Here is a 72,089-nt window from a genome sequence, read left to right as displayed (position 1 = left end):
GAGTTTTTTTCTTGGAGATCCTTGATAGAGGGGGCAGAACAGATTAGGGAAGCATCGTTAGCATATTGTATGATTGAGGCTGGATTTGCTGAGGAGTTTAGGTCACTGGTAAAAATTGTGAATAAAAGTGGGCAAGGATAGATCCTTGTGGGACTCCTACACATATACGGAGCTGGAGGCAGAGTTTATTGTCCCATAAAGTGGCTTGTTTCCTATCTGACAGGCAGCTATGAAATCAGCTTAGGGGGCTCAGGCACATAGGCGGTGCAACACCACCCTGTGAGACAGCTGGATGTGGACACATGGCAGATTGCAGTTTAGCTGCAGTGACAAATTCCTGCGGACAATTCCCTGTGGAAATTCAGGAACCCCCTGCACCTTAACCACAGGTTGCAGACACAAACCCCCACAGTGATACACTCTGCACCCCCCTAGAAGCCACTCTGTGCAACTGTCAGTGGAACATATGGCTGGCATAGGATGCCACGTGGGCATGAAAGTGGTAACGTGAAACCTGTGTGCTGTGGGCAAAGCCTTTGTTAGCACAAAATGTAAAGTGATGTGTGTAGTGATTGGTGCGTACTAAACTAAAATATAATCACAACTTGTATAAATGTGCCACAGCATGGAGAAAATCCTGCACATCACTGTATTCACACTTATGTTGCAAGATGTGCTTTAGGCGACGCTCCCTTACAACAATAGCCTTCCTTCGTGGTGTCACAGGCATCCCCCTCAAAAGAGACTCCTGTCGGGTATCTGTCAGGTTCAGTTCCTGCTGCAGAACAGACAGAAGGTCAAATAGCTGCACAGTAGGGCGTCCCAGTAACACCTTCAGCCGACGGTGCCATGCCTCCACCTGTTTATTTGTCCGCGGGATGTCTATGTCATAGACATCACATACATTCCAAAACCTCAAAGGGTAGGACAATGGCAGTCGTTGCTGTGCTGAGCAGTGGGATGCATACTTGCATGGTCTGCCCCGCACATAATGATGGTCCAGAAATATGCCAATAGGCTGAGCACAGTCTGGTAAAGTAGCCACAATGTCCAGAAATGCAGGGACAACGTCTTCTAGCTGTAGGAATGCCAACGCAATCAGCTTGCGGATGGCAATTGAGAAAGCAGTGTCCATACCATAGAGGGCTACAAGGTGCTGATGCTGGATCTGGCGCCAAATGATCTGTGCAAAATGGAATAGGCACCCCTTCAGAATACTCTTAGGGAATGCCTTATGGCTGGCATGGATTGCTGCCTTCTCCTAATTAGTCATAATATACTGTGGAGCCAAGGTGCATTCCTGTTCTGCGGCCATACCCTTCAGTATCTCCCACATATTGCTGTGTGCAGACTCTGACTTCCGCGTCATGAGACAGTACACCAGGGGGACGATCCTTGCTGAAGTGGGGGTGCCAATACATCCATGTAATGTATACAGCTGGCGACATATATCAGCCCATGTGGGGAAGGTGCCATCCCTAAGAATGATGTCAGACCTGCACAGATCAGTTAGATTCTGTGATGTAGTAAGTAGAACCAAGGAATCAGTCCCATCCATATCAGACTTTCTACAGAGGATAAAGCTGCCACTACGGAGTCGATACTGGCTGACATCAATATCTGCAAGTTTCGCTGGAGGTGTGGTCATGGATGCCCATGCCCCCTGCAATACCCTGGTTATGCCATGACGCAGGGTGGCATGGCAAGGCATCTCTTGTAGTACTTTGTCATCCACTGTGCCTAGGACACTCTGCATTACCAGGCTTGGCAGGTCATTGCCGGTTACCACCCTATGCCACAGTTCTGCATGCAGTGTAGCCACTTGGGCTGTTGTTGCATCTGGGCCATGCTGGTGTGGCAGTGATTTCAGCAATTATTCCCCCTCATCCTGGCGAACAGTGATGGCATGACCTCTGCAGGCCTTTACACTCTGCTCGACACATGCCCAGTACAGTTTAGGTGGTGCTTCATGCTCCAAATGGTAGAGGTATCCCTCCACTACCAGCATTGGTTTGACCTGTTGGCTGGGCATTGTACTGTATCTGTTGCCAAGATGTACGGGGCTATACAGGTACATAGATTCCACCATGGTAGTGCCACTTGTTGATGGCCTCTCGGTATCCATCACAGCCAGTGTAGCAGGGAACAGGATGTAGATACAACTTTGGTACAGGCCAGTATCACAGTTTGGATATACTGCTGTACAACACCTTGTGTTGTACCCTTCTGAATACACCCTGTTTGCCATGACAGCCCTTTGCAGCAGTATACACACCACCTTGCTTGTACTACCTGTCCAGCTAGGGATTCTCTATGTGAAGTTCACACAGCCATGCAAGTGGAAAGTGAATGTAGTCCAGTAGGAGTCTCCAACCTTGCATACACCACTGGTTCTGCATGTACTGCACAAGTCCCCTTTAACACCCAGCTATTGCTGTTGGCCAATCAGGGTGCAGGGCCCAGCCTCAGTTTCAGTGACAGAGATCACATAGGGATGTCTCCCTGTATAGCACCCCTTTCTGCCTACATGTCCCTGCATATGTGTGTACCCCAGCTGCAACAACCATTGGATGGGTTTGACAACCCCCACATTACGAGCATGCTGCCTTGTTGTGGACTTGGAGGTGGGTTGATACGCTTTTGTGTCTGATTCATACTTTCCCTCCCTTTGTGTCTGTGTTCACTTCTACTCTGGTTGCTTTTGTAATGATGGGTAGGTGGTCTGTGATTGCTAGGGTTGACATGTGTCCACCTGCCACTGCCCTAGGGTGGATCTGGAAGGATAGTGCTCTTCTGTTGCAGGCATACCTCTCAGCCCCTTGGAGTAGGTAGTCTGGACAAAGCCATAGCACTAGTGGTACACATAGGGTCACATTCTGCCTTTTGCAAATTTTTACTTGTGAAGTCTGAAACTCTAAATGTCTGCAATTACTTTCTAACTCCTGCACACATTGCTTTGCCACTACTCTGCCAGACAGCCACAATAGTTCTCACTATGGGCCACACATAATCTGCAGTAGTCTGGGTAGTCTGCGGAAACTGTATGGTTGGGGTGTATGGGAAGAGATTCTTGTGCTGTTGTGTGCTGTGTATGGTGCGCATGTATGGGGGTCATCATTCGGCTGCAGCTTCTTTGCATATTGTGTCAGTCAGCTTCCCACAGAGATGTACTGTACAGGTTGTGTTCGTGGCTTTGGAATGCTTGTGCATGGGCTACAGGTAAGCTTTTTTGTCTTTATTTGAGTGTTTGGTCCCTCTCCACCACTTGTCTTGCCGATCATTTGTCTCGCATGGCTATTTCCACTATTAGGAAACAGCCCGCTTATTTACCTTAGGGGACATGTCCATTTTACTAGTTTCCCTGTTGCGTGGATTCCCACAGTGTATCTGTCTTTCAGCAGCACTGCTCTACGATCTAGCAGTGCTGCGGCCTTCTACTTTTGGCATTATAGCTTGTGGGCATTTGTCTCGCAACCTACATGCTGGAACCCCAGCTTAGGGCTTCAGAGCTGCAGTGGTAGAAAGCCAGTTTATTGAGAAGTATTTGATGAGATACATTGTCAAATCCTTTTGATATATCTAGGAAGGTAGCAGAGACTAGCTGTTTTTTTTTTGTTTTTGAGCTGATTTAGGGTATTAGTAAAGCTAATTAGAGCTGTAGTGATGATATGCCTAGGTCAAAGCCATGTTGTGTATAACATAATAGATTATCGGACAAAAAGTGGTCCAAGATCTGTTTGTATATACATTTTTCTAAGATTCTGGCAAGTGGTGACAAAACAGCTATGGGTCTGTAGTTGGATACATCAGCATAAGGGTATGACGTGATATATTTTCCAGATGACGGTATAGGCAGAGGTATATTAGGGATTTGGTTTAGCAGAGAGATTATTGAGTTAATAAAATGGGAGTTAAATTGAATGGCTATGCAATAATTTGGGTTGGTCATAGTTGGGGCTGGGATAGTGGGTTTTCTGGGTTGAGTAGGTGTTTGATTGTTTGCCAGAATCTTTTGGAATTTTTCTAGTATTTTAGTTGACTTATTTGGAAGTAGTAGTATCTTTTTGTCTTGTTTAGTTAGTTTTTTGGTTTGATTTCAAAATTGTTGGTATGTAATGAGATTTTGTTTACTTCTATTATTTTGAAAGAGATACCAGGCTCTGTCCTTTTGTTTTAATAGAAGACGTGTGTCTTTTGACAACCAGGGAAGCTGTTTGGATTTGGTACGAATTTTTCTAATTGGAGCTAGATCATTAAGTATTTGTAGGAAAGCACTATTGAAGTACTGTACTGCATGGTCCAGTTGAAGAGTTTTCAGAGGTGCCCCATCATATTGTTGACGAAGAGTAATAAATAAGGTAGGAAAAAAGTGTTTTGTATTGCGAATGTAGCAAAATGAAATGTTACAGGAATTGTGTATATGTTTTCTAATCAAGTAGGTAGGGAAGTGATCACTTAGTATGTCAGGGAGACACCCAGCATCATAGATAATATAGGATTTGTTTGTTAAAATTCAGTCAAGAATGGATTGCCTGTTGTTGTGTTTGTCGATGTGTGTGGTGTGGGTAATTTTTTGACAGAAATTGTACAGGTTTATAAAGTTAGTAGGGGTTTAGAAGAGCAGGTAGTCCAGTCAAGGTTAAAATCTCCAAATATAATAATGGGGTAAGTGTGTCCATGTATATTGTTGTCCTTTATACATGTATACAAATAAATATTGAATATCAGAGTGTATTAGAATGAAGAAAAAGGCTAATGAAATATCAATCACTGAGAAGATAGTAGCAGTAGGGGGAATAGAACTTAATATAGTAGCTGGGTTAGGTACCATAGGTAAAATAGGTGTAACCACAACATTTACAGCTCTAAGGTCTTTGACAAATCTGTAAGTATCTTTTCCTGGCTACTTGACCAGCAAAATGGGTGTGCTACATGTAGTTTTAGTAGGTACAATGATACTTTGCAGTTACAATGCTGAGATAAATGATTCAATTCCCAACTCAGCCTCTGTAGAGAGGGAATATTGTGCTCATATAGGTAGGGGTTTATAATATTTTACAGTTATTTGCATCTTTAATAAGACCTACCTATTTTTTATGAGTTGTCCATAATTGTAGTGGTACCACTTCAAGTAGAGACTCTTTTCCCAATTTTACAATCATTTTTATCAGTAAAAACAGAGAAGAGCATGTCTTTGTTTAATATGCCATTTATTGAGCACATTTGGATGGCTTGGTGACTCATCAGGAAGATTTAGAAACAACTCATCAGGTGTACAGAATACTGTCCACTATAACTTGCACAGGAGGTCTCTTCCTAATAGATTGAGTGGTGTGGAGCCTTCTACAATAAAGGCATACAATTATTTAAAAGACTGTAACTGATGATTAGGCGCATAAGTTGTTTTGGAATAATCCAAAGGGACCCCAGATACTGCTATTTCTCGCATTATAGTATGGGATACAGGGAAATTTTTGACAAGAGACACAGTCAACATAGAAGATCAAGTTGCTCCAGTGTCTATAAGGAAAGGAATATTAGCATTGCAGATTTTAATGTTAACAAAAGGTCCCTTCTAGTCTATTGGTAGCATGGAAAATAGTTGTGATTCCTGCTCATGGCTGTCCTACTTGTCTTGCTGCCAGACTGGTGGCTGCCATGCAGTGTTTCACATTGGGGGTTGTTGCTGTTGTACCACCTGGCAGCCTGCTGAGGTGTTTGTCCCAAGAATGGATTTGTGGGCTGCAGTGCTGGACTTACTGGTTGTAAAAATGGACATGTATCACACCAGTGACCACTTTGCCCACAGTTAAAACATAAATTTCAGTTTTATCCCTGTCCCTGAAAAATGGGTTCAATATTGTAATAGCCTAGGGCTTTCTTTGCCTAGGGTAATTCTGGGGAAGCTATCCATGACTTTGAAAAAATATGGGTCTGCCTCACCCCCTCTCCATCCCTTGTTTTTTTCTTTTATTTCTAGTGTCAGTGTCAGACTGTTGCAGTTGTGCCTTTATTAGCTTCTTTTGCTTTTATTTTTTTTTTCTTGGGCAAGGGGACTTGCCAAGTACTGTGCCAGGTTAATAATCTCATGGAGTCCTAGACTTGGCCAATTTAAACAACTATCTTTAGTTGGCCTATGATAGGCAGCAAGAATACCTCTACAAAGGCAGCTGCAAGCTCACTTATCACTGCCCCTTCTGTAGGCTCTGGATGTTCTGAAAAGGCCTCAAAGGCATCTATCATATGTTGCAAATATGCATCTACTGACTCATCTTCTGACCACTTTTATCCATGACCAATTTGGCATTGGCAGACAGACAGAGGCAATGGCTTTTATTGAGCTGTCTCTAGTCATATTAAAAGCATCCATGTCAGTATGTTGAGGAACAGGATCTGGGATATGTGAATGATTCCATATTTGTTTAAATAAATCAGCTGGAATAGATGCCTTTATTACTGCTCTGAGATCCTCTAGAATAGGGTTTGCAACCGAACATGGCCTTTCAGAATTTTGGCATATTTGCCTGAATGAGTACAATTTGGGGAAGGTAGTCTAATATTGTCTGAAAATCAACAGCTGTCCAAGGATGGATAACATTAATGGTAGAGGGTGCCCCATCTTTACTTCCAATGCCAGGATTTGGGACCTTTCAGAGGGGATTAAATTGGGTGGTTGATGTGATGGGCTGATTGGCATCATGTTTATCCTCAGTTGAGCCATCTGTAGTGTCAGAGTCTGGATTAAATTTATCTGGGCCAAAGTATCCATACCCCCCTATTACAATAGGAAGTTGAGTAACATACTTCTGAAAACGTGTTATGTGTTGGTTAGGGAAAAAGGATTTTCATCTTTTGTTGCATCCATTAAGGAAAATTACCATTTGGGTGCTTCAATGATTAGGTGCTTTCCCTATTTTTTCATGGTTTAGTATGGAGATATTGGAGGAACTCTCCACATGACTGCCCAAGGGAAGGGTGTCAGAACATTGATCATCATGGGGAGGTAGATGGGGAGAAGTCTCTAGCATAGAAGACACTGAAGTATCTTCTGAAGGAGAGGAGGGTTCCAGGGCATTATAACCTGATAGTGGTGCTGCAGGAAAAACTAAGAAATCATCATCTGATGATTCGGGGTGACTGATTTGCATTTTGTTTAGTTCCTTAAGAGGATGAAACCCATAATTATCTGGTGGTACTCAATAAAATTTTGTATAATATTAACACTTCTATTTGCCACTTGTAATTGCATTTTCAGCTTAGCAGTATTGTGTTTTAAATTATAGACAATGGAGTCCTTTTCTCTATTTTTACATTCTACCTGCCAGTCATTAAATGCTGACCAGCAGCTGTCGTGTATCTTTTTTTCCATTTTCTTTAAGTCTCTTTTTCAGATAAAGTAAAATATCCTTATCAAAAGGTCATGCAGGTAAAAATGTTAATGTATCATCATTCTTAATGAGCTCATGCCAATTATCTAAATACAAACAGATGTCTTTAATACAATGTTGAAACATATATCAGGCTACAGCTGCATACTTCGGGTCCTTAACAACACCCATTTCACATCCATTGTAAAAATATGCAATGAATTTTAATCATTTCCCTCTCACATACTAAAACCCACAATCATACAGAAAAAAACTTAATGGAGAAATTAAAACCCTGCCAAGACTGAAAAAGCAGAAAAATAGAGGTGCAGCTGTGAACTAATGCATCAGAAAATAAACCAGACAGAATACTGTCATAGGGCCCAGAAAAAGTGATTTCTGATAAGATAGATCCAGACAGTTTGAAAAAAATCTGAGTCACGGCACCAACTGTTATGGAAACAAATCAAATACTTCAGTCTTTAGCAGAGCAAAGTATTCATTTTATTAAGAATATACACATTTATGTGGGAGAGAAAGTTTTCAAAAATTTTCCTCCATGAACAAAGAAATTCAGAACTACTAATAGAACATGTATGTCAAAACAGGATATTCTTATCTCTAAACTACTGCCAGCAGACCAGTAGAAAATGTTGACCTTAGCAAGAACACATCTGATGATTCCTTTATCTATGTTTTAGCCTAGTAAGCAATAAATTCACTTTAGCACATGATTTCCAAGAAATGCTGCTTCAGAAATAACAAACAAAACTTAAGTTTGTGCTTTCCCATTGCATGCAGTCAAATACACCAGCACCCATCAGTCACATGCACTATTCAGTGTAACCCTTTACAATATAGTGTATAGTGCACATATATTTATCATTTAGTCTCAAGTAGTATTCTCACTCAAATTGCTGCACAAGCAGTTGTCAATGTGAGTGTTAACCCTATGATAATTGTATTCATAAGCATGGTGTTTAGCAGTACATAGGCCTATGGACTGAAAATTCCATAAAATTTTAAAGTAATCTACAAGTAAAAGGAAAATTAAACTGCGTATTATGTTACACTTTTAAACAGCAACTGCGCTTATATCTTGGAATCCATACAAATAAACAGCTTTCACAATTAATAACATTCCTAATGCAATGGCTGTATTCCAAGGCTGACCCCACACTGCTGAAATATAGTTGAAATAACAGTAATGCTGTCAGAGCAACCAATAGAACAGCATAAATACAACAGTCCTAAAGAATATCCTAAATCTAAGCAACTCTACCAACACACAGCGACATAGACACATAGCATTTATTGCACAGGAGTTGGCCATATAACGAGCAGACTTGTTCATATAGATATGTGCACACACAAGATGCAATGCCCCATAATATGCAGTACTGGAAGTATAATCCCCCCCAAAAAATGCCACTAGATTGCAATGAAACACGGTGTGTGTGTGTGTGTGTGTGTGTGTGTGTGTGTGTGTGTGTGTGTGTGTGTGTGCGTGCGTGCGTGTGTGTGTGTGTGTGTGTGTGTGTGTGTGTGTGTGTGTGTGTGTGCGTGTGTGTGTGTGTGTGTGTGTGTGTGCATTTTCAATCATTAATGTCCAACTGGTAAACAGCATGTACAATGTATGGTACATAAACTGCCATTTTGTTGTGCATGTTCATTACTGTCTTCCAGTTTCCCACTACCAAAACACAAGGGATATATAAAGCTTTGATTTTCAGCCATGGCATATGAATTTCATTTGTTTAAATATCCACAGCATGGTACTTGTACAGGTTGAAATATTGTATCCCATTCCAGACATAGACATGCTGTCTGTATACCTGCTGTACTATTAATCAGCAAGGCATGCAGCTGACTATGCTGCGCTTCTTTGCATACCACAGACCTGTCAACCAACCTTGCATGGCACTCTATATCTTAAGGGTACACAGGCTGCAATCTATTATTGGCACTTTCCTTGAGGGTAAAATGCTGCCAAAAGCACTCATAATCCTATATAGTTGTAGGGCTCAGAGTGCTATTATGTGCACTTCTCTTTGAGCTCTTTAACTCTTGGTGGAACGTTTTCTTATTCTTCTATGAACAATCCCAGACTCCTAGTTGAAATTTAAAGTATAGTATGACTATCTAAACATGAGTATAGAACTTTTACTAAAGAAACAAACAGTCTCCGTGGTGTCCCTCAAAGTCTCACAAACCCAATATGTCAATATACTGGTTCCAACAACAAATAATGAAGAAACGTTTATATGTGGAAGATCTAAGGTTTCCTATTTAAAAAGATGAATATATAAAAGTTAGACATAACAGGATATCATCAAGCAAACACTGGAAGACATTTTTCCCTTATCACTCAAACATAGTAATTATAAATGTACAGGTAAGACTTAGCAGCTGTTCACATTATTTAATAGCATCATACATTCTCATTCTGGCATTTTCCTGGCAATTTAACAGAAGTAAGAAGAGTTAACAGTCATATAATGGCTAAGCACTCTCTCTTTTCTAAACAATTATATAATGGCTAAGTACTCTCTCTTTTCTAAACAATGCACACATAGCATTCATAGATAAAATTAATATATCTGATAGCCCTCCAGGAAAGAGTAGGTATTCCTAATGTTATAATATCCATTAAAAGAAAAATCCACCTTCTCCTACAGTTTAACTCAACTCTTAGGGTGCGTTTCTCCCTTCAGTATGATTCCAGTACTGTGTAGATACCTGAAACCTGCTTATACTTTATAAAACTTTCATTTCCTCACTTTGGTATCAAAGGAAGGGAAAGACCACCCACTGTTTTAAAAGCTTAACTAACACTTACATGACATACCACAGACACAGATAAATGTGTAGTCAGGAGCTAAGGCTGCTGTAAGCAAGAATGTGAAGTGTGAAACTGTTATCAGTTGTCTTTATTGCAGAGAGGAAGAGAACACCGATCCATACCTGCTTCCAATGTAGCCATGCCTTTCCTAGAAAAACAGAACAATTATTTCAGTCAATGGTTCAAAGTCAGTTGCCACCTCTTTTTGAAAAACTTACATAAACAGCATCACAGTATTGAAATGCTAAGCTTTAAACTTTAAATGTCTGTTGTTTTTATTATTTTACATTTTAAGATGACTTGAATATAGTATCAAAGATGTCTGTGACATTTAGAGAAAAGTCAGAAAATATTTTTTCTTGTAAGTCTTGTAAAGTATTAGCACATTTATATATACGTATATGGGGAGGGGCTGTCAATTCGTCTTGGACTATAAAAAGATACTTTAAACAAAGGCCTGCAATTTAACAACTGTTTTGGTTGCAGATGTATAATTCTTTAGTATACTATAAAACAAACCCTAAGAAACATACACATGAGGTTTATTCAAAAAATAAAAAAGAAGTCATGTTACAGCCAGTATATACTGGCAGCAATCTCATTATCTGTCATCTATAATGGGAATATATTACTACTTCCTTATGTCTAACATTCTAGCATGACTCAAATAAAGCAGACTTTAAATGGATTATGGGAAAGAGAAAGGCTTGAAGAAAAATAATATCACATTGATATGTTTAGCACATTGACAGCCATTTTGCAGAAAACATATTCAAATTCTATAAGAAGCAGAGTGATTTTGAGGTGTTAAAATAACCCATAAAACAGAGAGTGAAAAAAAAATATTTTTTTAGTTCTAAGGTCGAGTTTTCTTTTAATGAGCAGCAGAGCTGAGAAGACTGCATTTCCAGTATTTTTAAAGCAGCAGATTCTTCAATGACTTTTAAAATGAGTGTCTGCAGGGTACAGCAGTTTATTGTTTGCATACTGTATTTTTGTCATAGCAGGAAATCGTAAGCAAATGTCTACATTTCATTAGTATAAAAGTGAGGTGAATAGGGATAAAGGATTTATGCTGAAGGATTGTCCAGATAAAGGATTTATGCTGAAGGATTGTCCATGAGACCTGAGAAGTTAAATGACTTGCTAAGAGTCCTGTGGTATTTGTGTGTAGACCGTTGTAACAAAACAGAATTAACTACACAATGGTCATTCACTAATCAGATCTTTGATTTCTATGCTGCTGTATCTAGTCATCTTCAGCAATTTGCACTGATACTGAATGTACAAACTCATAATAAAACACCTTTTTTATTATTTTTTATTTACAGTCAAGCCTGTGAAGAAAATTCCCAAGAGTCTGTATTACAAGGCTACAATGTTGCAGTGTGTTTGGGAGCAAATTTCAAACCTTTGAAAATATTATCTTGGTGCCTGTATCCAGTAACAGGGGTCATAAACCTTAGGGATGGGAGGTAGGCATAATGCTTAAGGTTTTTGCCTTACAGACACAAGGTATGGGGTTTGATTCTCACAGGGTGTAATTGGCTAGGCTTAAAATGGCCCATAAGGGCAATTAGTCTAGTACTAACCTATGAACCTATTGTCATACTAGGTGTATGCCTGTAGCTTAAATGTTGATATATTAGGTACAGTTCTTACTGATACCAGCATGGAGTTCTACATTCTAGAAAACCCTATATAGGAAGAAGGTTCCTCCTTAATGTAGCATTGTATTGGTCCACCTGTAATAATGTCGTATTGCTCTTTGTTGATACCCTTGTGTTCCTAATAACAATCCCTAGTACTGATATCTTCATGCTGACTAGAGTGTCAAGTGTATCAGATTGTGGCACTGAATCAGAGATCTTTAGAAGATCTAAGTAAATTACATTTGCTGTTAGTTCTAGGTCCAAGTAATAAACTATGTTATTATAGGAATTTATGAGGTTAGTTACATGGGCTGTGCTTCCTAAAAAGTCATGTTTATCATAACCTACCCTAAGTATAAAAGAATGTGGCCTGATTTCAATTAAAGCCCAGTAAAAGCATTTGTGCTCAATGCTTGTTAGACTGATACATCTGTAGTTTTCCACATTTTTAAGACTGACACTTTTTGGGAACTGCAAGAACATGTGCATTTATCCAATATTCTAGACTATACAAGGGTTCCTGTGGTGCAATGTCAGTTTATATTCTTGATAAAAGCTTACCTTTAGGGCTGTCAAGTCCTATCACTGGATCTGACCTAATATAAGTTAAGAAACTTACAACCAAACTTTAAATTAAGTGCAAATATATTTATTATTATTTCTGGTATATCTCTGACCCATCTCATCTCAAAAATCTAACACATGATATTTTGGCTAGTTTCCCATAACCTGTATTATTTTATCAGATATCAATACTGGCATTCATATCAAAATGGTATTGTCACAAGACCTGAGAAGTGCTGTCCTCTGTGTATTTCAATAAGCTTTGCAAATCCTCATGTACCTGAATGCAGTGCAGGCACTGAACCCTGGCAAAAAGGGAGTCCTGTCTTTGCAATGGGATCATTTCCTTAACTATTCTAATTAGTAGGTCTTCAAGAAAGAGGATGGCTTCAAGATGATACATTTTGTTGCTGAACTTTCTGACACTAAAAAGCACTATCTTGATATTGTCTGAATTAGAATTTGCTATATGATTATGCCCACAGGTTGAACTTTGTCTTAAAAAGGAATTATAAGGGCAGCAAAGTCATTATCCCCAGACAGAAAGCCATGATCTGAGAGATACTCCCCTTTCATGGCCAAACAGGAGTGTCTATTGGCCAAGCAGGAGGATCTATTAGCCATGGCATCCCAGGCAGATGCATACTAGATCCTCTAGAATAACAAGAGTTAAATGTCCAATTTTTATGGCCAATTATTTTATTTTTAAACATAGGATTTATCCTCAGTGAATGTAAAATATTGATTAGAACAAGTGACTTTCCTTCCCTGGGAACATGGGAGTAGAACCTAATAGTTTATTTTTCTATCTCCTCCATGTTAAACAGCCTATGGCCATTCACCTACATACAGGCAACCATGAAGTCAAACCCATATTTGGGATGGGTAAGTATCACATGGGTCCTTCTACTATCTCTAATCTTTAGATTAATCCAATTTGGATAATTTTAGATTTTTTGTTTGCCTTAGTAGAGCTGTATAACCTCTTGGGAAATTAAGGGCATTTCTCAAATCATTTAATGAAATATTTCTACCAGTGAAAAGATCAATACCAAGTTTATCTTGGAGTAGTGGGTATGTGCATAGATTTAGCATTGAATTATTCAACTTGAAATTAGAGTTTAAGTGATTGAGTTGCAATAGTATAAAGGACATTTTCAAATTCAGCATGTCAATTAATTTTTGAAAAGTTATCACTATATGTGCTAGAAAGTTGTATATTTTAAGAATTGTAAAATATTCTTTATTTAAAAGTGAAGAGCTTTTGAGTTACATTGATAAATTTGTATATGGTCATACCATACTTTAACCCAAATAGGGCTCCAACTGCCTTGGTTAGAACTATATTCTTATATTCTTGGGACTCTACCAGAATTGATTATATTGTAGCATAACTTAAAATCAGGTAGGCCAAGAATACCTTGGTTCTTTGTTTGGGTCAACTTCTGTTATTCGGTTCTAATAGATTTTGGCAACCATGAACATTTATTAAATTTGCAGTAACATGTTTAAATAACTTTTTATGTATTATTAAGAAAGATGAGATAAATTGAAATACATGTCTGGATAAAATGGTCATCTTAATAATAGTTTTAGAAAGCAATGAACTGTTCATCTTATTCCATTTAAGAATATCATGGCTAAAATTTGTCCAGGTTTTAGTAAGTTTTCCTTTATAGAAAAGTTTAGGATTGTGATGAAAGCTTATACCTAGATATTTAACAAAATATTTATTTTAATTTCTGATATTGGGAAATAGTTTATTAAGTTGTAGTTAGGGTTTAAAGGAAAAATAGAAGATTTTGCTAAATTTTGTTTGTAGTTAGAATATTTTGAAAAGTGTCAATATTTTGTAATTTTTTTGGTAAATCTGTATTAGATAAATTAATTTAAAGGTGTAAGTCATCAGAAAAAGCTGTTAAAGCTATGTATGCATTACATATTTTAGGTATATTATAAAATATGTTTTATGATGTAAAAGGAAATAAGGGTTTTTTATGTATATATATATATATATATATATATATATATATATATATATATATATATATATATATATGTATATATATATATATATATATATATATATATATGGTTCCCATTCAGAAGCCTGAAACATCATAAGCCTGAAAATCAAAATCCTGAAACCAAAAGCCTGAAAATTCAGAATCCTGAAAACTCAAAATCCTGAAAACCCAAAATCCTGAAAGCCCAAAACCCTGAAACTCAAAATCCTGAAAACACAAATAATGCTAATATGTCACTATAAAGACACTAATATCTACCAATTGACCTTGACCCTAACCCTAACACTAAGGTCCATCACTATCGCACACTCACCTGACCCGCGCCCTAACCCTAACTCACTTAAACCGCCCCTAACCCCAATATTTGTCACTATTGCATACATGCCTAACCTGCGCCCTAACCCTAACTCACTTAAACTGCCCCTAACCCTAACATAAAACCAACCGCACACTTACCTGACCCCAACGCATGACCTAACACCACAGGGCTAACAATAGCAAAGCCACAATGACATCATTATGTCTATTTTGTGTTTTTAGATAGCATTGGGGTCGATAATAAATCCTGCACTTTTCCTGCAATTTTTGCAAAATATTTCCACATTTTTGATAAAATGTTCTGAATTGTATTAATTGCCATGTCCCTATGTCTAAGTGGAATAGCAAGTACTGTTATCAAGCCATTAGGGAAATTTAGGAGCTTCCCTCTAAGGGTATAAGTCCTACACTTCTAAGTATACAGAAAAGTAACAAACATTTTCTGCAATGTGCTAACTTTGCAGACTGCAATCGAATCAAAATGGCTTGGCAAATACAATTAAGGTAATACACTTGATAAGCACACTTAATTCAATTAAGTTAACTTCTCAACCACAATTAAATATAAATGTCTTGTTAAATTTAGAACCTGGGCAGAAGAGTGCTGTTTGGGGGTAATGAATAATGATGGAGCACAGCCTGTTTATCTCCCAGGTGGGAAAAAAGTTGATGGGAAGTGTCACAGGACATGCAGTCTGCCTACAGTCTCCAGAGGAAACTTGAGATGGATGGACACATCTACCCCTACAAAGGACATAGACCATTGAGGGAAGTGTCACTCACAGGAGCAGATGACAGGCTCTCATAGTGGTGTATTGCTCATTTGCAGGCAAAGATATGACTTAAATCTGAAACTGCTTTTGCAACTGCGTAAATGATGAACATGCCTTAGTAGTGGTCTCATGCAACATTTGATTGAAGCCACAGTTATAGGCCAATGACCAGCAGGCACAGAAAAGGAAAGATTCATAGTGTACTGCTCAAAGAAATTATTCATCTTATGTACATAAAATGAAAAATGGAAAAGTTTATGTATCTGACAGTGTAAAAGAATAGAAAAAAATAGTAATGGTGTGCTAATATATTTAATATTTTGTAAAAACACTGAACGTCTCAGATGAACACGTATAATTGTTAATTAAACTGAACTTAACTTTTGTAAAATATACAGTGTAATAACAATAACAATGTCTGACAGAAAGGTACAAAATATTGCAGATAATACAGTTACCTATATTTACCTTGTCACCTTTTTCTATGTTTTCTCTTTGAAAAATAAAATCCCTTTGAAAATCAGACTTATGCATCTTCTGTAAAATATATGAATCACATTTTTTACCATTCCCTGAAGTTGGCATGTTCTTTCTATGTGAATTTGTGGAAGTGGTAATCAAATGTATGTTAAACTATTGAAACACCATGCTATATATTGTCATGCCTATCACAGAATTTCAGATAATACTAACTTTTGACTGAGAGCGACTGTACAACACCACATATGTCATTGCAACCAGTTTATTAACACAACACAGCACATGAATATTACATACCAAGTATTTAAACTTCTGACACCTTTCATAAAATACATTAAATAATAAGCATTAAGCAATTTTTACATCTGTTAAAACACTTACATAACATTAGAACAATATGGGCAGCAATGAGCGCTTACCCTCCAAGATAGACATGCAGCATTATACCTTTCACTTACTCCATTCTCAAAATTGCAAGACAGTGTACCTCAGCTCACCTCACAACCAAAAAGGAGATGAGGGAACCAAGGAAAGGTTCACCCTTGAATCCCTCTTCTCTGCCATCCAGCCTGAGCACAAGCTGTTTCCCCTTCTCCTACAGCTGCCTGACAATGCCCTGTACAGTCAATGCCATGTGTAAATTAAAACAAATTCAGCTCTATATCACCCAAGTCTATTCCATCATCTCTAAATCAAATGGGATCCCTATCATCAAAGTCTCCATTCTCAACTTCAAACGCACCTAAATCTCTTATTGCCCTTGACACCCTATTATTGACAAAATGTCTAGCTCTCTCTAATTCTATGAAATTAGCCTCCTGTTCCACACTAGCCTGGGTATAATCTCAGACACACTATAATCATGTGTGTATGCTGTTTTCTTAACTTAACTAGACATCTAACTACCCAGGCCAACAAATGCGTTTTGAGCACCCAGTCTAAATCATTCCTCTCTAAATGCGCAATCAAAAATGTTGAAACCCCCAACACTGCCTTTATCCTATCAAACTTAACAAACAACTGATGCCACAGCAAACTAATGAATCCACACCATGTAACCTTCCACTTTGCTTCTGCAAGCCCCAGCATACTTTCTCCAGGCATGATGACTGGTCTGTCCTCCACCCAAAATACAAATTAGTGCACCAGGATAACTACAGAGTCATCTGAAAAACAAAGCAAATTACAATGCTATCTGAAGCATAAAAAATTAACATGAAAAAATCACCTCATCTTAAATATAGCTTAAATAAGCCATAAAAGAATGGATGGAAAATTGGTTGCCTCTTACTCTCCTTAGGTGTTTAATGCTTTATGCATTATATTGATACAAAGTGGTGCTGACAAGACTGTACCCTGTACTGTTTTAAATAACAACTCATTCTGATGACAAGAAATACTACTTAAACTTTTAATCCAACCTACCAGACATAATGACCCTTCATGCTCTTCAGTGAACACCACTGGCCTGCCGTGCCTTACCTGATCCATCTTTGATCTTCTGAGTTAACTAATACCACCAAATCCAGCACACACACATCCTTTCATTTAAATGAATCTAACAGTTCACTCACCCTAAATGTTCCCATATACGCGATCACCACCAATGCTGTGCAACTGGTAAATTCAGACAAATCTCCTAATGCCACTTGCTAGCCCATTAACAAACCCTAGGCACCTGTCTGGGCAATGGAAAGTTTCCATCTTCATTGTTTTCTTTCACCCTTTTCCATCCTTTCAACATTGTCATTACCAACAAATCTTTTGAGGCATCATCTAAGCCACACAGCCTCACTGCCGCACTCAGAGATGCCAACAGCATTTTAATTGATGCACTGATTTCCCCAAGGAACATCTAAATACCATGACTAACTCCACAGACCATCTGCTGTACTGCACCAGTGACTGCTAAACTTTAAAAAAAACAGCTAAGGCAGAATCGTATGCCTTTCAAGTAGATCTGGCCCAAGATTTTCCATACTGCAGTGGATCTCCAATGTTTCATACTGTGCCTGGAATGACTAAAGGCCTCTTTTTTGCTGTTGACACCAGTGCCAAAAACCTGGAAAACTGAAACAGAAAATGGCAAGCTGAAAACATAAACCTGATAAGTAAGTTCTATAAGACTAATAACACTAATGGAAATTTGGTGCTTTTCTTAGTCAATACCTGCACCACAGCTTTGTTGCCTAAATAAAACATCACCTTTCAATTTACCAGTTTATTCTTCCACAACACTGCAGCTACCAAAATTAGTACCATCTCTAAAAATGCCATATCCTTCCTCCACGCATCTGCCCATTCTTTAGGCCACCTAGCTGCAAACCATTCCCCAACTAAAAAGGCTCCTATGCCATGTGTTGCTGTTGCACCAGTGAATAAGCTCAGTTTTTCTTACCAGACACAATCACTTTGCTAAAATGGCACACCATTAAAACAATCAAAAAATGATTCCCACAACCTCAAATCTTCCTTGGCCTGTTTTGTAACACACATCCAATTATGCTTGCTTTTACAACCCAGCCCTTTAGCAAATAAGCAGTCAACCTACAAAATGTCCTACCTGGACTGATAACCTTACAGACAAAATTTAGCACACCTAGTAATCCCATCACCTCCCTAATCTTTACCTTATCCTCAGCTGAATCTAACCTATCTTTTGCCACACTTTCACCAACTTATCCTGCTGTGAACAAAATACACCCCTTCCTGCATCTAATGTCATGGCCACAAGCCCATAAATTTGAAAGCTTTACTAGGACATTCTTGTTTCTCCAGTGTTAACAAAACTGCTAGCTCATCATACATGACAATGAAGGTCTGCAGCACTTCCTGAACCCCTTCCTTCCTTTACCCAAATAGCAGAATGAACTTTCTTCTGATCTTCCACCAACTGCTGCCATATCCGTTGCAGCAAGTAACTAAACTTCTCAAACATTGTATATGCAATAGCACAACCTATAAGCATAGTCTTATCAAAATAAAATTTTCCATTCACTAACAGGCCTAGCACTGGCCAATCATCTGACCTCACCAGCAATAAATAGAAAGCTGCTTCAATGTCCAGATTTATCGACCATGGGTCTTCAAACTCTCTAATAAAACTAAAAGAATAATCAAGTAATGAATATTGTACCTGTGTGTCCATCTTCGAAATGTAATCATTGACAGAATCCCCTCTTGGGAAAGATAAATAATGGATCAACCAAAATTCCCCTTATCTCTTCTTGAGTACCAAACCTAAAGGAGACAGTCTGAATGACTCGAATGGAGGTTTCTCAAACAGGCCTAAAATCATACCCCCCTTGTCTTCCTTATCAATCAAAGCTTACAATATGTCTGTCTTCCCTTAAGTGGATTGTAAATTATTATATAACTTATTGTTCCCTTTAACCATGGATTTAATGGAAACCCCATACTGAAACCCCTGTATGACCTCCTTCACCATGTCCAGGTGTGGACAATCATACAGATATCATCTCAACACTAACAAATTAATAGGCATGTGACAACATTGTTCTATGGGTGAAACTTCAAAAGGGGAATGCACCCCTTTGGCGTCAAAATTTCCCCCTTCGCCTAAAGTTCTGATAGGCCAAACCTGCATGCCGACTTACCTCTTGAGCAAGTCTTGCTGAATAGACCCCTCCATCATCCTTATGCCAGCATTTTTGTGTAGCATGTGTTCCATCACACATATAACATATAGGCACAAAGTGGCACACTGGCCATTCACACTTACCCTAACTGAAAGATCAACAGGTCCCTGCTTTGTCTCCTACATCCTTCCCAAAATTACACAGCTGTGGTGTCTAGCATAGTAGCTAACCAAATATCAGCATGCTTGACCTCCCAATGCAGAGTCTTATCTACTGCATTATTCTTCCTGAAATGTTGGTCATATTCACAGCCATGCATTGCCTGACCACAAGATTTGTGCCTACCTAATTGTCAAAAAATATGCCAGCAGTGGTAAAACCTGTGAACTATCCTTTTCCAACGTACTCACCATGTAATACACAAAGCCCAAAGTCCAGTTGTTCCATGTCCATGCCCTGATCTTACCCTGCCTTTCCTGCCTAATGCTACCAAAGCTGTCAATAAATCCTTAGTCCCTGGCATGTCTGCATCTCCTATCCCCTGCGCTCCTTCAGCATCAATTAACTCAAACACGTCAATATACTTGCTTCTCCAAATCCTTTTCTACAGCTGTGGTGATATGAGGAGTTATGGAAACACCAGAAAACCCCACCAAAAATGACTGTGTGGCAAGCCATTCCCTTGGCCATGAGCCTAACTCCTCATTTACTATTCTTGCTGATGGTGGCTAGCCAGTAACCTCAGCACATTCTGGGTTTAAGTCAAATGTACCCTCTGCATTCTCACCTACTTCTGTTAACCCTACCTGGTTCTAACCTACTGTACTTGCTATTCGAACATGATAAAACCACCCAATCCATTACATTCCTGCTCAGCCATACCATTCAACAACTCCCTTGCCCACTCTAGCCTCGAATTATCATTATCCAACAGAGATTGCACATTGCTATCGTCACGTGGTGATGCCCAGTAGTCTGTATCTTGGAGTGTCTCCAGAACTGTTACTGCTTTCTGTCTGTACCATTCTCCTCCACCTGCTTCCAGCTCGTGATCCACCTCCTTTCTTTCCTTCATCTTCTGGTCTTGCAGCATACATTACCCATTGTGACTGCAGACTCTGAAATTGATAAACCTTCAGCCTCCTTAAAGAGCTCCTCCATCTGTACTACAATTTGGGTTCATCTTTCCTTCACTGATATCAGTGCCGTCTGAAATATAAAACACAACCATTAGCGAAACCTTCAGAGCAATACTCCTGCACTTACCCCACCACTACCACCACCAGAGGCTTGCACCTGTCTCCTGCTTACCCTCTTTAATAATCCAAATGTTCAAACATATTCCCCTGCCACTTTTCTCTCAAATACTGCCCTAACTCCCTCAAAGACACTTGGGCAAATACATCTGTGACCAAACTTCATTTACAGCTACCTCATTTACACAATACATTTTTTCATCAAATGCAACTTATTGAATGCTTAACCATCACAGAACTGTCCAGATTATATGATAACCAGGCAGCACATACTATCTTTTGCTGTGCATGACTTAACACAAACTTTTTTTCTAGATCATTTAATATGCTTCCCCACAGAAAAGTACTAAATAAATGCTGAAAAACCCATGTAATGTAAGACTTGTGAAAATGAATTGCTCTGAGATTCACATGTGGAGGACATCTGTAAAATTTCTTTTTTTTGCCTATGGATGCATATGAATGATGCTGAAATTAAAGTCCAGATAACATGGACTGGGGTAGTGGGTGGACACTAAAGCAGTCAACATGGGGGTGGAAGCAAGGAATGAGGAAGTTATGACTTCTTGCCTCTCTCAAAAGGAGGTGATGTGGGGGCACCAGTTTCCTGGTGAAAACTGACAGGCAAGTGAGAGTAGTGTGAGAAGGAAACATTTTGGCAGAAGCTTTCAAAAGTTAGCCTCACCATGAAGTCCAGGTGCTCCTCTGCCAACACTCTATTACATGCCCATATACACACCTAAAAAAATTAACACACCAGAAATACAGCATAGGCATAATCTCAGAGCTGGCTACAGCATGAAAGCCCTTGCTTCTAAATTATTCTCCTCAGTCACAGGGTATGATAAACCTAGAAGGGCCAAGAAGGACATAATAATTTTGCAATTTGCACAGGTGATTAAGGCAATAAGCTTCCAATTTGTCATTTCTTGAAGTTCTGTGTTTGATTCATTCAGCCTCCATTAGCCTACTGTGTGGGCTGCAAGCAAGTCAGTTAACCAGACAGTGCTCTGGAACAGTTGGAAAATTGGGCCAGAATCCTTAATGGTATCCTAGACTGCATGCCTAGTAACTACCTGTAAACATGTCAAAGGTGTCCTTTGTCACTATCCCCTTAGTCTGGCAATTAGAGTAGAGGAATAAGGCTACGAGTTGTTAATGAGATATTTCCTGTAGTTCAGTTTTTTTGTCCCTCAGTGTTGATTTGTGTACTATGTGACTCGAGCAAGTCACTTAAGCAGACAGTGCTTTGTGACAACTGGGAAAATGGGATGGGATCCTCACTGATACTGTGTGCTTAGCAACTACCTATCAACCGATTCCTATCTAAAGAGATGAGATCCATATTGTGAAGAGATGTATCCAGGACGTACCTGACTAGGTGGTCCTGTGCAGAATAAAAAAGGGAGCATACAGAGGATCTGATGTCTGTAGCAGCTGACCCTTCCAAGCTAACCCAGGAAAAATAAATGAGTTAAAAAATAAGTGAATGAAATGTACAAATGTTCTACTTGGCACACATGGTCAAAAATGAAAAATAAAGCAAGACATCTAAAGCCATTCCCATGCATCCTTGCATCTTAGAATTGGTACATCTACAAAATAAAGTAGAACTGGTGATGCTCATATGTACATAAAATTAGCATGCCATTCCATACTCTGCTATATTTCTGTATAAAATGGTGCTTCATTAAAGTATTGCTCATATGCTATAACTTAAAATTGAGTCTCATGATGTTGTCACTGATGTTGTAAAATCTGAGGATAATTAAAGCACTATTTTAGAGAATTTCTTATCTGAATTTCTTTATATCTCTTTTTTTCATTATCTGTTCAATGATAGGCAAATACACCTGATTAGGAGAAATGTTTTGTGTCTTTATGAATTTATTATAAAATGGGGGAATATCAACAGATGGTTTTGAGATTAGATTCCCCTGACCCCAAATTACAAGCCATCGGGGAACAGAATGACAGTGACTGTTTCTCATAGGAAATCACTGTTTGTGAGTTTTTGAAGCATTTGACAGCAGTGATCCCTTTATTTGGGGAGATTTTAGGGGAAGTTGGGTGTTTCCCCCAATATTGGGGGTTGCATGCCTGAAAAAATTCTTCCAAAAGGAAGTTTTATCCTTCTAGTATGTCATGTTCATAGGTTCATAGCTCATAGTTATAACTAGGCTAACGACCATCAGGGTTTTTATAAGCCTAGCCTTGCAATCCATTCCAGTTGTGCCGCAATGTATCATTGGCATTTATTAGGAGGAGGTTGTGTTAGTAAGCTTCTAGAGATTGTGTGTGTGGGGTATGTTATACAGACACTGTATTGCCTAAACTATCAAACATGGGGCCCAGACCCAGAGTTAATTTCCAATTTTCCCTCCATTGGTCAATGTTATGCTTAAGGATGGACTATACTTCACATGGATGGGGAACCTGTTACACAGCATGGGAATCCTCTGAGACATCTGTCTCACTAATACATTTTATATCACAAGGACAATTGAAATCCTTTGATCTAGTGGTCCTGATGCTGTTCATTTTGCAGATGTACAAAATGTCGAACAGAACTGGATCAATAGATGCCTTTAATGCTAGTCATAGATCACCTCACAGTAACCTGTGAGAGGGAGAGAGAGAGAGAGAGAGAGAGAGAGAGAGAGAGAGAGTCAGAAAGATAGGACTTTAAGGTGATTTGCATAGTATAATGTGCTTATAGCGTGGATTCTGCTGGTAGAAATCCTTTGTGGTGTTCTTTTGCATATGTTTGGACAGATACATGCCAAAGAGTGTAATATACTCAATGATGCATCTGATAAGGGTTGAAGAAAGTGGAAATATGACTTTCTTGGACCTGGATGCCATGCCCTTATAAGATGGAAAACAGAATGATTTTACCAGCTTGGCCGCATGCCAGTCGAAGGCCAGATTACTGTATATATGTACACAGATCCCTGACTACTGGGTCAACTCTTAGGGGTGTCTTATCAATGGAGTAATTAGCCTAGGTGGCAGTTTTCCCAAAATTCACTATGATGTATTTCTTGGCATTAACTTTTAGTGTATGACTTTAGCACCATTTGTTTGTTAGACCCTCTTGCAAGGTGTGTCATGGGGGGAAATCTAAGATAGCACCCAATTTGCAGTCATCTGCAAAGTTTCCCAGTCAAAAGTCCTTGACATTAGCCTTTACGTCCAAGAAGTAAATGGCAAATAGGAGCAGACTCAGCATGGAGCCCTGAGGTACCCTCTTAAAGTCCTCTCTATCAAATTCACACACTCACTTCTTTCCAAATGTCTCCTGTAACATTGCTATCTGCACTTTGCATTTCTTAATTCAATACTTTGTCTATACTTGTGAGGCCATTCATATTCCGTAATATGGGTAAATGAATCTATTATAAGTTATTCTTATCTATATTACACATGACAGCTTTTTTGTTACATGCACTCACTAATGTTTGGCAGGTTGATTTTTTATACAGTTTGTTGTCATTTTCATTTGACCCTATGTCACATTTAACAATACTTTTTGTTTCAAAGAAATTCTAAAAAAAACCCAAAAGGCAATCCCAGAACATCCCATAACCCATTAGCATATACACAAAATTATGTACATCTTCATACAATGATGTTTAACCTGCCTGATAGGAGCAACTGTCCCAAATTGACAGCTGCACCCATAAGCATTATCTAACCTAAAATTAAGGTTATCCATCCAAACATGCATGTTACAGCCTGCTATTATACTTATACAAATGGCTAATACTTCTTGCGTTATCTTAATTTTCCTCCCATATGTGGAAAACAGCCTATATGTTTTCAGAAAATATTAACTGTTAGCCTTTAATAAGTGTTCTGTTTTTATTGCATGCCCTTGTAGTTTGCTTGTTTCTATGGCAGCAATGTACTACTGCCCTTACCTGCAGAATGTTCTATTATTTACTTGCTTCCACAAAAAAAAAAATAGATTAAGCCAAGGGCCTTAATTCATTGCCTATGCAACAAAGAAAACATATCAACTCTACTTATATTATAATCTGTACTTTTATACCCCATTCTCCACCTCAACAACACAAGATTACAGCATATTAACATAACGGGTCCCTGCTGAAAAAGAGCTGTTTGCTCAGTCAGACTAACCTGGTCAACAAATGTAAAATAAATAAAAATAAATAAAGATGCTTTTATCCAGCATTTTTTTACATTGTAATTCCTAATTTCTCAAAACTAAAAAAAAATGTTATTAGTATTTTTATGACATTCAATAACTGAAAGTGATTAACTATATAAAATGCTATTTATATCATGAAATATTTTATAAACATACTGTTAATTATTTTACTTAGTTACCTTTCCTTTTTCCCTCTTCCCTCTAGTGTCCTTCCAAACAGTAATGACATTAAGTAGTTATATGCTGCAGTCTCCCACAAGTTTAAGTCAAAGTCCAATCTTTCCACTATTTCTTTTAAAGCCATATTTTGAAAATGTGATTGATGCTCACATTATTCCCCAGTTCCAGTGCAGCTGGTTTTCCTGTGCACCTCCATCACCCTCCAGCCTCTGGTTTAAGTCCAAGGTACTTTATTCTTCTAGTCAATTTCTGTGTTTATTTCTGTCTCTTGTATTTTCCTTGGGAGCATTGGAAAAGGTTTCACTGACAAAGTCTTTGAGCTTTATTACCAGAAGAATGAGGAAGCAGAATGCCCTTCTGTTTGTTCGTCAAACTTTTGTATTTCCTTCTTCACCTGCTCTGCATCAAAAATGACTGATCCACCAAGAAAATACAATATTCTTAAGACAGCAGGATAGAGCAGCTTGAATCTCACATCTGTCTTGACATTTCCTGATTGCTGGGATAAATTTTCTTCTGCCTGATGTTCAATGAATAATCCTTTTCCACAAACACTGTATTCTCTCCAATTTAATTTTTCAACTTTTTGCTGATATGATTGCATTGTTACTAATATAGGTCTTGGTGTTTCTCTTTGTCAGGTTTGGAGCATAAACATAATGTACCCTTTCAATTATCAGTTTCTGCAGTGGAATATCAGTCCACTCAATTATTTATTCTTTCATAAAATACAGTGTGCGCTTTGCAGTTTCTCTGGTAAGGCAGAAAATCTCAAGTTTTCCCTATATGCTCTTAACGTCTATTTTTGGAAACAACTGTTGAGAAAGCTCATGCTCAGCCAGCCTTTTCTTCATTTCAGCCTCTAGTTTTTGCAGTTTTCAGTTCATCTGAATAGCTGTTTAAAGCTTCTTCCATTTTCCCAGCCTTTTGTTATTTGAGTTGATATGCTCCAATGTTTTATTTTAATCGGCTCTGAACACATTTGACTTTTTCCTCTAGATTAGTGGAAGCCATGTCTTGCACAAAAGCTTGAGCTTGAACTGCTTTTTTTCTAAACAGCTGCATGATTCTGCCCAGTCAGTGTTCTCTTCACCTTTTCTAGATGAATTTCTTGCAGGCTCTAAGTTTCTTCTTTGCCAAATTTACTAAAACTGGCAGTTACTGGCCCTTTTTCACACTGAGAGAGCTGAAATTAAGCTGTTGATCAGTTTGCAGCCATCTTTGCACTCCCTAGAACCTAGAACAGCCAAATGATTATGCTGCAATGTGGAGGAGTAAATCATACTGAATGCCTGCTATACCCCTACTCCTTTGTGTAACTAGGCACACATGGGGAGGTTATAGATTAACAGGAAAACCCCACTTTCCTAGCATGCAAATGACTATGACAACAGCAAACTATCTTAACAATCTATTTGAAAAAATGGGCAATTATCCTGTGGCCTAAGGGAAAAAAAATGACTCCACAAAGCAGCCAGTATGGCAGGATTCAACAGCTAGCAGAGCGAGCCAAAACTTTTATGTAGTGCAGAGATTATTCATGGAAAACTGGAAAACAGCTTCCCTAGTACACAACTAGATCATAACAGTGCTTGTGGTGCTCAGTTAAAAACCCTTTAATGCTATTACAATCAGGTATCTAGGTACCAACAGTAGCCAAAAAAAGAACAGGGGTAGAAACTGCCTAGTTTCTACCTATCGTCTAGGAGCTACTTGTCTTTTGCTGTCCCAGTTTTTTGAATTTGTCCAGAATCCTTATGCAAATAAGCTGATAGATATGCTGCTATCTGACAGCACTGTTATCTGATTTCCTACACTTTCCGTAACTGGCAGAACCACAGAACAGGTAAAACTCCGCAAACTACAAACTATGGTTCAGTCATAACCTTTTATCATAACCTTTAATGTTTTCTACTTGGATGTATAGATTTATCTAAGCTTCAGTCGAGGTGAAGCTCTTGGCAATAAAGTCTTGCACACATGCTAGTTATTAGAGATCCACTCAAAATCCTCTATTAAATGTAGCTAGACCAGGGTCACTTGCCATTTTACCAGTAATTTACTCTATAGAATCAGCCAAACCTTGCCATCTATCATGAATATCAAACAAAATGTTAGCTGCGGGGTAGCCCTGATATAGAGAGTCTGTAGGGTCAATGATTCACAAAGTGAGAGTCTCACATCAGGCCCAAACAATTTAAGACCTAAAAGTCTGGCTAGTATTCTATGTACAATTAGCACCCTAATGCAGCTTAGATAAAATTTAATATGGGACCCAATTCTGTTAGATACAGAAAACGGGTCTAAGGAGACATCTTGCGTTCCATTTCTTGTGATATTCTCTGAAGAGGTACCAGCAGTCAACAGGGCTGACAGCACACGTGTCTCACTGAATTTAAGGCATTTGACTTCCACAAAAGCAAATGACATTAAAATCATATCAGTCCATATGTGAATAAACAAATTTAAGCAATAGGACAAATCAGCGTAAAGACCTTGGTCAATCTCAGAGATTACCAGTGGTGTTTCATAGGGGTCTGCCCTGGGGAATTTTCAGGACTACTTTAGTCAGATAAACAGAACATTTACAAAAATGCTGACAAAGTGTGCATCAATTGCTTCCAAGAGAGTCTAGAAAAAATACATCTGTTGCTGTAATAACACGTGCACCTTTGACACTGAATTTAATGAGACTTGCCAAAGAAATTGTGAAATCATAAGAGACATTAAAGACAGCTTAAACTTTGACAAGTGTGACTTTCAAAGGCAGAAAAACATTTTGTAGCTCATTCAGTTCTGAAATGGTATGCATACTCTTTCCAATAGTATACAAGTTTGTACATTTTTTTCTCGACTTATTGCAGAATGCAAGACACATTTAGAACAGTCACCTGAAACTTGATTTTCTACTAAAAATCTAAAACTTGAATTATTTAAAAATTCAGGAATTCTATTTTGTTTCTTAAGTTAAAGGTAACTTGTCTGGTCCATAATGTATTTGCCTGGAATAGGCCACTGCAGAATATATACCAAATCATGAAACAGCATCAGAAACAGTAACATATGCACAATCTTGGAGGGTGATTAATGAAATACATGCCTGTTTACAGAGGGGAGTTTAAAAATCCTTCAAAAACAAAATTCTTGTATTATGCACCCAACTCCTGATAAGACAACACATTTTAAGTCCACAACGATCAAAAGGAATATCAAGTCCACCAATTTGTTACACATAAGGTTTTCACTGATGACTGGAAATGGACAATGGTTTAAAAAGGAAGCATTGGAATAATGGTTTGAAAAGGAGTAAAAAAAAAAAAGATTAAATGCCCTTGTCTTTGAGTAATTTAAAATAGGCATATTTTATTTAACACCTTTACCCAAATATCACATTTGTGTTCCGTGATGTGGTTCTTTGGTGTCTTGTCCATCAGTGTTTTATAGCAGATTCTGAAAAGATTATTAGTTTGTAGGTTCTTACTTAGCATACTGAGCTTATAGCTAAACTAGACCATAAAGAAGCTCAACCATATCACCTGGTGCTGGTGGAAAACTGGCAGTGGCCCCATTAAGTGGACTTTCTCCATATATTCCTGGTGAAAATGTATGATCATCTGTCATAGGTTCTTACTTAGCTTACTGAGCTTACATCGAGACTAGACCATGAAGAAGCTCAGCCACATCACCCGGTACTGGTGGGAAACTAGAAGTGGTCCCATTAAGTTGACTTTCTCCATATATTCCTGATGAAAATTTATGATCATCCATCTAGTCTTCAGACTGCTTTTAAAGGTTGCTAGAGAGGTACTCTGCTTGGTGGGTAAGGACAGACTGTTCCAGAAACAGGGCATGCATTTGTTTAAATATCTGTCATGCCATCTGGTCTTGCTAATTGGCATACATGTAATTCCTTTCTTGGCCTTCCTACAATCCCAGAAACATAGAAACTGTTTTGCCCATGTCATCTATGGTGTACACAAAAACTGAGCTGAACTCAGGAGGGGCACTGACCACAACTCTGATCTGTGATATATAACAGTAAGTATCCAGTTTTCTTGCCTATTTTACTAGTTATTTCTATCCTTGCCATTTATTGTACTTTTTATTGTCTGCTGCCTACTTTGCACTGTATTTTATTACTATAAACTAATCTGCACTGCTGTACTGCAATTGCTTGCATTATTAGGCCTGTTAAATTTATTTTTTTATTTGTATTTATTTGCAGTTGGTTTACCAGGATAGTCCACTGGGCCAAAATAATCTGTTTTCAATGGAGTCCTGGGGAGAAAATCTCCAAAAACAATTAGCAAGGTTACAATAAGGTATTTAGTTTCAATTAAACAATTCCTACGGACTTGGAAATACAGTAGACTAGTGTACAAACATATACAAATATTACAATCTTGCATCGCTGGAAACAATTTACAATATAGAAACTGAGAGGCTTTTACAAATTAGGGTGGGTTACACTGGAGATATCTTTCATACATTCAGGATGAGTAGCTTAATATAATCAAGAGAAAGGTATATGAGCTGATATAGAACTTTTCAATATAGAAACAAAGAACCTTTTCCATCATAGGGTATATTTACACTTAGGTACCTTTAAGTATTCAGAAAAAGCTAATACAAGCAAGAGCAAGATCTATGTGTTTAGGAGAGTAAGTAGAAATTCCCATTTTGAATAGGGGAGGAGAAGTGGAAATTCCGCAGTATGAGGAGATTATGTTGGGTGGGAGCAGGAGCATTCTCATTGGGAAATTAGGTGTGAGTGAAGGGATTTTTTGAATGAGAAGTGATTTGTGATGGTACAAATGGATGGGGGTAAGGAGTTCCAGAGACGAGCAAGACTGTAGGATAAGAGATTTTTTCCAGGGGAATGAATTGTTTATACAGTTCAATTAAGTTTTGGTTGTTAATTCTTAGAATTCTATCAGGGAGGTGCATTTTGAAGGTAGAGGAAAGGGATGGACAGAGGGAGGGATTGAAGATGAGTTTGTGTGCAAGAGTCAGTTGGATGTAGGTGAGGTGATTGGGTAGTTCTAACCATTTTAGTTTGTGGAGAGCTGAACAGTGGTGTGAGGAGGACTTATGGGAGGTAGCAAACTTGGCAATTTTGTTATAGCAAGAGGAGAATTGTGTTTTGAGAGAAGATTGTAGGTTAGTTAGAAGTGGGGCTCCATAGAGGAGGGATGGGATGAGAAATGTGGTAGATAGGGTGAGTTTGGTGGAGGGTATAAGATAACGATTCTGTCTATAGAGCATGCAGAGTTTTTGGTGGGTTTATTATGTTTATTTGAAGATGAGAATTGAATTTAAGTTGACTATCAATTTGGACCCCAAGTAATTTGGCCTCAGATACCAGTTCTAGGGGTGTATTGTTGTGACTAGTAATAGTGAAATTGCTTGGATTAAAAAAGGTAGCTTTAGAGGGGGTGAATACCATTACTTTGGTTTTGGAGGCATTGAGTACAAGGTGATTTGTTTTCATCTATTGTTTGGTGGTTGAGAATGCATCTTGAGTAAGCTTTAGCAGTGTGGGGATGGAGGTAGCAGAGCATACTATAGTTGGATCATCTGCATATTGGATAATTTTAGTTGAAGGGATAGAGTTGTGGAAATCGTTTATGAATATATTGAAAAGCAGGGGACCCAGTATAGATCCTTGGGGAACACCAGTTGGGGTGTTGATGAAAGGGGAAGTAGCTTTTTTCCATCTCACTTCCTGATATCTATTGGATAAGTATCTAGTGAACCGGTTCAGAGAAGAGGGTGACAAGTTAAGCTTGGAGAGTTTAGTTAATAGTAAACTGTGGGAGATAGTATCAAAGGCTTTAGAGAGGTCTAGTAGGAGGGTAGAGACAATGTGTCCTGTGTCCCGGGCTTGCTTCCAGGAAGGAGAGTAGGGCAGTCATAGTACTGTGTCTTGGTCTGAAACCATGTTGTGTTGGAGTTAGTAGGTTATTGTCTAAGAGGTACGGTAGGAGTTGTAGGTGTATACACTTTTCTAAAAGTTTAGAGATAGGAGATAGAATAGCGATGGTTCGGAAATTAGTAATATTGTTATTGCTGCCTCCTTTGTGCAATGGAACAACAAAAGCCTTTTTCCAGATTTGGGGTACTGAGCTTGACCAATCTGTGGAGCACTAGTAGCTGAAGGTAAGTCCAAGGGACAGGGATTAGGTGGGATGGGGTGGGCCTAGATTTGAGAGAGTGGAGTAGAATAAAGTTTATTATAGATCTAAGCAGATATCCAAAGAAATAAGTAATTAAGAGATAGTGAAAATAAAGAAGTCATGAAACTTGAATTATGAGGAGTGGGTGCCACCTAGTGGACAAATGCAATAGTACACTTGTGGCTCCACAAGGACAGATCCCTAGAGTGGGAGGATAAGAGGGAGTCTTTTGTAAATCGGAGGGCTAGAAGAGGGGCCAAGTATGTGGGGAACAGAGATGGGAAGGGTTAGGCTGCTGGTTGTCCTAGCAGGTGAGCGTGCTAAACCACCTAGCAGGGCCTTCTGGCAGAATACAATCTAGTATGTAAGATTAGCATCGGTTACACATACTTTCTTAAGTCTTTTGATAAATAGTCTTCAGGGGGAGGCTTGGTCCTATTCCTGTAGTGGAGAGGCTTGGTCCTATTCCCTTAATGGGGAACAGTAGAATTAATTTAGGTATGGGTTTCCAGCAAGGAGCAGTTGCAACAGGGTGGAGCAGGGCAGTGAAGCTGGGGAGATAAGTCGAAAGAGAAAATAAATGTGATTATAGTGCACAGTAAAATGTATATTAGCAATATGTAGCAGTACCAGAAGGTAACATATATGCAGTTATATAGTACATTAAATTATAGCATTAGCAATGTGTAGCAGTACCAGAAGATAACATATATGCAGTTCCGACAACAGCTATTCAAATCAGCAGGACAGTACAATGATAAATTCTCTAGCTGCGTTCATTTGGAGTAAACTATAAGTAAGTTCATTGATAGCAGGCTTATTATACATCTAAATATAGGAAATATTTGTTGTGCCACATTGAAAAAAGCTGTTTGAACATTCAGGACTAGCTAGCATTCAAGCAAAATAAAACAGAGTAAATGCAGTGTCCACCACAAAACCAATAATGCGACTAGGCTGGGTAATAGTCTAATACAATGTCTATATATCAATAGCTGGTAAACGCACCAGCAGTGCGAGCAGAATATAGGTCCACTGTTACAGAATGGTGTGTTACAACATGCTAATAACTAGTAACCTATAGACACATCGGTCTACATATAGAGCAATATCCAACTGTTTACTTTCAATATTGAACAAGTATAATAAATGACAGACTAATTCAGACCACATGCAAGTAAAACGCTAACCCAGAATGGCATTAGCAGTAGTACACATAGCAAACCTGCTTTAGTTCATTAGACAGTGTTTAGTAAAGTATAAACAGCAGTTAATCACTATTGTTTAAACAGCAGTATAAACGCATTTACAGGATGGCGCTTACAGAAGTTAATGTAATTAACTTGCTTCAGCTCTTTAATCAGCATTAAATAAAGCGTACATAGCTGTTTTTCACTTGTCGGTGAAATGGCAATATAAACGCTCACTTTTGTTACTGCTTCACTGTTTGTAAAGCTTTTTTAGGTAAGTTTCACTGTGTGAAAGGTATTACCTTGACATTTTCTCCATTTTCTTAAGCATCTGTTTGTTGTTCTGATTTTCCTGCCAAGGAGTGTATCATAAAAATGATTTGTTTGCAGTTAAAAGCATTCTGTAGCATCTCCTTGCTCCTTTTTTCTGTTTAAAATTTCATTAAGTATCTCACTGCTGTTCTTCTGCTGTGATAAACATTCCAGTGGTGTTTTCTGACTAAAATAGTGTAGCTAGTAGCTGTAGCATAGTTTCCCACCCTCCCTCTCTAGTGCTGTCTTGTTCTTAAACTTGGTGGTTTTGCAGTTGCCTGCACCAACTGTAAATTTGATCTGAGAAACTCCTTCCAGTCCAGTCCCATTAGCTCTTTCCAACTAATACAGAGACAACATTTGGGGAAGACAACCCCCTTAATTTCTTAACCTTGAATTATCTTCTGTTCCTCCAAAAAAATAAAAAAACATTTTTCAGCTGCTTTTCTGCTTTTACAATATTTGTGGTTCTTCCTCCTACTCTATTACTTCATCTTGCTTTTTCTGCTACTTGTTCTCTAAAGCGTTCAGTTGTATCTTCTCTGCTGCATTTATTACTGCTTGTTTTTAGCCTGTTTAAATTTTAAGTGTTATTATAAGCCTCTTAGTTTTGGTTTAAGCACTTGGGCTTTAGGCCTACTCCTTAACTCTCCCTGGCCTCTCTCCCTCAGATTCTGACAAATATGGGTGGACAATTTCCCATGGTTTCTCCTGCCAGCCTGGTTGATATGGGCATCCTGAGGCAGTGTAGCAACTGACTTATGTACATGGATAATCATCTACTACTAACACCTAGGGATATAATTTGTGAGAGATGCAACTACATTAAGAACTTAGAGTCTATGCTCTCTCCCTCACAAGCCAGTATATCTGGCACTGAGAAAGCTGTCAACACAATCACTACACCTGAAACACCACCCACAACACCCACTAACATATGCGGAGGTTCTCAGCAAAAACAAACCAAAACAAAGGAGACCTCGGAGGCAAAAGCATACGTGAACTCCACAACCCTCTACATCACATACCATGCATAGTCCACACATCTGTGTCTCACAACTACTAAGTCCTAACCATAAACCCAACATATTAGTCATAGGAGACTCCATTGTGAGACACACAGATGTGCCTTTCACCAGGCTGGATAAAGAGAAAGTTACCATTTGTTGTTTGTCAGGTGCCAGAATCCACCATATCACACATGCACTAAAATCTCTCAACAACAGGTACTGTTATGACTCTGTCATAGTCCATGTTAGCATGAATGACTTGAGAAGTACCTACCTGGACAATATGAAGAGAGACATGACTGAGCTCACTGAACATGTGTTCCAGGCAGGTATGTCCCTAGCCTTAAGCAGCATTCTACTGTCAACCAGAATAATGCCTCAATACAAACAGAAAATGATTGCTTTAACAATTGGCTTAGTTTCTGGTGTTATTTGAGGGGATCCAGTACTTGACAGCCTTGGAAGACATGATCGACAGGCCACGATGCTTTACTATAGATGGCCTGCATCTGTCTCACTTGGGTTTCAGGCTTCTAGCAAAGGCCCTTGCCTACCCCATAGTGCTTTTTTTAAGAAAAGTCATGAGGTCCATACTACCAACATAAAAACCTCAACAAAAAGCAAATTAAAGGTCATGCTGCTAAATGCTAGGAGTCTAAACATGAAACTGCACTCATTGCAAGCATTCTTAACCCTGGAAGAAGCTGAAATTTGTGCAGTCACAAAAACCTGCTTCAAAGCTGTGGAGAGCACCCTGGCCTTACCTGGTTTCTCATCTTATCATGCATTCAGACCCCAAACTGAGGGCAGCAAAGCCAAAGGACATGGATTTTCAATATATATTAAAGACACACACACACACACACACACACACACACACACACACACACACACACACACACACACACACACACACACACACACACACCTCTAGGCTGGTCAAACAGTATAATGCACAGGAGACACTCCAGGTGCAGTTAACTTTTGACAAGACCCCTGTTCAAACCATAGCTAGCTACAGGTCCCCAAACTTGACACAAGATGCCCACTACACCTATCTGAACCTCCTCAAATCTATCTAAATTCAACCCTTTACCTTGCTCCTAGGTGACTTTAACTACCCAACCATAGACTGGAAAAAGCCAGAACACAAATGCAGAGAGATTCCTCAATTTTATTAATGTAAATGCTTTAAACAGCTAGATAATACCCCCACAAGAGGTGATAATATCTTGGACTTGGTATTAACCAACATGAGTAACAACTGCAGCACCCCTACAGTATCATCCTCCATGGTAAGAGCCCACCATAAAGTGATCACTTTTGAAGTTACCATCACCCTGATCCCCCTCTAGGTAGGGTAAAACAAAAAAAAAAACTTCTCCAAAGCTGATTACAACCTCCTGAGGGATGGTGAAAACAGCTTCATAGCCCCCTCTCCCTCTGTAGGAACTGGCACCAATGTCCAAATCTACACAAAAGTACTATACTAGCATTTATACAGATGCATGGAAACAGGAATACCTGATAGGATAAAATTATTCTCTGCAAGGAAGAGTAAACATGTGTGGTGGACATCTGCATTAAATAAACTATATAACAAAAGGAAAAAAAATGCTGTCCAGGACCAAGAAGGAGCAGATGCCCAATTGGAAGCAATATGTCCTTAGCCTGAACAAGCAAATAAGAGCACTAGTGAAATCCTCCAAAGCCAATTTTGAGTCTAAATTGGCCACATCTACTAGACACAATCATAAGGCCTTCTTCACATATGTCTGCAATCTCAAAGGAAGCACCCAGATCTGTTCAGAACTGGTGGTCAAGGATACCATTTACACAAACACTAGATATAACCAGCCTACTGGCTGACAGATTCAGCAAAGACTTCACCCCTATGCCCCCCCATCAGTAAATAAGGACATCCCCAGTACCTGCTCTTCTCCCCTTATCTCTAGGGAACAGGTCATCACTGCCCTCTCAAATGCAAAAAATATAGCCTCCATGGGACCAGATAAGATTCCAGGCTGCATCCTACATGAACTCAGGAATGAACTTGCAACACCATTAGGCACCCTATTCAACCAAAGCCTGATTACCAGCTTTGTCCGAGCTGAGTGGAGGACAGCCACTGTCATCCCCTTACACAAAAGTGGAATGACCACCGATCTGGGAAATTATAGACCCATCAGCCTAACTAGCCTGATATGCAAGGCCATGGAATGGATTATCATGGAACTCATTAACAGGGACATTGGCAACCTCAAAACACTCAACCCCACACAGTTTGGCTTTGTCAAGGGGAGGTCATGTCTGTTAAATATGGTCAACTTCTTTGAGACAATCACCAAAGCCATGGACAAGGGGAAGACAGTGCACACCTCTCATCTAGGCATTAATCCATATGCTACCAGATGGGTAGCAAACTGGCTCACTGATATAACCCACCTAATCAAAATAGGGGAAGCCACCTCAAGCAGTAGACCCGTAATGAGTGGCATACCTCAGGGATCGGTCTTGGGCCTCTGTTATTCAGGATATACTTCTCTGAGGTGCAGGCCAAAATCAGTGGGCTATGACTGACCAAGTTTGCAGATGACTGCAAGCTGGGTGCAGTTACCAACTCGCCAAGTGATATGGACATCCTCTAAGAGGGTCTCACCCAGAAAAATGACTGGTGCCAGAAACATGGCCTCAAGCTGAATGCCAAAAAATGCATCATCATCCCCTTTAGGGAGAGTGATGTCCCCAAATATCATCACATTAATAACAATGTCCTACATACTTAATCAGTCATGAGGAATTTGGGCACCCAGGTTGATAGCAAATTGATTTTGACCACCATGTTGCTTCCCTTGTATGGAAAGCTTTCTACATGGCCCACCTCATAAGTAAGGGTATCTCATCCAAGACAAGGAGATCATAACATCCCTGTATTCTTCCCTTATAAGGCCAATTATTGAGTACAACATCCCCTTTGGCATGTACCTTGTAAAGCACATGCAGCAGCTGGAGGCACCACAGAGGTTCCTCACCAGGTGAATCCAGGGCCTCAAACATCTACCCTCCACAGATAGGCTAAAAGCCCTGTCACTCTACTCAGATTCATACAGACTCCTCAGAGGTGGACTCTGTCTGGCGTGCAAAGCAATCTCAGACCTCGCCTTGATGGGACTGCTGCATATCCACAAGTCAAGCTCCACTGGAGTAACATGCACAAGCGACCTCAACCTGGTCTGTGACATCAGTAGGACTTATTGGTGGGACAGATTTGTGTCCCAGAGACTCCCCCATCTATGGAATAGTCTCCCTCTCCACATCAAGCAGAGTACCTCATTATCCCTTTTTAAGTGGAACCTGCATAACTGGATGGGAAACAGAAAATACACCCCTGGGATTCCACCTGTGTCCCTGCTGGACAGGGGCTTTGGGTGCTGACTTGTCTAAACATGGTCTAAAGTCTTGGCTAGGTTAATAAGGACCTCAGGGCTAATAGCCTAGTAACATGCTATGATCCTCTGATCCTATGATCTATCCATTCACACCAATAACAGTGTTCCTATGTACCTCTAGTCCATATTCTAGGTAAGAGTAATGTAATCTTACATTTTTATGTACTCTAACAACAGAAATAAATGGTTTCAAAAGCCAGGCTTTCAATACCCCTGGGTCCCATACCTTTTGTTTTGAGTTATCCATTCTTGAGAAGTCAGACATTACCAGATTTTGAATTTGACTTGCTATAAGCTCTCCTAGCCTGCACTTGCTGCCACCAGACCACATCATTTGCTTAAGCCTGCATGTTAGGGAGGCTAAGAGCTCCTGTTCTCAAGAGGGCAAATAAGTTGTTCATGCTTATTTTGCTTCTAACTTTCAGCCAGATAAAATAAATAATTATTTTTTGACATTCTTTTAACATTGTGCAGAGAGCAACACACGGTAAATGCCTGACTATAATGAAAATTTTAGGTAAAAATGATAGCTTGACTATCTGCTCTCTAAAAAAAAAAAAAAAAACGAGACTTAACTCCACCAAAATTTGGATTTTGGTTTGCAGATAGGAAGATAATTGCTTAAAATTCAACTGAAGTACCTGGGACAGATCCAAATATATCCAGATTTTTAGTATTCTATTCTTATTGCTACTTCAAATAGTATGCCTTCCCACCCCCCTGAGGTTTTCATAAGCCTATGTTGTTAGAGGAAACGTTTTGGTCTTTGAGAGATTTATTCTCAGTCCAAAGACTATCAAATTCCTGAAAGGTGTTTAATATCCCCAACAAACTAAACCAGGGATGTGATAACCACACTATGCAATCATCTGCCAGTCATTTTATAAATGAAGATTCCAAAGCTGACATGGTGATTGTTTCACCTACACGTCTAGCCCTCAGAAAATCATCAGATGCTGATATAGTTAGGACAGATAACAGATGAGAAAAGAGGGCATTCTTGCCATATTGCCCCTATTCAGTTCAATAGGCTTAGAGAAATCCATGTTAGAAGTGACACAAGTTGTTACCCCTGAGTATGACAGTTTCATTTCAGAATGAATTAATTAAAACTCCCAATCTTCTCTAGAAATGAATGTAAGTTAGAAGATGAGCAGTTCAGATTCAGATAATGATGCAGCACAACTGACCGATGTTTGCAGTGAGACAGATAGTTGAGAAGAAGCTAGAGATGAGGAAAGAGCCCAACTGGGTATTCCTAGACTTGAAAAAAGCATATGACAAGGTCCGAAGAAAGCTGATCTGGGCAGTACTATGGTGATTCGAAGTCCTAGAAACAGTAAAATTAGTGCATACTTTGTACAAGGACATAATGACAAGTAAAACAGTGTTCAGCCTCACAGAGAGGTTCCCATTGGGAGGGAGTGTACAACAGGGTTCATCTCTGAGTCCACTGCTGTTCATATTGGTGATGGACTACATTAGCAAGCACGTTGGAGGGGACAGATCCACAAAGTTACTGTATGTAGATGATGTGGCATTACATGCAGACTCTAAGCAAGAACTTCAGCAAAGGATATGGGAATGGAATGCAGAACTGAGGGCACATGGGATGAAGCTAAGCACAGCTAAGACAGTGGTAATGCCAGCAAATTGGGGAAATCAGAAGAAGCTGAGAATTAAGATAGAAGGGAAGATAGTGGGACAGGTAAATAGCTTCAAGTATCTAGGAGGGGGGGTTGAGGAAAAGGGAAGTCTGAATGAAGAGGTGAAAGCTAGAATCAGAGGGGCTGCAGCCAACTGGCATACAGCCTCAGGTGTAGTCTATGACAGAAGAATAGCAAAGAAGCTGAAAAGTAAGTAGTACAAGGCAATGGTGCAACCAGCACTACTGTATGGTACAGAAACATGGGCAGTAAAGGCAGAGCAGATGAAGAAGCTAGAGGAGATGGAAATGAAGTGACTGAGAAAGGTGATAGGATGCACACTGTGGGGCAGATGAAGAAATGAGGATATAAGAGCAGAAGCCAAAGTAGTTCCATTTGCAGAAAAGATCAAAGAGAACAGAGTACAGTGTTTCAAAGACATGCAAAAAAGCAGAAAACAATCTGATGAAGAAGAATTGGGACAGACAGGAAGAGGGTAAGGGGAAATGAGGATGTCCAGCAAAGAGGTGGATGGATTGGGTGAATGAAGATCTGTGACAGACAAGCATGAGTGCTGAAGAAGGCAGGAGTGTGGCACTGAATCGAGGGAGATGGTGGCAGTTAACATGATACCCTGACCCCCTATAGAAAATAGGAAAAAGGGGGCTGATGATGATGATGATGATGAATCTTCTCTAGTAGGATCCACAGGGAATTCCATTCAATATGATCAAACACATTTTGAAAATCTACATACAGAACAACAGAGTGATTGCTGCAAAATTGTTCCATTTTTCTGAATATTCTGTCACAATCTCACTAAATCCAGCCCTCCATCCTATATTTGATAAACCCTGAGGGTTTTACAGAATATAATTTGTCAGAATTTTATCAATTCTTTTAACTAAGATTTTTTCATAATCTTCATCTCTACTTGAACAAGCAAAATTGGCTGACTGATTGTTGCACAATATCTATCTTCACCAGATTTAGGAAGGAACATTACCTTAACCTTAGTAGTTTCCATAAGGGAATTGACTTATTATCTAGGCATAGATAAAATATTCCCACAATGGTTCCACCAAAGTATCTCCATGTGCCTTATAAAAGTCAGGGATCAGCCCATCTAGACCCATTGCCTTCCCAGTTTTGAGACCCCAAATTGCTGCCCTAATGTCTGGCATAGAAATATCTTCTTTCAATCCTTGCCTGTCTTCTAGAGGATTTATTGCAATGTTAGACAGAAATTGAGAACAAGCCAAATATAAGACTGCATCGTTAGCTATATGTGTATACCACATACAGAACAAGTTAATAATCATTTTCCTGCATGCAGTAACCTCCTTATACAAACCATTTAAACATACCACTGGTAAATCCTTTGCTGTCTCCTTTCATCTCTTAGTACGCCCCTTTGGTGACATGAGACCTCTGGCCCCAAAAACAGTCCTATATCTAACTCATTTTTTTATCTTCTGTAGCTTTATTGCCTTATTATGTACATTTACCACTTTAATCTGTACCAGTTCTTCTATCTCTGCATTGAGACATTTTATACTGTTTTTCTAATATGTGTAATTCTTCTTCTTTGTATCCATTATATTACATAATTTCAGATTGCATCTAGGATCTATTAAATTACTGACAAAAGGTCAGCAAGCCACTCTTAAAGGACACACATCTCTCAGTCATAGCCCTATAAAAATCCTCATTGTTATACAAATAATTGTCAATCCAAGAGGAAATAATCCTTATAGGGAATTGTCAGAAAGAGATAATAGTGAAGCTTCTGCTGTCTGCTAACCTGAAACTATAACTTTGAAGCCAAGATCATATCTATTCTACTTGCCGTCCTTGCCCCAGATAAATAAAATGAGTACTCTAGAGTGTCACAATCACAATATAATATCCTAAACAAATCCATGAGATTCAACTTCTGCATATCTAACAACAATGCCCAAGGCTTAAGTGGGTACTATTTCCTTATGCAATCAATCCCTGAAACAAATCTGCTGTGACATTATAAATTAATTATTAAATAGTCATCATGTGTTTTTTTATCATAAAACACCCTAAACTGACCTATCTAAAGAGTTCCACGCTTTAGCGGAATCTTCATTAGCCTCATAATAATTTAATTACCTAGGACTAACTTACAATTATTTTTCATACCACTATCAAGACCTCCTCTCATGATCAGTTTTACATGTATCCATTTTCTATCCCAGGGAAGAATGAACAAGAATGCCCCCCCCAAACACACACACACACACACACACACACACACACACACACACACACACACACACACACACACACTTTTAGCTGAGTCATCACAACTAAATCTCCCATCCACTTTTTGTTTGTTTGTTTGTTTGTTTGTTTGTTTGTTTTCAAAAAGGAAGAGTAGATTTAAATTTTTTTTTCTTTCAAACATGCTACCTTAACTGCTTTTTGATTCAGCAGGGGCACTTCTGCCTTGGATTTAATTAAACCATTCATTCCTTTCATGTTGAAAGTGCCAGTCCTAATTGTATAAAAAGATTCTTGCTCCATCTTCTGCTTTCCCCTACCTTACTAGCCACGTAGAAATTAACAAATTGGTAAACAAAACCTAATAGATATACCGCCATCATAGATGCCCCACCCAACTTGTATTGTCTTACACAAAACTAACTCACAACTAAAATTCTCCACCAACAGACACGACACTGAGTGGTGGAAAGTCTCCAAATAATATCAGCCCTCCTTCTGTACCAAGTTTAATGAACACTCATAAGTCCTTTCCATTGTGTGCATTCAGTTAGTATCACACCGTATCATACACACAAAAAAAAAATATAGGGAGTGTTACTTATATTCTTCGTTCATTAAGGTTCAAGACTAAAGACAAACATATGAATGTTAACACATATCACCTGTATCTAGATTATCCTACAACAGTTTAAATCTTTAACTAGTACATGGCCCATTTAAGTCTACTGCAGACCTATTAAACAGCTAGATAAATTCCATGACAATAAATAATAAAAGGAAGATGTGTGTTGAGTCTGTATTAATACTTGCATCTTAAATATATACAATGTCTCTAGTGATCCAGACAAAGTCCAGATAATAAGCATGATGACCGTAACATGGCAGAACAAAACAAACGTCATTTACCCTTTGAAGTGGACATGACATTAGAAGGTAACTGTGAATCTTCCACATCTTTAATGTAATCCACTGTAAGATCCATTTCATTTGAGTCCCCCTCAATTACTTGAGAAGAATTTTTCAGACCCTGACACATACGAAGCTACTGCTTGGATGAACTGACAAGTCTCCATCTCAAACAGTTTATGCTAAACCCCTCCATGATTAGCCGGTTTAACTAAGTACAAAGGAGTTAATTTACCTGCCTTGCCTTGCGGTGAATTGGAGGGAGGGGCAGAAGCATTTCTCTCTACATATTTGTCCTTCATCTGCCCCTTTCATTTCAGCATATCAGTTTTTGTGACTTACATCTCAATCTTGTAATAATGCATCCTCATCATTTGATGACTGTAATGAAAACTACCGAGTCCATTTGACCAATAATAAAACAGCAGGATACTTTAATGATAAAACAAACCACGACTGTCTGCCCTTATGCCAGTATGGTGCCATTGCTTTCCTTTTGACAAAAAGAGTGCCACTGTAGTCTGGTACAATATGAACCAAGTGACCCCCTAGTCACAAATTTCCATCCTGTACCCTTGCAGCCCTTAATATTCTCCCTCGGTCATTATAATCTAAGCACTGAAAAATGAAATGTCTTGGATGTATGCTATTACACTGCCTGACAACCACGCTCTGTGTTTGCTCTGTTATGTGATATTTTGTAAAACTCGAAGGTATAAATTGAATTTTTTTAGCTTACTACCTGTTGATATGAAAGTTGGCATGTGGTCCAATAACAGACTGTAATTTGTAGAGGTATGAATGGGCTCGTGTTTTATTTACTTGATTTTAGTTCTGATGAATTCCTAATTAGTTATGATGAAAGCACTTAACTAAAGTTTTCTTTCTATGTAAAATGAAGCAAAAATAGCTTGTTGCCATCTGCTTTATTCTCTGCCTCCGATGCACTCGTTTTTAGTTCTGTTTTGGAATTTTAGTCATTTAGTATTAAATGACACAAAGTGTTTAACTTATACAAAATCTTTGAACCAACAAGTCTGTGCAGAACTTGAAAATCCTGCAAAAGTATAATAATTATTTTGCATGCAAATGTATCATTATTAATGTTATTAATATTTTAAATCATATTTATATAAAGGAAAGTTTCACTAAAAAAGATCAATGAAAAGATTTTCTAAAATAAGGAAGACTTTTTTTAATAACAGGAAATTTCAATATAATTTGCATGTGATTGAAATACAAAGTTCCATAAACATTCAGTGATTATTTTATATTCTAAAATGATTTTATAAAGAGCTGAAATATGAAATGTATTCATGCTATTCATATGTAACATCAGCCATATGAATAATGCACATTTTGGATAATGCTTTTTTATCTCATTATGTGATGAGGAGCCCAGGCTATCTTTGAATTAATTTATTTATTGATGCTTTGTTGATCAGGTCAGTCTCAATAAGTTAGTAGCTTCTTTTCAGGGAAGAATCAGGGTGATATTTATACTACTAGATGAAATTTGTCCAAGGCATTAAGGAACATTGTCTACTCCTTTTGATAAGTGCCATGGGATCCTTTACATCTACCTGAGCTAGCATCAACTCAAGTAGCTGTGGCCTGAGTTTAACTTCTCATCCAAAGGATGGCATACTCAGGAGTACAGTACCCATTAAGATAGAACTCACAACCTTCTGCACCAAAGGTGAGTGTGCGGCCTGTTGTGCCATTGACATGTTGGGAGATATCTAATGTTATACAGCCAATTTATATTAAAAACATGACTTCTGATTTTATTAAACAATTCATACAAAAACCGGCTTGTTTACATTTCTCTTGTTTTAAATGACTGATTGTACTGATAAATAATATGCAGTGTTAACAGGGAAGATGGTCAATACCACATGTTTCAAACAAATATTATATAATGCGATAGCGAAGTCAGTCCAAAGGATAAATTCACATGTACCAAGTAATAAAAAATAAATTCAAAGAGCAGGTACTAGTGCAAAAGAATGGGTATTATATTGGCGTTTCAAAGTTGGTAACTGTTCAAGCACCCAAGTCAATTCTGTTGATACAAGTTCTTTTATTTAACAAATAAAACACGGATAAGCGCTTTCACTAAAGTTAGCTTCTTCAGATCCTACAGACAGGGAATCAGGACAACATATTTATAGTCAACGTAATGAAGTAATTACAGCAATTAAGTCAGTTAATTAAAAACATTTAAAATTCAATCACATAGCATTTTAAATTAGATAAATATCAACGAAATATATGTTCATATTATATTATATGAATATCTATATAATCAATAAAAATTTATATGAATATCTATATATAGAAACACCCACCATTCCAATTATTCAGGGCCTACCGAAAATCCATAAAAATTCCTCTGACCCACCAATGAGACCAACAGTCTCAGGAAGAGGTTGGGTGACTGAACACCTATCAGTTTACATTGAAAAACACCTAAGATGTATTTTGGACACTAACCCATACGTCTTGCGTGACTCCAAGCAATTTTTAACAGATTTATATGATAATCTGAAGGATTGTACATCTACAGAAAATTTAATTTTGGTCACCCTAGATGTACAATCACTTTTCACAGTGATTCCCAACGCATCAGGAATTACCTTTGTTAGTTCTTATCTGAAGAACCACAGTGAATATTCAGATACTATGATTGATTTAATAACATATTTCTTAGAAATAGTTTTGGAAAACAATGTGTTCATATTTGACAATGAGATCTATAGGCAGTGTGATGGCGTAGCTATGGGCACTCCATGTGCCAATAGCTATGCCAACATGTTTCTGGCCCAATGGGAAGAAGCTGTCCTTTTTCAGGACAAGCTATTTAAATCTAATATACAATTTTATAGGCGCTTTGTGGACGATTTATTTATTTTATGGGATGGTGAACTGAGTGATCTACACAATTTCATTATTGCTGTCAATAATATGAACACTTGCTTAAAATTCACAGCAAAATGGAATTTAAATAAGATAGATTTTTTAGACCTTTTTATTGAAAAATTACCATGTGGAATAATTAATACAGGTATTCACAGAAAAAACTGTCATCGGAACATGCTTTTACTCAGAAACAGTATGCACCCAATACATGTTTTCAAAAACATTATGAAGGGGCAGGCTCTACGAATGTCAAGAATGAATGCAACTGAATCTGGTCTAGAAAGTGATTTAAATAATTTGAAAAATAATTTATCAGAAAGGGGATATAGTTCCAATGAAATAATGGAACACCTAAAGATAACACCAGACATACGTGCAAATAGAGGTGCCCCTTATTTTGGACCAAGCACCACAAAGGATGATAGTAATATCATAGTTCCACATAAAGTTAAATTTTCTACTTTTTTCACTAGGGACAATAATGAAATCAAATATATTATTAATAAGTACTGGGACATTTTAATGACTGATGATGAAATTAAGGGCATAGTAGGAGACAAGCCATCGTTCTTATATAAAAACAAAAGAAATTCAAAAAGGCTATTATGCTATAATAAGGACAGAAAAGATACACCATCAAATGCGAATACCAGACCATGTGGTCATTGTAATTTTTGCTCATTAATCAACACTGATCCTATTTTTATTCACCCAGATTTGAACAAAGAATTCCACATCAATGCAGATGCCAACTGCATGACTTGCAATGTAGTGTACCTAGCAGTATGTAAACTATGCTCCTCATTCTACGTAGGCAAAACCAACCGTTGCCTACGGGATAGGATGAGGGAGCACTGTTATAGCATCAGAAAGAAAAATCTCAATAATGCCTTAGCTAAGCACATAATGCAGGTAGGGGATTCCCACACATTTACATTTAGAGTGTTGGAAGTAATAAAACCAAATGAAAGGGGAGGGAATATAAGATGTTACACAGAAGGAAGGGAGAGTGGTTGGATTATACAACTCAGAGCAGATAAAGGACATGGATTAAATGAAAGGGCATTAATAAAACCTTATCTTAAGCAACGTAGACACATTAAATGAATATATATACTTGCTAAACCTACAATCTTCATAATGCCCTTTATTTTATATGCCCTTCATAATAAGTGCAATTTTTATAGATCTATACATATTTATTTTATATCACAGCCAAATTTTCTATAGATTCACATTTATAAGTCCCACCTCTAACATTTAACATTTTTATTGTTAAAATTAGTTTTATCACATATATTTTTATCACATAACATATATTTATATTTATAACATATTTCTATATATATTTATGCATATATTATTATACACACATATTAAACTACATATTATATTCACATATACATACACATGATTTTAATTCAATTTATTTAATAAATCAACCTATTTATTTATACATACACCAATTTCATATACATACACATATCATACCATTTTACATTTTTAACATATACCAATTGAACACATTTATATCTATATGCATTAATAAGCATTATTATGTATTAACATATATATAATTATATATATTTATTTGAAGTTGTATATTTAATTGATTAATTTATTTATTTATTTGTTTATATTATATATACAATCATTCTAGCTTTTATAAATTTGTATATATTAATATATAATATATCATCAGCATCATAAATGTTATACAAAGATAATTCAGTATATACATAATTTGTTTTGAAATGAACATATATTTCGTTGATATTTATCTAATTTAAAATGCTATGTGATTGAATTTTAAAGGTTTTTAATTAACTGACTTAATTGCTGTAATTACTTCATTACGTTGACTATAAATATGTTGTCCTGATTCCCTGTCTGTAGGATCTGAAGAAGCTAACTTTAGTGAAAGCGCTTATCCGTGTTTTATTTGTTAAATAAAAGAACTTGTATCAACAGAATTGACTTGGGTGCTTGAACAGTTACCAACTTTGAAACGCCAATATAATACCCGTTCTTTTGCACTAGTACCTGCTCTTTGAAAATATTATATAATGTTTGAAAGAGGTTAAAATTGTTCTATCATGTTTTGATTCAGATGAAGAATAAATGGAATAGCGAACATAATTTGTTAACATTGACCAACACACACACACAAACACAGATATGTGTGTATGTATGTGTGTGTGTGTGTGTGTGTGTGTGTGTGTGTGTGTGTGTGTGTGTGTGTGTGTGTGTGTGTGTGGGTCTACTTTAGAACACCGACACGCCAGTTCGCCGACACACAAACCACCGACACCAAATAACCGACAACACACAATACCGACAACGCAAAACACCGAACACCATTACACCGACACACTAAACGTAAACAACACATTACACTACATGACATATCCACTAGCCCTAACCCAAACCCTAACCCTAAGGTCCGACACTACCGCACACTTACCCTACCTGCACCCTAACCCTAACTCACTTAACCCACCCCTAACCCTAAGGTCCGACACTACCACACACTTACCCTACCTGCACCCTAACCCTAACTCACTTAACCCACCCCTAACCCTAAGGTCCGACACTACCACACACTTACCCTACCTGCACCCTAACCCTAACTCACTTAACCCACCCCTAACCCTAAGGTCCGACACTACCGCACACTCACCTTTCACACACCCTAACTCTAAATCCCGCACTATTGCACACTTACCTGTCCGCTCCCTAATCCAAAATCCCTCACTATCGCATACTTACCAAGTCGCGCTTACACGTTCCCCTTGTCGGTCTTCCAGCTGTCGGGATTTCAGCATGTCGGTTAACTGCGTTGTCGGTCCTTTCGCGTTTCTCTTCCGCGTGTCGGTGAACTGACGTTTCGGTAATTTGAAGAGGACCCGTGTGTGTGTGTGTGTGTGTGTGTGTGTGTGTGTGTGTGTGTGTGTGTGTGTGTGTGTATGTGTATGTGTGTGTGTGTACATGCATCACGTGTGCATATTCTGGTCCATTTAGAGAATACATTGAATGATATATGTTATTGTGTTCAATATTCAAATATTTTGGAATCTTACGCTTTTGTCATTACCATTGAAAAATTAACTTTTACAAGAAAAAATAGTACATAAGACTGAAAATCAGAAGAAAAACAGTTCCACCTTTATCCTATTGTCTTATGTGATTTTACAAAGCAGTTCTAAGATGAATAGGTTATAAAGATTCTGTTAAATAAATATATATAAACTTTTTGGGAATAATGAATATGCACACATATATTTATGTAATAACTTAAATAATGAAAAATATACAGTTAATGCTATTCAGAATAGAAGTTTCATTTTAAAAACTCTGACTCTGGCTTGATGTTTACTCTTAAATATTTTAAATGCTAATTATAAACATATATACTTCATATATGAGGTTTTAGCTATTAATTTATTAAGAAATAATTTTTTACTATTATTATACTGCGGTGGTGGTGCTGCGGTAGCATTGTCGCCTCACAGTAAGATGTCGTCCTGTTTGATTCTCAGCTAGAGCGTCTTCTGTGTGAAGACGTGTGAATGGGCATGCCTTCGTTGAAAGTTGTGCATCAGGGCTGGCAACTCGGCACGTAAAAATCTACTGCCAATCATTAGCAGACTGGAGTTCTGCTGTGGGACCCCTAACCTGGAAAAGCCAAAAGACACAAAAAAAAATCTTAAATTGGAACTCTCACCACAACTGATAACATGTAACTAATATTGGGGGTTTAAGTATTCATATTTAATTAAATTTGATTTTATTCTTTTTGAAAGACATTCTGCATTTCTTTACCTAAGAAAGTAAAATAAAATATGGCCCATGAGCCAGCAAAAAACAGTTTTTGGACTGGCACAGGTCAGTGGATCACAGTTTAAGTTCCTCTGATCTAAATCCATCCATCCATAACCCCTTTTTCCCATTTTTGCACATGGGCTGTGGTGTCGCTTTAAGTGTGACAATAATTTAGAGCCAAGGTTTACACTGCCAGGTGGTTATCCATGTCATGGTAGTTCTTCAACACCACACACTCACATGCACACTCATACCCATGGACAATTTAGAGTGTCCAATCCACCTACATGTCTTTGGAATGTGGGAGGAAACTGCAGCACCCAGACAAAACCCATGTGAACACAGGGAGGGCATGCAGACTCCACACTAAAGGCAACCCATACAAGAATAAAACTGGGAAATGTCTTGCTGTGAGCTGACAACACTATCTGCTGTGCCACTGTGCCACTTCTGCACTGATCAAAATAATATCTAATAAATCATTAGTGATTTTACTTCTTATTCTTGTAATCTGATATACTTTGCTAATCTGGGTATTCTACTTTGTAATTCCCCCAAATTAATTTAAATTATATTATTATTATTATTATTATTATTATTATTATTATTAATAAAATACATCACACATTTGCAATTGATGGTAAAAATGGTTACCAAAGTATTACAATACCTCTCCATTTGTTTTAAACTATATATTTACTGTGTCAATATTACCTTTCAGTAAAAGATTACAATAAGGTATTATATTTTATATATTTAACATACCTCTTTTTGGCCATTATTCAATCCATTATTATTTAAGGAGATAAATGATAAGTTCAAGATGGAACAAATTTGTTTTAAGTAAGAAGTAAAAAAATCGCAAAAACAATAGCGTTTAGGAAAATGTTAATGTGTGACTTATTAGTTTAAAAAAAGTTTAGTAAAATACACAGAATAAAAGAAAATGCATTTGCAATTTTTTGAAATCTATTTAATTGTGTAAGAAAATACAGAAAAAAATGTTTACATATACCATCTTTCCTACAGAACATTAAGATTCTGTAGCCTAACTAGGATTAACCTCTTAAATAAAGTATCATTTATTGACTGGGTCTAATCTTTAACATAACAATATTATCAAGCATTATAAATTGTGGTTCTGGCATCTAAATAAATGGTTTAGCTTTTTCCTCACAAAATATATTATTCAAAAGATTGTGATCTAAGGCACGTGTGGGTTTTTGTCCTCAACCAACCAATAAAAGGAAAGAAAGGCAGAGAAGAAAAATAAAAAAATAAGCATAAACACATTTCTTATTGTCCTTCCCAATTTCATCTCTTTCCTTCCTTTTCTCTAGGCAACGTAGAAAATGAAAAATGAAGGTTTGGTTTTGTTTTCAATTCAATTTCATTTTATACCATTCAGACATTTTAGCACATTTGAGGTACAGTAACTTGAAAGCCACCATCTCCCCAAAACAAAGCAGCCAGCAGCACTGCACGTGACAAAGACTTTATGTCCTGTAGGGTTTTGTGCACCACATTGAGTGGATCATGCAGCTTTAATCCTTATGCCAACAGTAATTTATTAAAAAGGATAAGATTGTACATGGGAAAGTAATGTAGAATATATGGATAGAGAACAAGACAAGACAGCATGCAGCTTGTCAAACAAATGATATAAGATTACAGGAACTGAACTTCAAACCCATGAGGCACATCAAGCATCTCTGTGAAAAAAAAAAAAACACAAGGTATGACATGGGTGTTATGAATGACCATACTCAGTGAAGACAAAATCACTCCAGATTATTTGAATTTATAATTAAATGAATCTTGTTTGAAGAATTTATAGATAAGATAAGTTAAGGTAGAAGCTTCATTAATGGAATACTAAATTAGCAGTGGTTTACCTGGGTGCAAGAGCTTTCTAACTTTCAAAGCATGTTACTTCAGTCGAAAGTTCATTGTACAAAACGTATCTACAAGACAAGTTAATGATTTTACAAAGTCCCGAAAGTCATAACATCAGGAAAATGCTGAAGTAAATAAAGCTGCACCGTTTAGTGTGTGTGTTTCTAAGAATGAATGGCATTTTAGAGCCTTCAGCTATCAGTTTCATGCAAGCATAGTGGTATCTGCTTCTAACTTTAAGGTTAACATTAGGGGCTTCAACCTGTGCACTGCATACATGTTTTAGCAATTTTAGGCACACCCTCCCAATCAGTATAGTTATTTCAATTAATTATTTACTTTTATATATTACTATCATGGTTAACACTTGTATTTTAAGGTTTACTTAATTATTTATATTATAGTTTCCTGTGGGTTTAATACTGAGACTTCAGGTTTTCAATGTACTGCTTTCTAGAGGAGTCAGCGTGTGTACTGTGGCTATGGTTCATGGTTATACAGTCTTGCTGTATATACCTAAGATTTTCCAGATGTTATCACTTTGTGGATTTTGTAGCTTTGTGGACATGCCTTGTCAATGTATTTTGCATAATGAACTTTTGATCAAAGTAACATGCTTTGACTGAAAGTTTGGAAGCTGAGAGCAAGACTGATAGTGTTCCTTTTACAGAAACTGATTAATGAACAAACTACTTTAAAATAACCGTATCAAGATAACTGTTTTTTTAGTAGAAAAATGATAAATATGGCCATGTGAATGCATCACAGTGGCTGGCAAGACAAAACATTTTCACTGAGATGGAAGAGTAAAGGTTTTATTTGGTGAATGGAGAAAAATGGAAATAATGAAGTTAAAACTGGAAGTGTAAGAAGGGATTTGATAAAAAGCAAGTGCTACATGCAAAAGGCAAAGTAAACATGCTATTGGGATTTTAATTTATAAATGTGTAATTGAGAAAGGGAACATAAGGCAAAAGAAAAAAAGAGAGTTTGTTGAAGTAGTGATGAAAATGGGAATGCTCATTTGGTTATACAACCCCTGAGAGTAAAGAACATTTATTTGTTTTACTTATTAAACATTTGTTTACTGGGAAAGTCTGACTGGGATAGAGCCCATTTTCAGTGAAGGCCCAGGGAGAAATGCTCCAGATACACGTCACTGGAATGTGGGTGGAAACCCACATGAATGTAAGGAAGATATGACAACTCCACACAGAAGGCACCTGAGCCGAGAATCAAACTGGAGAACCTCTTGCTGTGAGGTGGCAATGCAAACAGCAGCACCACTGTGCCACCCATGACTTTTCAGTCATACTTGTCAGTAACAATGAAGAAGTGCTAGATGTGTATGTAAAAGATTAGTTTTATAGACTGACATATTTAGGAATGAGTAAACTAAGAAGACTGAGATAATGGAAATATTGTACTGGAATTTGAGAAGGATACATATGAGGATATATGGAGTAGAACCGATAGTAATTTGAGGCCATTATTATTATCTGGGGTTGACTAGTGGAATCAAATCAAGGTAGGTATGTTAAAAGGAATAGTAGGGATGTGTAGGATAGAAATAATAAAAACAAACAGAATGGGTGAAGTAAAGAGAGTGCATTTCTAGGTTTTAAGCCACTAGAGAGAAAGGAGATCTATACATGGTTGAATTTGCATTCAGAGAAGAACTGAATAATATTGCAAATTAAATATTCATTAAACTGGCCAACTGGAGAAGACAAACAGAAATTCAAGGACAAAAATGTCCATTTATTGACTGGAAATGTCCCACTTGGCAAAAAAAAAAAAACATTCAGTGGGGGCCTGTTGAGAAAAGGCTCTACATAAAAATGATACAGTGTGATATATTAATAAAAATAATAAAATCATATATGATAACATTTGCAGTACAGAGACATAGAATGAAATAAATCTTTCAATAAAGTACATGAACTTAATTCAAATCCTGCACTGTTGTAACAAACCTACAACACATTGGCATACATTGGATAAGCATAATTTACTTTACAATACAGTAACAGATATCTATGAGCAATAAAACTGGACACTTTGATTTGATGCCAAAGATCAAGCTGATGCAGAAAGACATAAAGTGCTACATGTAGATATGGTCTAATAAGACAGAGTTGTAGCAGTCGATTAATACTTAGATATACTTTCAAAACAGAAATGATAGAAAAGAGACTTAGATTTTTGAAATAGAGCAAAGCCTAGGTGGCAGAAAATTGCTTATAGTAACAGATGCAGTGAAACAGTAAGCAGTAAATTAAACTAGTTTTATAATAGCTTTATATAACTGGTAGTAATGTCTTATTAATTTTGAGAATAATAAACTTGCACCATTTCTGTAATACTAATTCAGAAAGATCTTAATGAAGCAAAGCTAAAAATGTACATTATTAATTTGTTTGAAAAAAAAAATTTACTGTGTATGAACTTATGTTTGCTAAAAATGTTTTTTACAGACATTAAGTAATAACAGTTATTAGTACTTTTTAAATTTCATGGATCACCATTGATTTACATGAGGTAGCTAACATTACATAGATGGTTGACATTATGTTTATGCTTTCATATATTACTGGGGCAAAGATGTACACTTTTTTTAAACTTTTACACTTTTGCATACTGGAGACATTTGCAAAATTCTTTTTAATGAATTGTTCTTTAAACTGTATGAAGCAGCTATATCCCCTTCAGAGTAAATAACAATGATAATAATAATAATAATAATATATAAAATAGAATCAGTTTCAAGCGTTAGTTTTTCCACAGTCTCATTCTTCTCCTCCCAGTCATGCTTTTGCTTTGGAAACAAAATTGGTGTTAACTTCTCTTTGGCATCACCATTTGAACAATGTAAGTACACAATGTGAAAAGGATAGTGGGCACAATGGTTAAGCTGATACATTAAGCTTTAAAGTGATAAGTAACCAGCTGAGAAAACGCCAGTATGAATGGACACGTGGCATCTGTAAAGTAGGACATTGTCATATGAGTTGCTGAACTCTAGAAAAGAAAATGTGCATTGTAATTTTGTGTGGTGCGTGTTCAAATATATATGTCTGAGATTATGCCAAACTCAGTTCAACAAATCTGCCACCAAAATAGCATAGTTTTATATGATTAAGGCATGCTCTAACATTTGCAGATAGCATAATTGCTATAGGAATTTTTGTATAATATTTTGTATAGTGCATTTCTAGGAAATACTGGATTTTGTACACTGTTCTTCTTAAGTCAACACTGTTGTAGAGAATTGTAATAAGAAGTCATGTGTTCACTTATAAAATTTGCTCTTTATAAGGTATTAATGAAATTAGCTTATATTTTGCCCAAAGGAGATTTTTACCTTTTGTGGCAGTTTCCATTCTCCGTGCTTGCTTATAAAAGATGAATGGCTGTAATCAAAGAAATAATTGCTGTGAATAGTGTGGATGTCCTTCTGTTCCGTTGTTGCAGTATTTTTAACCTTTGGGATTTCCTGCCTAGTTGACCCAAACACGAAAGACTTTTGCTACTGCATGATACGTGAGACATTGCACATAGCAAGGTAGGTAACGTAGGCCATAAAGATGACGTTTGCATGTACCATCCCTCAGAACTTCTCTGCCACTAGTCCGAATGACAGCTTCTACTGTTCATCTGATCACAGAGCATTTCTTAATTTCAGATAAGTGCCACATTGGGAACAAATGTTACTTTTTGTGCTACTGCATGTTTTTGAGGTTGATGTCATCTAAAAAAGGCAAGTGTAGTTGTGGATGTCATTCCACACAAAGACAGCCACAATCAGTGTTTGTTTTGCCTAGGGACCTAGTATGAGTACAAGTCTTGTGCAATTTGCCAAGCATTTATCCCCAAGACCCTTTATAGTCGTTTACTTCATCTGAACATTTACTTTGATAACCAACATCTGAAAAGGTGTTTTTGCTATGGAGGGCAAAGTGGGTCTGTACAGTGAGCCACTGAAGAAGAAGTCCAAAAAGGTTAGTCCTAAATCTTCAGCTTTGCCTCTGGATTTGGACATTTCTGTTGAAGCTAGTGAAGGCCCAGAGACCAGTGCAATCTCTGGTGCCCAACTTGCAGCAGATACCATTTCGGAAGCCATTAGGGAGGGAGTCACTAGCATGCCCACAGAGACTACTCAGACATCCATTCAAGGCATCAAGGTGGAATCGTGGCCCACTATCTCAGATGTCCCAAGCAGTGTTCCTCTAGCTCCTCCAGTCCCTATGTCTCAGGAAAGCCCTATGCCTGACACAGTGCCTATTCATACTGTGGCTATCCCTTTACAACATAGGGTGGATCTTACTGGTAAAAAGAAGCAGAAACAGAAACATGTTTCCTCTTCCCAGCATCCCTCTCCTGACTGGCAGGCTTTCTCACAGGGAATTTTGAATGTCTTCCTGGCTTTAAACCCATCCTCAGCCTTTAAATCCATTTATGTTCCTTCATCCACACCTAGGGGATTAATGGAGGAACAGCAGGCTTCTGGTTAAGAAGAAAATTCTTCTTCTTCTTCATCTGATGAATCTTTGATCTGCACTTCCCAGATTGAGTCTCCCCTAGGTTATGCTTCCAGTGAATTAGACTCAAACAGTGGGGATTCTCCTCAGGAAGACTTGTCCTTTGGAGAAATTATTACCAGGATAAGGGATCACTTTAAATGGGAGATAGCCAGGTATCAGAAGTTAAGAAGAGATATTATGACCTGTTGCAGACAGATTCTCCTTCTCCCTTGGCCATCCCTCCTGTTATCCCTGCCTTTCTGGATGCTTTTCTCTCAGTGTCAGAGTCCAGATTCCCAACCCCCAACTGCAAAAAAGCCTTACAGATTCTATAAGTTTTCTGAGGACAGTAAGTTCGTTTTCAAATGTCCTCCTGCAGACCCTGCAGTTATCACTCTCTCTCTCTGCAGAAAAACCTTCTAAGCTGCTTCCCTATACTAATCTGCTGCCTTCTGAAAAAGATAGCAAAATGATGGAAAGGTTTGGGCAAAACATGTATAATTCTCTACCCTGGCTTTTGAAGCCATTAACTACCAGACCCACATGTCAAAATATGTTCTGGCATTGCTTTCACAAGCTTCTCAGCTGGTATCAGACATTTCTGATGCTCCAACCAAGGTGCATCTTGCCTCTCTACTGTCTCCCTCAGCCCAGGTGCTTAGACATTCTATTAAATGCAGTTATGATGCAGCTGAGGTATCTGCAAGGTCAGCAGCTTCAGGTTCTGTACTTAGGGGGTACTCATGATTGCGACTCCAGCCTTTACCTAATGATATTAAGGCTAAAGTTATGGATGGACCTCTGGACAGTGATGTCCTTTTTGGTGCAGAAGCTGCAGGCCTGTTCAAATCCCTGCATGAGAAAGAGAAAGAGCTAAAGGAACTGAAACTCCTCTTTGTGTTCCAAGTCCCTAAATACCAAAAAAATTACACTTCCAATACATAATTTGTCAAAAGGAAACAACAAAGTTTCCCTCCTTCACATAAGAAAGGTGCTTATAGACAGGGATTTTCCAGACCCAGCAAACCCCTGCCCAAAACCCTACCTTTCAAGACAGGCCAGGTAGTCTGGCAAATTTCTCAAACATTCCCCTTTTCCAGTGTCCATCTTCTTCTCTTCCTTCTTGGACAAGCATTTCCACCAACCGGTGGGTCCTTTCCATCATACAAAATGGCTATTACATGGTTTAGAAATCTCTCCCTCTCTTCATGGGCATTCCTCAACCCCTTCGGGATCAGATTCATGTATTACCACAAATCTTAATGGACTTGCTAAATCAAGGAACTATTCAAGAACTTTCACCTCTACAAAAAGAAAGAGGATTTTACTCAAAAATGTTCCTAGTACCCAGAAAAGGGGGCCCTTGGAGGCCAATTCTAGACCTCTCACATTTAAGTGTTTTTCTTAAAATGACAACACTTTTATATGCTTCCTCTGCAAACTCTCTTACTGCTCCTGCTCCCCCAGGCCTTTCTAATAACTATGGACATCAAGGATGCATACCTGCACCATCTGCATTCATCCAGAATACAGGAAGTTTTTATGCTTTTCTGTTGCTTCCTCTCATTTTCAGTTCTGTGGTTTGCACTTTGGACTCTACAGCACCAAGAGTATTCACAAAATGCTTAGCTCCTGTCATTGCTTTATGCAGACTCCAAGGAATTCTGATCTATCCTTATCTGGGCATCCTACTAATTTTAGCAGCCCACCCAGACACTCTAAAAGGCCTGGGTTTCACCATAAACTCCAACAAGTCCTCTCGCAATCCTTCCCAGGGTCAGATCTTCCTAAGATGCAGAATGCAAACAGATCAGATGATGGCTTTTATCCCTCCTTAAAAAGTGGAAACTCTGATCAACTAGTTCCACCACCTACTTTTTAACCTCCATCTCTGCCCGGGAGTACTTGTGCATATGAGGGTTTGTGGCATCACTGATTCTCATGCTACCCCAAGCCAGATTTCACATGCAGAAAATACATTGGTTTTTTAAACGCTGGAACCAGCATGCCCATCTCCTGGAATTCTTACTCCCAGTTTTCCCTTGCATAAAGAGAAATTCAATGGTTTAACATATCCAACTGAATCCAGGGCTTCTATTTCAACAGTCAATCCCAATTCAGGAACTCTACACAGATGTATCAGTCTTTGAGTAGAGAGCAACTCTGGGTCAACTGAAAGTCCAGGGTCTTTGGTGTCCCTCAATCAAGAGGCAGTATATCAATGTAAAGAGATGAGGGCTTTGATCCTGGCCCTTTAAGCCTTTCTGTCCTCATTATTCACAGGACACCTGAAAATATTCATAGACAACACCACAGTTCTATGGTAGGTGAACAAGCAGGGGGGCACCAAGTCCTACCTGCTTTGCAGGTTCATTCTTCAAGCCTGGGAGACTGCCTCTCAAATGGAAGTTTAATTGTAAAGGGTTTATATTCCTTCAGCTCAAAATGTAATGGCAGATACTATCAGCAGGTCTATGACACAAGTCCATGAATGGATGTTTAACACAGATGTGTTTTGGGACTTTCTCCACCAGTAGGGTACTCCACAAATAGACCTATTTGCCTCCCCCATTAACAGATAACTTTCAAAGTTTTGGGCCCGAGTTCCAGACCCTCTAGTATGGAAGACAGATGCCCTATTCTTCTCAAGTTAGGGGATATATCTTTATGCATTCACCCCCTTCCTACTTATCCAAAAATTCCTAATGAAAATACAGCAGGACAAACCAAGAACCTTGCTGGTGACTCCCTTTTGGCCAAGGCAGTACTGGCTCCCTCTTCTTCTGCATTTAGCCAAGGGTAATCATCACAAGTGACCCCACAGGGTGGATCTTCTCACACAAAACAAGGGATTTTTTTATCCATCTACATATAACTTCCCTGAATCTAACTCTGTGGATGATAGGTTTTTGATCCTTTTCTGACACCTTTTATCTGAGGATGCGCTTCTAGTCATACAGGAGGCCAGGAAAACCAATACTAGGAGATCCTAATTATCCAAATGGAAGTGGTTATCCATCTAGTGTCTAAAGAAAGAATTTGATCCTTTATCAGTGCATAATCTGGTGCTTCTTTCCTATCTGTTTGAGTTACTTAAGGCTAGGTTGGCCTACTCTTATGTTAAAGCCCATCTATCAGCCATTTCAGCGTGTCTGCCTTTATCTCCTCAGCTAGCCTTTAGGTTAGAAGTTAATTTCTTCCTCAATAGCGTCCTTCATATTAGACCTCCCAGAAAACCTATTCCGCCTCCCAGGATCTAAATCTTGTCCTGAAAAAGCTCACTCAGTCTCCTTTTGAGCCTGCAGCATCAGCTTCCTTAAAATTCCATAGTTGGAAAACAATTCTTTTAGTAACCATCAGCTCTTTCGGAAGAATTTTTGAACTTAAAGCCTTTATGGCTTGCCACCCTTTTCTCATTTTCTACAATCACGATGTATCTCTCCATACTAACCCTTATTAATGCCCAAGGTGGTTAATGACTTGGCCCTAAACCAAACTAGTCATCTGCCCACCTTTTTTCCTAACCATAAAAATCCTTGTGAGAAGGTACTTCATTCCTTGGATGTGCACAGACAACTCCATTTTTATCTGGACAAAACCAAGCATAGTAGAAAAACTGAGCAACAGTTTGTTTCCTTCCACCCCAAGGCACTGGAAATGTTTGTCTCTAAACAGACAATTTCTGGATCTCTAAGGCTATTTCTTACATTTATGTCTCCCATGGGAAGACACTCCCTATTCCTGTGAAGGAGCTGTAACCTCTTAAGGGGATTTTTCAAAGGGCTGGACACTGCTTTTATTTTGGAAGCAGACACAGGGTCTTCAATCCATACCTTCACCAATGATTACAAACTGGACACTATCTCAAGATCCAGAGCAGGATTTGCTAAGGCAATCCTGCATGGGTTCATAGAAACCTCCTGTGCTCCATCCTCCCTTTCCTTCCCATGAGCTTTGGTACTCTCCTAAAGGTTAAGAATACTGCAACATAGGAATAGAAGGACATAGGTTCAGAGGTTCATAGGTAGGTACTAGGCTATCTGCCCGAGGGCATTTATAAGCCTAGCCAGAGTGTGCTGGCTTTTGCCACCCCATTAATTAATTAACTGATCCTCTGTCAAGCAGAGCCAATGAAGTGATCCCAGGGGTGTATTTTCTGTTACCCATCCACTCGTCAAGGTTTCTCTTGAAGAGTGTTAGTGAGGGGCTCTGCCTAATGTAGTTTGGAATTTTGTTCCAAAGCATGGTGAGTCTCTGTGACAGGAATCTATCCCTCCAGCATGTTCTATTTATTGTTGTGGCGAGGTTTAGCTCACTAGAGCGCGTGGCTTGCAGTGACTTGAATTTTTTTAGGTGGAGCATGTCCATCAATTCTGAGTTGGACATGGCTTTGTAAGTCAGGCAGAGATCACCTCTGAGTAAGCGATATGCCACTGAGTACAGCCGGAGTTTTTTCAGTTGGGCAGCATAGGACATATGTTTGAGGCCAGTAATCCTCTTGGTGAGGTACTTTTGTGGTCTTTCCAGCTGTTGGAAGTGTCTTGAGAGGTACATCCCAAATAGGGCATTGTACTCTATGATGGGTCTAATGAGTGATGAGTAGAGGAGCACTATAACTTCTTTATTTCTAGATGCAAACCCTTTAGTAATTAGATGGGCCACATAGAAGGATTTCCTAACTACTTTGGCAATATGATTGTTAAAGGTGGGATTACTATCTACCTGGGTCCCCAGATCTCTTATTACCTCTTCTGTATTAAGGGTGCTGCCACCTATGTGGTAATTCGTGGGTGTTTTGTTTTTCCCAAATGAGATGACTATGCATTTTTTGGCATTTAGCTTGAGGCCATGACTTTGACACTAGGTGCCTGGCTCAGTAATGCCTTTTTGGAGGATGTCCATGTCAGCCGGAGAGTCAATTATGGCTCCCAGTTTGCAGTCATCGGCAACTTGGTTAGCCATAGTCCTCCTGTGTTTGCCTGTACTTCTGAGAAGTATATGCCGAACAGTAGGGGTCCCAGGACTGAACCTTGTGGGACACTACTTGTGACTCATTTAGAGTCGGACCTGGAGCCCACTATTCTTACCATGTGAGTTCTGTCTCTAAGCCATTTGGCAACCCATCTCATGACATAGAGGTTTATGTTCAGGCTGGTGAGTTTTTCTGTAATGAGTGGGGAATGGTGTCGAAAGCCTTGGCGAGGTCAATGTAGGCTGTGTGAACCACCTTTCCCTCATCTGTGTCCTTGGTGACTGTCTCGAAGAAGTCAACCAGGTTTAGTAGGCATGATCTGCTCTTAACAAAGCCATACTGGGTCAGGTCAAGTGTTTGGAGTTGCCCTCCTTTGTGGAGAGAAATAACTATTGCTGTGCGCCATTCTATGGGCATGTAGCATGTGGAGAGGCTGAGGTTGAACAGCGTGTTTAGGTGGGGGGGTTTGTTTGTTCTGTAGTTCGTGCAGGACGCAGCCTGGGACACCATCTGGTCCCATTGATGTTGTGCTTTTGGCTTTTGATAGGGCTGTTTTCACCTGTGCATCTGTGATTTTTGGGACACTACACTTTTCTGGTATTGTTGTGGGCCCTTTTGGAAGTGAGAGGGGGGTGAAGTTTGCACTGAATCTATCTGCCAGGATGTTGGCAATATCAGTAGGTTCAGTATATTTTGTGCTATTTTGCACTAGTTCAGTGCATATCTGCGAGTTGCCACTTAGATTCTTAACATAGCTAAAGAAGTCTTTGTGGTTATCTTTTGAATCCTTGGCTATTTTTCTTTTGAAGTTAGCCTTGGATAACTTCATGAGAGGACCTTAGTTTCTTACTGATACTGATCAGGGATGTATTTCCTTTTTGGGATTTGCTTTTTTTCTGAACTAGTTTCCTCCTTCTATTGTATAGCCTGTTTATGGCAGGGGTCTACCAAACTGGTTTCCTTCTCTTAGAGGAGTGAGTCTTGGTTTTGCTAGGGATGGCATGATCCATGCATCCTTGTAGGTTCTCATAGAGTGCATTTGTAAAGTTTTCTGCATCTTGGGCAGCATTAACCTTTAGCGTGGGGGCTGTGAAACTTACCACCTCTGTCTTAAGTAAGGTGAAGTTTGCTTTAGAAAAGTTTTTTACTGTGGTTTCCTTAGTTGGGGGTGGTGGTGGGGTGTGGACATCCAGAGTGATTAGTTTGTGGTCTGATCTAACCAGTGACGGGTTGACCTCCAGTGTGGAACACCTGTCACCCATGTTAGTGATGACTAGGTCCAATATGTTTTCACCTTTGGTAGGGGAGTTTACCAGCTGATCCAGGGCATTTGAGTTGATGAATTCCAGGAAGCACTGGGCCTGGGAGTTTGTACTCAAGTAGTTTACCCAGTGAATGATAGGGTAATTGAAATCGCCCAATATCAGGGTGTTCGGTAGGACCTTCATGTTTTCCAGTGTCTCCAGAAAGGTGGAGTGGTGGTCCTTGGTCATGGAGGGTGATTTGTAGCAGGCCACAATTTGCATTGCAGATTTGCTCGATGTTAGTTCCACATGGATGATATCAAAGGTATCATGCTGCGCCACTAACCTGGAGGTGTAGGTATCCTTGATGAATATGGATACACCCCCTCCTTTTGTGTTTCGGTCCATGTTCTGTGGTCGAAATGTGTGCTATGAGTTGTAGCCCGGTAGTGTTGTGGTCTCTCTGGAGCCTTGAACCAGGTTTCAGTTACTGCACATATGTCGACATTATCCATACTGAAGAGTGCTTTGAGCACGTGCATTTTGAGATTTAAACTCCTGGCGCTGAGTAGCATAACCCTCAGTTTTTTGTTAATTGTGCTGTTTATGGAGGTGGGGTTGACTTTTGAGCCTTGCCTAAAAATGGCACTATGGGGCAGCAAGAGCCTTGGCCAGTATTCAAAAGGCTAGGGGTGGCAGGTGCAAGCCATCTCTTTTGAAGCATCGTGGCTTGTCGAGCATGTTGTCCCAGGCTGACAGAAACTGGATCCCCTTTGAATGACACCAGAAGCTTAGCCAATTGTTGAAATTGATCATTTTTTCTTTATACTGAGGTATCATTCTTGGTGAGGGCAGGATGCTACTCAGGATCAGGGTCATAACAGCCTGGGCTACATGATCAGAGATCTCTTCCATGTCTCTTTTCATGTAGTCCAGGGAAGTACTTCTCAGGTCATTCACACCAACATGAACAATGACAGAGTCATATTTGTATTTGTTCTGGAGTGACCTAAGTGCTTGTGTTATGTGGCGGATTCTGGCTCCTGACAGGCAGCTAACAGTAACCGTCTGCCTGTCCAGCCTAGTGAGTGGGACGTCAGTGTGCCTGACTATAGAGTCACCTATTACTAGTGTGTTAGGTATGTTATTTGCCTTAAGGGCTGGGATTGTGTGGCACACTGATTTTGTGTTTTATGTGTTGTCTGGTTTGTGATGGGAGGTGCAGGTTGTTTGGGTGTCTGCTTTGGAGGTTTCTGATACTTTTGCAGGTTTTTATTTTGAGCCTTCCAAGTAAGATTTTGTGTATTTATGTGTATGTTTTGCCAGTGCTGTTTTAGTAGGTCTGTGTGCAGCTGGAGGTGTGGTGCAAATGTTAACCTTCTCCTCTTGACTGTCTGTTCCAGTCTTGGGTGGAGACAGCTTAGCTTCCAGTTTGGCTGTATAATTGCATCTCTTGCATGTGTTAGTGTTTTGTGGTAGGAGGATAGGGTTTTCTGTGTACATGAGGCAGTTGCAACATTGCCTCTGGATACCCAGATTCACCAGCTGGACTGGAGAGTACACCTGAAATTTCCCTTTGGTCATGCCTGAATAGTAGGGTGAGCTGCTTAGTTGCTTGGTTGGTGAGGGAAGAATAAAGAGCCTTGCCCTGCTGGGAAATCAGTGTCAGGGTATATTAGTGCTTGCTATTAGGTCTGAGCAAGTGCTGGGCTGTAGGATGCATTTTGAGTGCTAAGGTTGAGAGTTAGACTAGTTTCAAGGGAAAAACTGAAGAGGCGACCTAGTGGAGCCGGGAATAGTTTAACCGTAGCTAACCGGCGCTGCCCGGTGCACAAAACCGTGCAAACGTGTTTTTTATAGTAGGGAAATGAAAGAGAGAGAAATTTGTCCACAATGGCCAATAAACTACTAACATCTGGGCTGCAACCACTCCTCCAGGAACAGATAGGTTGCTCAAAGCTCTCCTCTCTCGCAGGTGAACAGAGAAACTTCCTTCTGTCCAAGTAAGGTATGGGCAACTCAGAAACTAGTATCACAGCCCTGAATTCAGCACTAGCCTGAAAAATGGACTATACTAGCTTAGAAAGGCTGGAAACAAGGAATTGTTTTTTTTGTTTTTTTGAAATGATAAGGCAAAAACATTAAAAATACACTTAAAACAGCTTTAAATGACTACAAATGATCAGAAAAGGCTATCGCACTTTGGTGTGTACCCTACAACAGTTAAACAAATTATTTAATCAAAAAACAAATGTTTAAAAGTGCAGGCAGTCAAATAAGTACAATATGTGAAAAAAACAAGCTTTTAAATCAAAATAAATGCTGGAAAATCTGTGTTTAGGCAGAAAAACAGTTAAGAACAGCAGGAAAGTACAGAAAACTGATACTTAATCACTCCAAAGTCTCTCTTCTAAGCTAGAAGGCTTGTATCAGTTTAAGGCTTTCTAGTGCTACTCAGTAGTTTAGTTACAGAAAAGATGGGAAACAAGCACAGATGTCTTTTAAACCAGAAAGTAGAAAGAGATGGACAAACTGTCCAAATGATCAATAAATTACAATTTTTTGGGCCAAGAACCTCTCCTCTCATGGTAGACAGGGTACCTAGTGCTTACCACTCCCACAGATAAGCTAGAAGGCTTTCCTCCAACACAGAAAGGCTTGCGAGGCTCAGAAGCTTACCAACATTCCTGGATACAGCAACTCTGTATCTGGATTAGGATAGTTATAGGAAAGGTGGGAAACAAGTACAAGTGCGGCTTTTAAACCAGAACATTGAAAGAAATGGAAAAAAAAACTGCCCAAATGGCCAATAGCTAAAATTTCTGGGACAGGAACCACTCCTCTTGTGGTAGGTAGGCTACCTAATGCTTACCACTTCCACTAATAAGCTAGAAGGCTTCCCTCCAACACAGAAAAGCTTGGGGGCTCAGAAGCTTACAAAGAGTCCTGGATACAGCAAATCTGTACCTGGACTAGACTAGTAACAGAAAAGGCAGGAAACAAGTGCAAACACAGGCTTTTAAATGAGAAGGTTGAAAGAGATGGAAAATCTTCCCAAATGGCCAATAAACTATAATTTCTGGGCCAGAAACCACTCCTCCTGTGGTAGATAAGTTACCTAGTGCTTTCCACTCCCACTGATAAGCTAGAAGGCTTCTCTCCAACACAGAAGGGCTTGGGGGGCTCAGAAGCTTGCCAGCAGTCCTGCATAAAGCAAATGTCTACCTGGACTACACTAGTTATAGGAAAGACGGGAACCAAACACAAAACGGGCTTTTAACCAGAAAGTAGAAAGAGATGGAAAAACTGCCCAAATGACCAATGAACTGCAATTTCAGGGCCAAAACAAACTCTTCCCATGGTAGATAGGCTGCCTAGTGCTTACCACTCCCACTGCTAAACTAGAAGGCTTCCCTCCAACACAGAAAGGCTTGGGGGGCTCAGAAGCTTACCAACGGTCCAGGATACAGCAAGTCTGTATCTGGACTTGACTAGTTACAGGAAAGGCAGGAAACAAGCTTAGAATTTTTTTTTTTTGTTTTACAGAAAAGCAGCTAGCAGCTAAAACAGCAGTAAATACAATTCAAATTGCAGAGCAGGCAAGCACACACGAGTGTGTAGCAACACTACGGCAAATACAGTTCAAATAAATGCAATTAAATTAACAAATGACTAAAAAGCAAGTGGAGAAGGCAGTAAATTAGAAGGCTACTTACAAGCAGCAATACGTGCAGAGTAAGAGCACCTGAACAGATAGAACATAGAAGAGCAACTAAGACAGTTACAATAAGAGCAGCTGAATAATATATATTTATTTATTTATTTATTTATTTTTTGAGGGAGGGAACAGAGCTGGATTAAGAGGCTACATATGTTGTCCTTCCCAAATGCTCTCTTTCTACACAGTAAGAGTGCCTGAAATCAGAATATGATCTCACTGCACTCAGTTGAGTGAGCAAATGAGATGAGCCCAGAAGGAGTATCCAAATACAAATCTATAAGAGCAGCGGGCAATTTCAAAGCCACCAGCATTAGCACCAAAACAAGAACAGGGAGGGTGGGTGGGGAACTAACTGTAGAGAGACAGCCACAACTTCAGTTGAGTTAATATTCAGTAAAAAACACAAATGAATAAATTAAATACAGTACTATATGAAAAAGAGCAGATAAAAGTGTACTTAAATTCACTTATACGTCCAGTTGATTTCAGGTAGATGTCAGCTGGCCAAAGCTCAGATATTAAGCAGAGATAACTCAAAATGTACCACTTATATAGGGCAAGACAGAATATCAGTGATGAGGTGAAACTGCCCCCACTGCTATCAATGGCTACACAGAAATTCTAACAAGTACTCTGTAAAGAGACAGCCACAACTTCAGTTGAGTTAATATTCAGTGAAAACACAAATAAATAAATGAAATACAGTACTATATGAAAAAGATCATATAAAAGTGTACTTAAATTCACTTATATGTCCAGTTGATTTCAGATAGATGTTAGCCAGCCAGCGCTCAGATATTAAGCAGAGATAACTCAAAATGTACCACTTATATAGGGCAGGACAGAATATCAGTGATGAGGTGAAACTACCCCCCACTGCTATCAATGGCCACACAGAAATTCAAACAAGTACTCTGTAAAGAGACAGCCACAACTTCAGTTGGGTTAATATTCAGTGAAAAACACAAATAAATAAATTAAATACAGTACTACATGAAAAAGAGTAGATAAAAGTGTACTTAAATTCACTTATAAGTTCAGTTGATTTCAGGTAGATGTTTGCCAGTCAAAGCTCAGATATTAAGCAGAGATAACTCAAAATGAACCACTTATATAAGGCAGGACAGAATATCAGTGATGAGGTGATACTACCCCCACTGCTATCAATGGCTACACAGAAATTCTAACAAGTACTCTGTAGAGAGACAGCCACAACTTCAGTTGAGTTAATATGCAGTGAAAAACACAAATAAATAAATTAAATACAGTACTATATGACAAATAGCATATAAAAGTGCACTTAAATTCACTTATACGTCCAGTTGATTTCAGGTAGATGTTAGCCGGCCAAAGCTCAGATATTAAGCAGAGATAACTCAAAATGTACCAGTTACATAATGCAGGACAGAATATCAGTGATGAAGTGAAACTATCCCCCACTGCTATCAATGGCTACACAGAAATTCTAACAAGTACTCTGTAGAGAGACAGCCACAACTTCAGTTGAGTTAATATTCAGTGAAAAACACAAATAAATAAATGAAATATAGTACTATATGAAAAAGATCATATCAAAGTGTACTTAAATTCACTTATATGTCCAGTTGATTTCAGGTAGATGTTAGCCGGCCAGCGCTCAGATATTAAGCAGATATAACTCAAAATGTACCACTTATATAGGGCAGGACAGAATATCAGTGATGAGGTGAACCTACCCCCCACTGCTATCAATGGCCACACAGAAATTCAAGCAAGTACCCTGTAGAAAGACAGCCACAACTTCAGTTGAGTTAATATTCAGTGAAAAACACAAATAAATAAATTAAATACAGCATTACATGAAAAAGAGTAGATAAAAGTGTACTTAAATTCACTTATATGTCCAGTTGATTTTAAGTAGATGCCTGCCAAAGTTCAGATAGAATAGTTGTGTAAAATCTAACCATAGCCATAGATGTCCTTCTCTTCCATGTTGCTGTATTCTATCCCATCCTCCTATCCACTTGATGGTTGCTGCTTGCTGAATGATGTGATATACCTCATATCCTTGGACTGGTGCTCTCATTGACGCATTCAGTTCTGAGTGATGGTACATGCTGACACCACCTTTATGGCCTACATTGCCAGCCTTGCTATGTGCAACATCGCAGGTACCATGCAGTAGCAAAAGTCTTTTGTAAGCAGGCTGGAAGTTTTGGTCACCTAGACAGGGAATACCAAAGGTTAAGCATATGGCAACATGGAAGAGAAGGACATCTATGTTTATGTTAAGATTTTACATAACTATTCTTTCTTACTGTACTGTTGATGAATTAGGAGCAAATCCTTCCAATACAGTAAATAGCAATGTTTCCTTTATCAAAAGAAATAGAAAATTGTTTACACCCTAAAGGAGAGATGTAACATATGTCATAAATATGTACATGTTTGGTACCTTTAGCATTATTTACTGCCTTATATGTATGTCATGTGATCCGGTTTCCTGTGCACTCAAAAAAGAACACTGATGGGATGGCATCATTGCATCTTATGCTTCATCTCTTTTTTCATAAATTCATCCCCCAATTTCTAACAGTAGGATGTAAAAAGGGCCTACCCCACAGGAACTACAATATTCCACTTATCAAGTGCCACTCATAATATGTAAGGTACAGTTTTGAAAATATATCAAGAAGCACAGAAATTGACAGTTTCTTACTAGAAGGTAAGTATTTCCGCTTCTCCCACTAGCAGTCTTCAAATGAATGTGGTGATATGTAGAGGTGTGCAGAAGAGGTCATCAAAGCTTTATTGATATCTTTCTCAGAGTCTAATAGCTTCTTTTAGCAGATGGCCTTATCACTGGAATGGCACTGCAGGAAGGTAAGTAACTATCATCCATGGCATATGTTTTGAGAACCTCTTCCTTACATTCAGAAATTCAGCGACAGTCATCTTTATACTGATCCTTAGCCCTTTTAACTGCCTCATACTCCAGGCTCAGTACCAACAACTCAGCCATCCAACCAGGAAAAGGGAGATCTATCACTTCCATGCTTAGCTTGCAATGAAGATACCTGCGCTTCCACGACTTCCAGTGCTGAGCTTCTCTGCTTCTGTCTCACCCCCAAATATGACATGATGCACTTTCAGAATAATCACAGTGTCTGTCGATAATCAGTAAACATAATGGATGATGCTGTATTAGTTCTTCCACCTATGCTGTGACTGTTTTTTTTAAATCATTGTCACGAATAGCAGCATATTCAGCCACAGCCACTTCCTAGAGAGAAACTGAATATAAAGCCCTAAGCTAAGAAAGATGATGGGAAGCCCTGTTGCATTCCTATATCCCATTTATAATGTAAAATCCTCACTGTGCACTTGTTCAGATGGTTCATAGAGGCTGATTTACTCTCAAAAGAGGTGTCACGGGGGATGGGGGGGGGGTTCTAGATTCCTGGCCCACCAGACTTCAAACAATGAAACCATTTGTGAAGCCCAAAGTCCAAAGTTTTCCCTGGTGGAAATTGAGCCCAAGTTATCCAAGAGTATGCAGTGATTTCCCTAGATCATTCAATTTCATGTTCATCTATCTCTAACTTTATCATTAATGTCTCTTTTTGCCTGGATTTCTCATGGAAGCCTTAAAGCCTTAAACATTCCATGATATAGCTTTTAATAACACTGGAGTGGCCAACTTATCTTCACACAGCTATAAAGTCATGACTGTAATCAGATGATCTAAGATCAATTAGTGATATGGATGAAGCAGGACTCAGCAGGATAGGATGGCAATAAGCAGTTGAAGCAGGGCATCCTGCCATACAATGGCTCCTTTGAGAAGATAGGAATAATGCACTAAGTGCACTGGATTATGCATCATGTAAGGATTTTCAAGAAATGCTTTTTGCCATAGGTAAAGTGATGCACGTGCCGAAGAATTCAGGCACGGAACAGCCATGTCATTATAATTTCCTCGAAAATGGAGTGAGCTGGCAGGTAACTGAAAGGAGGAAGGGGGTTTGTAAGCCTACACAGAAAAAATCTTGATGGCTACATAGTTACAAGCATGGACAGGAAAAGATGAGTGGGCCTGATAGGAAGCAGGTGAAGGGGTAAGTGATAAGAAGAACATGTTTAAAATCACTATTCCCAAGTCACCTTCTACCAGAAAGCTTAGCATGTAATAGCTGCTACACACAACTTGCTAACTAACAGTGGTCACCGATATAAGATATAATGCATGTTGCATGCCTTCCTACTCAGAATATTTATACTGAGTCACTGCTTCAATTTCTGTATTTGTCCCAGCTGCAACAGAATAAGCTTCAGTCCTGTCACAACAGGTGGCTAAACTGGGTCAGCTGCACCTGCCACAAGATCTGTGTTACCCCCATACTACCTACCAAAACTGCATCTTACATTCAAAAACTACATTAAACACTGCCTCCTATAGATGAGCATATAATCAAGCTACTTTTAAACAATGAGACAGTGAAAAGATAATCAATGTGTATATGGCTTTTTTTTCACATCAGGGATACTCACTAATTTAAACAAAGAGATCTGCAAAACTAAAAACATGAGAATATTGTGTTACATTGAGTTCTAAATGGTGACTACTGTCAACTCTTAATGCAAACCGCAGGGTCCCCCTGCACCATCCAAAGTGGAGGATGTGGCCTCTCTGGTTTATTATTTTCACTCCAGTGGCACACAGCCTCAGAGATGAATGCACTAGAACAATTCATGCAATCCAAGAGTTTCACCCATCCATGCATAATGCTTTTTTACCAACCATCCCTCATTTCAAACCCATACATCCCTTATTACTCCTTCTCACCTGTGACCACCAACATTGGAAGATACCCTGGTTATGTCCCTTTGTCAGGTGGCTCCCATTCCCCTGAATGGAAAGATTTTCTCAGGCATTGAGCACATGTCTTACATTACGTGGGAGAGGGCAAAGAAAGTTGGGGGGCCACAGAGTTCCAAATAGCTAGGATTTTCTGTTTAGCCTTACCACCTTACCAGATGCTGAACTGACATAATCAGATTACATGGAATGACCTTGCCTGTAACCCAATCACCCATCTTGCTGCCTGCCTCCAACAAATATCAGCACTGAAATTTCACGGTTATAGCAATACTTTGAGCAGTCCTGTGCATTGACTGGCTACTGCAAGCATGTCCCTGAACCCTCAAGAGATGAGCAGGCTAAGTTTTGTCATTTCTGTCTAGCCTCGCACCAGCTCCAGCAAAAACCCATGTTGCTAGTCAGACTAGGATCACATGCTTAAAGTACTGCAACTTTAAAGTCAAAATAAAAAAGTAGTGGGAAAAGCAAAGTACCCCCCCCCTTTCTGGGAGGTACAGTGGGGTGTAGATCCTTTCAAAGCTCTCAGGTTCAAAACTGATTGTTTCAATGCCTTCTGGTTCATAAAGTTTAACACATTTGTATATAGTAATGCTAACAGACTTGACACAAACCAGTGCATTATTGTGGGCTACATTATGGCTAAGGTCTTTACCTCACAGATACATAATACAAGGTTTGATTATGACCTCTGCTTATTAGCAAGGATTGTAATAGTCTGCAGACTGATAGTCTAGTACTTGCCTATGAACCTATGAAATAAGTTTTTCAATTATTCTTGACCGTGTTTATAGATTGATAAATACAATATTAGAAAGATGACTGGACAGAAACATGCATACATGCATACAGCATCATCCACTTAATCTGACCTATTATAATCCATCCAGTCTTCTTAATTAGTTAGTTCTTTAGTTAGCTAGGTTCATAGGTAAGTACTAGGCTAGCTGCCCTTGAGAGCCATTTTAAGCCTAGCCAATTTCTCTTTCACAGGTAAGAATCAAACCCTGTCCCTTCTGCATGTAAGGTAAACTTCCTTATTAGCTTACTTGTGTGCTTACTGTATTTAAGTTACTTACTTGAGGTTAAGTATTGAGCAAAGACTTTCAATTTCTGTCTAGTCTCAGAAATATATGTTTAGTAGAATTGAATAGAATGCAATACAGAGAGAGTTGGGTAAAGTTATTAATTTTGTAGTATTCAGAGATTACAGTGTTACACCAGCTATAGTCTATGACAACAGACTAGTGCATTTACAACTTTAGTCTATGACTACTGAACAGAGCAATTTAAAGCTATACCATTAGTCAATACCACAGGATGAATATAAAATATAACAAGAAAAGCTAGAAAATGATATAATGTATTTATCATAAGAGCTAGCTGATGGGAGACACAGATAAATTTATCAGACATGTTTGAGGAAGATTTGAGCTTAAGAATGTTAGACATGACAAATTCTACAAGCCCAAATTCTTGCCATAGACCATAGCTATCTATAAGCACTGTATTATTCAATAACTTTACAATTGTCTTTTAAGTAATTTCTGCTCCCACTAGATACTATGAGGTACTTGAGGTACTTAAGTGAACCACTGATGCCATTAATATCCCAAGTGGAATATAAAAGTAGCTGTTAATGAAGCACTGGAGTACTGTTAGTAGCCAGTTAATGAACAACAGAATTGTAGTTTCCTTGTTATAAAGTGTGAGTTATGTGTTGATGCTTACTGTTGTACTCACATTGAAATTCCTAGTTTACTTTTTTACATTTAAAAAGTGCACACAGACAGCAATGCCTGCAAGAAACTACAACAAAGCATTGGAGTTTGTTATGCTGTAACACAATGCTTATAACGATAAGTGTAACATCTATTCAGCAATCCATTAGCTGAATTAGTTGATAAACGCTAGTAAAAAAGTGTTTGAAGTAACTGTCAGACTGCATATCTAT

This window comes from Protopterus annectens, chromosome 2.part0 (genome assembly GCF_019279795.1).
Source record: "Protopterus annectens isolate FY-2018-M chromosome 2.part0, PAN1.0, whole genome shotgun sequence".
NCBI lineage: Eukaryota > Metazoa > Chordata > Ceratodontiformes > Protopteridae > Protopterus > Protopterus annectens.
This window is presented reverse-complemented; position numbering follows the sequence as displayed.